This window comes from Hypanus sabinus, chromosome 8 (assembly GCF_030144855.1).
Source record: "Hypanus sabinus isolate sHypSab1 chromosome 8, sHypSab1.hap1, whole genome shotgun sequence".
NCBI classification, from domain to species: domain Eukaryota; kingdom Metazoa; phylum Chordata; class Chondrichthyes; order Myliobatiformes; family Dasyatidae; genus Hypanus; species Hypanus sabinus.
In genome coordinates, this window is record NC_082713.1 from 47,285,290 (window position 1) to 47,357,378 (window position 72,089).

General features: G+C 40.3%; 1 long non-coding RNA gene across 1 annotated transcript; it reads right to left on the reverse strand.

Annotated features, from left to right (window-relative positions):
• Positions 1-2,637: 2,637 nt before the first annotated feature.
• On the reverse strand, positions 2,638-41,836 carry LOC132397730 (uncharacterized). Its single transcript, XR_009513427.1, has 3 exons — positions 41,793-41,836; positions 36,035-36,187; positions 2,638-2,658 (listed from the first exon to the last, which is right to left on the reverse strand). It is a non-coding gene; the product is annotated as an uncharacterized LOC132397730 (long non-coding RNA).
• Between the last annotated feature and the right edge of the window lie 30,253 nt (positions 41,837-72,089).

Here is a 72,089-nt window from a genome sequence, read left to right on the forward strand (position 1 = left end):
TGAAGATAAGTACAGAATAAAGGTCTCTAAATATTACAATCCAACACCTTTGCATTTATTTCCTGTCACAAAATCTTTCTTGCCAGGTACCACCTCTTCCTTTTCTCTCAACACATTCTGAGACTGAACCTGGACAGCTGGGTTATTTTTGGGCTGAGCTTTCTTCCTTATATCATTTTCATTATCAAGACAGCTTTCTGTAACAATGTCTACTTACTTTCTTCTATCTCATCCTATCTGTTGCTGAAACCATAATCTCCGCCTTTGTTACCCCGGACCCAATTATTTCACCGCTTTCCTGGGCATTTATCTCCAATGTGCATCATCAAAGATCCTCACCATTTTCTCACAGCTACAGTCGGACAGAAGGCATGAAAGTTTGAAGGCCCCTCCATGATGTTTAAGAACAGTTACTTCCCTTCCTATTCCCTTCCCTTAGAACCTCCCTATTCTTAAACTCTATGCCTTGGTTGATGAAGGCTAGTATTCTGTTTTCCATCTCCACTACTTTATTTACCTGTGCTGTCAGCTTTAAAGATTACAAATTTGTACACCAATGTCTCGCCGGTCCTTAATGCTCCATAGGGCTTGACCATTCATTGTCCTAACCTCATTAAGGTGCATTTCACCTGCAACTGTTATGCCCACCTTACCAACTAATTCATATCCTTCTATAGTCCAAGAATGCCATCCTCATTATTAACAACATCACAGATTTTCAGTTCATTAATTATATCTCTTACACTCATATCCAAACTGATAACATATAACAAACAATAAGGGTCCCAATACCAATCCCTCTAGCATACAGCTGGTCACAGGCTTCACAACATCCTTTGCCTCCTTTGCCAAGCCAGTTTTGGTTCTAAATTGCCAACTTGATATGGATCCTATGAATTTTAGCAGATTCCCTTATGGAACTCCATATAAATGACATGTTCTCATCTCTATATTTGTACCTTGGAAATGTTCAGTCAAATGTGAGACAGGATGTCGGTGTAACAAAGCTGGTTGGCTATCTTTGATTAACCCCTGCCTCTCTCAGTGTAGATTAATCCTGCCTTCAGACTATTTTTCCAATAAATTCCCAACCATTGATATTAAAATCACAAGTTTGTAATTACCTCGTTTATTCCTGCTAACCTTCTAGATTCTCTCAGCTTCCCTCATTTCCTTTAAATTGTTTATTAAATCCCTGTTGATTGCACCAAAAATGCTGAAGGAACTCGGCAGGTCAGGCAGCACCAATGAGAAGGAATAAACAGTTGACTTTTCAGGCTGAGGCAAATATCAATATCAGCATCAGGTTTATTGTCACAAGCATGTGTCGTGAAATTTGTTAACTTTCTTCTTATTAGATAAAAAAATAATAAATAAATCAGTTACAGTATATGTATTTTGAATAGATTAAAAATCATGCAAAGAATAAATAATATATATTAACAAAGTGAGGTAGTGTCCAAGGGGTTCAATGTCCATTTAGAAATTGGATGACAGAAGGGAAGAAGATGTTCCTGAATCACTGAGTGTGTGCCTTCAGGCTTCTGTATCTCCTACCTAATGGTAACAATGAAGAAAGTGCATGCCCTGGGTACTGGAGGTCCTTAATAATGGACACTGCCTTTCTGACACTCTGCTCCCTAAGGATGTCCAGTGTACTTTGTAGGCTAGTGCCCAAGATGGAGCAGACTGAATTTACAAACACTCTGCAGCTTCTTTCCATCCTGTGCAGTAGTCCATTTCCCCTCCCCCCCATACCAGACAGTAATACAGCTTGTCAAAATGCTCTCCAAGGTACACCTATAGAAGTTTTTGAGTGTATTTGTTAACATGCCAAATCTCTTCAAACTCCAAATGAAGTATAGCCCCTGTCTTGCATTTATATAACTGCACCAGGAACTTGAAACTGCTCACTCTCTCCACTTCTGATACTTCTATGAAGATTGGTATGTGTTCCTTCGTCTTACCCTTCCCGAAGTCCACAATCAACTTTTTTGTCTTACTGACATTGAGTGCGAGGTTGTTGCTGCGACACCACCCCACTATTCAGGGCACTAAATGTTTAGTCACATTTTAATATTCATGTGTGTAGCAGTGTTTGTCTCTTTAACATTCCCATGAAGTAGCTTAGGATGTTCCACTACATTAGGTAGACCAAATGAAAAGAAGTTCTGAATAAGGAGTAAAATCATCAGGAAAATCATTGACAAAAGTTATTTGCAATGTAATATCTTGAGGGATAATTTTATTCCTATCTGCCTGCCAAAAGACTGAAACAGTTGAGTGGTTAAGATTAGATTATTTGGCTGAAGAAAAAGCAGCAGAATCACACTGATGGGAATTTTAACCTTCCTTGCGATGGTGAGGCACTCCCACCAAATCCAGTCAGGCCCTTTTGTGCATCAGTGAGACCAGAATCAAATAGTGGTAGTGGCTGGATAGCCTTTGAAATCTTACTGACAGGTGAACACTGCAGAACGAATATCCAGGGATAGTAAACACACAGGCAGGAAAAATTTGTTTACCTTCCTTGGAGCCAATATGAACAATTAAGCTCTTCTAGAACTTGCATCTGCAATTATCTTCTCTTTATCATCTCTTAGATATTAATATCCCATAACATCACATTTCTTTCTTCCTGTTCAAGTCAGTTAATGTCTGTAACAAAAAAGCAAATAGATAAATGTTAGGAATAGAAATTCCTTTCAGAGCTGATTTTTGACAGCTGACTTTGGGAGCAATTGTCTCTCTGTTTCTTCCCACCTTTAGATTTATATTGTGTGTACACTCCCATCGCTTGTTTCTCCTCATAAAATGTCACTCCTCTACATTAAATTGCACTCACTACCTGCCTGCTACTAATCTCCTAACAAACATTTTGCACTTGCCAGTTAAATGTCAATGATTTAGCAGTGTATAAGTAGCTTGATTTTTAACTAATCATGAAGGATCAATGTTTTGCCTCTCCTGTTATCAAATGTATATTTCATGCAACAAGAGCCTTGTAAAGAATCACGGTTATTTTGATTTGATGCCTTTGGAACAATGATCTCTTACCAAAACAGAACAGCTTAGACTAAGCGAGTGGAAAACTGGCCACACTAAAAAAAAGAGCTTTCTGCAGAACAGAATCAAATCCCATTGCACTGAGCTGTCAAGTAATATTTTTAAGGGCCCTTTAACATTTTGAATCTGCAGTCTATTATCAGTTAGAGACACACATAGCCAATAAGCATGAGGAAATGATGCTTTCAGTGACAAAAAGCTTCTGATATAACTTCAGAGCAGTCAAGGGTGTTTTAGGAAACATAATACAATAAAAGAATTGATGATGGATTAATTGATCATATTTTATAACAAATGTCTGTAGTATTCTAAAATTTTCAGACACCTTTTGTACAACTGATTTTGTCTAACAATTGTGATGATGGTTCAAATGATAATTTCAAATTATATTTACTGTTGCAACTAATGAAACAGACAGAGAGCCAATTTTGGAAAATTAGTGGATATAATTGTCCCATTCTATGAAGAAATTTGCCCTTCATTTCATGCTTTAAATGTACAATTGCAAAGCGTAATGCACACTTCCAAAAATTGATTCCAGTCCAGAAGAGGAATACAATGTGCATTTTGCACTTAAGACATTTGTTCAAGGATGAATTTCAAGACTCAGTCTCCAGTTGAGTAGAATGCAGAGATAATCTAAAAGTGATGAAGCCAACTTTTCCAAATATTTCAGATTTAAATTGAATAATTCGTGTGGAACGCAATTGGAATATAAACCAATGAGTATGATATTTAGTAAAATAGGAAAGCACTTTAAACCGTTCATGTTTAGAATGAAGGATAGCAAAGGTGATCTTTTATTTTGGAAAGGTTACAAGGACAAGTCAACGAACTACAAGCTGGTATCCCTTGTGTCAGGGTGAAAAGGTTGCTGTACAGGAGTCTGAGAGATGGGATTTATTTGCATTTTGAAAGCAAAGTCCACTTTGGTATAGTCATCATGGCTTTGTGTATGAGAGATCAGGCCTTACAAAATTAACTTAGTTTTTTAGAAAAGGTAACTGAGTGAATTGACAAATGGCAGAGCAGCTGATGTTTTCTCATGGACTTTAATGACATCCTGCATGGTGTGCTGGTCTGGGAAGTGAGATAATATCCTGAATGAGCTTGCCGATTGGATAAAAAAATTGGCATGGGAATAACAGGCAAACAGAGTAGATGAGAATTGCTTTTCAGATTGGAGGACTGTAAGCTATGGTGTACTCAGCCACCTGTAGTTTCTTACAATTATTAAATACTTGGCTAAGAAAGTAGGTGGCATGATTAGAAAGTTTGCAGAAGACACTAAAATTGGTGGTATCATAGACACCGAAAAAAAGCTTCTAAGGCTACAACAAGATATTGTTCAACAGTAAAAATGGGCATATGAAAGTTAACTTAAAGTAATGCTCTTTGGGTAAATAAACCAGGGAAGGACATACACAGTGTAAGTCAAGGCCCTGGGGAATGTTGTCGAACAGTGTCTCAGAGATACAAATTCATAGATTCCTGAAAGTGATGACACAGAAAGACTGTATGCCTGCCTTCATCAGCTGTAGCACTGGATGCAAGGGCTGTGACATTTCTTTACAGGTACAAAACATTGATTAGCCCTTACTGAAAGTATTGTGTGCCTTCCTGATCACTATGCTATAGGATGGATGTTATTAAGCTAAGGAAGGTGCAGAACAGATTCATGAGGATGTTGACTTGACTGGAGGGCTTGAACGATGAGGGGAGATTGGATAAGATAGTTCTGTTTTCCCTGGAGCAGAGACTGAGCAGTGGCCTGAAGAGTGTTTGAGTAAAAAATCTAAGATTATTTGAGGTTCAAAGATTTGCTAAATAAACAGAATTTGGGGAGTAGAGCAAACTGCAAAACATCTTGGAGAGATATTACAGGTTAGTTAGTGAATGAACAACAACTTTATGTAGTGCATAATAAGAATTGCACAAGGAACCATTTTGGGCTAGAACACAAGAAATTTAAGTTCCTCAACCTGCTGGTGTTTCAATAAATGTTGAATTTGGGAACTTTCAGATGCATTTTACCATAATTTTAATTATGTAACATGTACCTTAATCCAGTGATTCCAAAGAGTGTTCATGCTCAATTTGCATTCATAAAGCAAAACAGGAAGGTCTTCACCCCATTATTGTCTATCCACTCATTCAGTCCAATCACTCTTCATTGTTCCAATAATTAGTCTCTGCTCCTTCAGGCACGCAACTCAAACTCTCCCTCTGCAGACTGAGTGTTGATCAAATCAGTCACCTTCCTCGTTAATCCCTGCCACTCTGCTGCTTCACCTATTGGGTTCCATCCTCAACCCTGGCCAATGATACCACCCTCCCAGTGATCACAACTTGTTTTAGAAAACACTTCAGCTTTGAATATCTAAACCAGGCAAGTCTCTGTTTTTTGTTATTTATTCAAGACGTATTTCCTTTAAAGGTTGAGTACTATCGATAGCATTCCAGTGATGTGTTCTGGAACATTTCAGTGTACTGAAGATGTTATATAAACAAAAGTTGTCACTGAAAGATGAAGTGCTGGATTTTTTCCATTGGAGCAGAGAAAACTACTTTAACATAGAACCAAGCAAAGATAATTGATCAAAAATGAGCATCCTCTCTGATTCTACACTTCTTTAAATTATTCCTGGCATTAAATTCAAAGCCATATTTTTACAGAACTTTTCCTAATTAACCAAAATGTTGCTGTTGCTGCTATTACATCTGAAGACAATTTTCCTGTTAACCAAGTGTCAGCTACTGCATCCAAAAATCATCATAATTAATCAAAGGTTTGAAAATAAACAACTGCAACAAAATGGCAACAGCTACTGTCAACAATATTATAATGGTACAATTCAGTATCGGCAAGCAGCAACACTCTCATTTTGAGCTGTTTAATGCATGCTTCTGTGTGTGAAATCATTTTTCTCCACACGATGCCATTCAACCAAATTTGGCAGTAATGCAATCACATCTCTTCAAGAATGTCAAAAAACTGCAGATGTTGGATCTCTGAAATAAAACTATAGTTTCTTGTGTCACTGTCACTTTCACTTTGTCATTTGATTCACCAACTTGTGTCAAAATGGCACTACTGTCATTGAGAAGTGGCCTTCAACTTTGTCCATCTGGTTGCAATTGGTGCCTTAATACTGTTCCCAACAGGGTGAATTCCTTCCGTATTCTCTTATGACTAGGATGGATATTGTGACACTCTACGGGGTGGGAGGGGGGGCTTTGTCGACAGTCTGCCCCTGCATTTCTAGTGACCAACACTGTTTATTGTTCTTGTATTAAAATGCTTTCATGGGATCATGGTGAGATGTTCAAGTTCACTTATTGTTCCATTTTGGTTTGGGTTATACAGTTATTCACAGGTGTGTTTGTAGGTCACCCTGACTGTAACCAGGTGTTTAGTAATCACCTCGCCTGTCTGTATGTGACTGAGTGGGTTCTCGCCCCGGGTCATGGCACCCGGTCTTCTTCTGTGATTATCACAACAAAAATGGTTGTTGAGTTTAATGAGCTTATTCGTCTGTCATCATGGACCTAGTGCTTCCCACAAAATGCTTACTGTTCCCCACCTGTTTCTTGAAATCGTTGAGTTATAATGTGAGTTTCTCTTTGTCCTCCTGTTGCATCGATAAAGCTGCCGAGATTTCATATAAGGGAAAAACAGCCAAAAAAAACCTGACAGATAGATCACAATATCCATTGTACTCTGGAAAATACCCAGAGCTCAACATAATCCAAATAAACTCTGTCCTGTTTGAATATTAATCATTGAGTACTCTTGAACCTCCATCTTACTTGAGATATTGATAAAGATTTTTCATCCCACTGTTATGTAGATCAGTCCTCCTCCTATCAAAGCAAACAAATCAATCCGAGATAAGGGACATTTGATATCTTTGCTTCTCTATTAATTGTAATCTTATAATCTCTATCAATCCCAGAGTTACAACCTGTTTTCACTCTAAGATTTTACTTTGTTTATTTATTATTTATTTTTGATTTCTAGATATCACTGCAAGATTAGAGTTTATTGTCCACCCTTAAATGCCCTGAAGAAGTTAATGGTCAATAATCTTCTTGAACCACTGCAGACTTTTTGGTGAAGGTATTTCCACAGTACCACCAGGTAGGGAGTTCCAGATATTCATCAGTAGTAATAAAGATATTGTAGTATGTTTTCAAATCAGGATGTCGTAAAACGTGGAGGGGAATTGGCAGGTGCTGGTATTCCCACTGCATCCGTTGCACTTGACCTTAAAGGTGGGAGAGGTTGTGGGTTTGAGAGGTGGTTTTGCATGGTCTAGACAATTAATGGCAGTGCAACAAACAGTGACAAAGGAGTGAAAGTTTACCTTTGCATATAATTGATTTGCTTCATTTTTGATTTTAAACTTCTTGAGACTTCTTTGACCAGAAATCACTTAGACCAGAGGCAGGATTCCGTCCCCTGATGTGCCCTGTAGATGGTGGGGAAGCTTTGGGTTTTAAGAAGATTCTTCTTCTTCTTCTTGTGATAGCAGTTGACAAACCAGCTTTAAGGTGCATTACTGCCACCTGCTAGACCAGAGTGTGGATCGTTTGATAAACAGGAGGAAGGAAAAAAATTGCATTCCCTAAATTCTATATAATAAACCAGAGTCTTTCAGATACTTCATGTTACCGGTCTGTATTTCTCTTGAACTCCCACTTAAAATGTCTTCTATACCCACAGCAGTTTTTTGTTTATCTTAAGCGTTCCTATTGTCTTCCCTCTTTCTCGTTGGTACTTCCTACATTTTATCAATACATGTTCAACAGTTTCTGGTTGATTACAGTATCCACACAATCCAGTTGGATGTTTCCCTATCTTATGTAATGTGTAATTAAGACTTGTGTGACCAATTCTTAAATGACTGATGATCACTTCTATTTTTCTATGCCCACCTAATAGTCTTTGGTATCTGACTTGCCTTTGTATTTTGTACAGTTGTCTCCCTGTTTCACTCTCAGCCCTGTGCTTCTGCCATGTCTCCACAATATGTGTTTTTATAATGTTTTTGACTTCTGCTTTGCTTAGGGGGATCTGGACCTCTATTATAGACGATTTGAGTGATTGTTCAGGTATAATGTCCACTTTTTCATTACCCTCCACACCACAATGAGCAGGGACCCAAAGAAAGCTTACTTCTACCCCTTTCTGGTCAGTGTATTGTTACGAATGTGCCACAACTCTGAGGGGCCGAAGGGTACAAAGTCACCCCCCTCCCTTTTGAGAATCGCAAGATCGCTATTAATTCGGGTCTGGGACCCAGGAAATGAGAGAGAATCCACAAGGTTTGGAATGTGTCCTGGCCTCAGCAAAACAAAGCCACTGATAACGGGCATTGTCTCTTGGAGACGGAATTGTGTATTGAGTACTGTACTATTCATTGAAGCCCCTCAGGGGATGACCAGAGTGGACTGGTTGAGGGATTGCATCATCCCAACCTGATTGACATCTGAGACCCCGTGAGTAAGGATAAAAGAGGGTCTGGGGAACAAACCCTTTAGATGCACCAGGAGAAACGCTGGAAATCCCTTGACAGCGTTTAATAGCGACAGCCAGTGGGAGGGCTCGTGTGCGTCCTTCCCTTGCCTGGGATTGGCGAGCTCGCCATGGAAGAATGGCTTAGCTAAAGGAGAGGTCACAAGTGAACGGCCACACCAACAAGACTCCGACAGATCGAAAATCATAAAAGGAATCGGCAAGTTTCTCAAAATCTCGCTTTCTCTCCAACCAGTGCAACACAGCGGTCCCCAAAGGCTGCAGCCTGCATGAATTGAGTGACTTTTATATTTCCATCGGACAATACATTATTGCCTAGACAACGATAGAGCTTATTTCTTAATGATTATTATTATACCCGCACTTTTAGATTTAGTATTGGCGATGTATATTATCTGTATATTTGCATGGATATTATTTTTGTGTATTTTTACTAATAAATACTGTTAAAAATAGTACCATCAGACTTCAATGGACCTCTCTATCTTTGCTGGTAAGTGACCCAGTTACAGGATTCATAACAGTATATAACTTGCATAGATTCTCCAATAAAATATCCTGTCTGCTTTCTGATTTTCTTGATTTGATAGAGGTTAATGTAGACAAACTGTCTGAACATATTACACAAATACAAGGAAATCTGCAGATGGTGGAAATTCAAGCAACACATACAAAATGCTGGTGGAATGCAGCAGGCCAGGCAGCATCTGTAGGAAGAAGCACTGTCAGGACGAAGGGTCTCAGCCTGAAATGTCAACTGTACTTCTTCCTATAGATGTTGCCTGGCCTGCTGCGTCCCACCAGCATTTTGAACATATTACAGCCTTTTTGACATTATTCTCTTCTATCCAAGATAATGCACTCAATATTGCCATTAATTCTGTTGTATATACTGATAAGTGGTTTGATTTTCTCTTCCTGATACTGAGGAATGTAGACTGCAATACCTGTGTGGCCAGATCTAGGGTCTTTTGATTCATCTGTAAATATTACAAGCTCGTTTCTAAAATGCAGGTCTATATATTCTTGTACTATCAGTTTGATTCCACAGTTAGACTTCTTTTTTTAAAAGTTGTTGCAGGTTTATATCCACTGCATATATTGTAAAGAGCCATGGAGGAACGTCAGATAATGGAACTGTAGGGCTATATTCCAATTCGTGTAGACCATATTTTTGTGCTGCTGCATCCCCAATCCATCCAAAGCTATTATAATTTGAATTATTATGTTCCAAGCAGTCTTTTAATATAGCTTTAGCAGGATGTGAGTAGTTATGCCCCATGATGTTAACCCAGTAAAGTAGCATTAGCTTTATTCTTCTAAGCCTTAATGGAATGTCCGCCATTTCGACTTGAAGAGCTGATACCGGTGATGTTCTGAATGCACCACTACATATCCAGAGGGCCTGAGCTTGCTCAATCCAGCATTTTTAAATTACTTTCTGCAGCTGACATGTAAGCTACACGTCCATAATCCAATGTAGCCCTCATGCGTTAAAAAGCTAATCACCTGCTTAGGTTATCAAACTAAGCTCTGTCCGGCCACAATCTTTACGTAGTTGGTCCAGCTGAGCTTTTGGTTAATAGTGACCCATAGAGTAACACTTGTGTGATCCTAGCAACGGTAATGCCATTGAGTGGGAAAGTTAGATGGTTAGATTCTCTTTTGTTGAAGATAGTCATTGCCAAAAACTTTTGTATATGAATGTTACTTGCTGCTTACCAACAAATGCATGAATATTGAGTGAGTCTCTTTATATACAGAGTTGAGCTGCTTTATGAGGTGAGGAGTTGAGAATCTAATTGAGCGGTGTCTAATCATTAGTGAAATTCCTCCCTCATGGCCTTACAATGAAACAAAGTTTGTTAATACAGCCAATCAGAAAAGTCAACTCATTTACTGTTACCTGCTTCCTTTCATCTCCTCTGCCTCCTTCTTTGAACAATGTTGTAGTGTTCCCCTTTTGGTGAATCTTGGCTTTCTTGCCTTTATCACTTCCAAATTTATCTCAGCACAGCTTGAGGTGTTCATTTTTTTTAAGAGATTCAGAATGGTAGTAGGCCTTCTGGCCCAACCAGCCAGTGCCTCTTAATTACCACATGTGATCAATTCACCCCCTAACCTGTGAGCCTTGGGAATGTGAGAGGAAATGGTAGCACCTGGCAGAAGCCTACACTATCAAGGGGAGAACATACGAACTCTCCACAGCAGCAGGAATTGAACCTGAGTCGCTGGCACTGTGAAGTGTTACACTAACCACTATAGTACCATCAAAAAACATCAACACTGACTATTTCTTGTGTTCTGGATCCTACAATCTGGTTTCATCTTTGAAAGCTAGTTCTGATTTAACAAAACAGATTTTTGCCCAGGATCTTTGGTTCACTCTAAATCAGGAGATTTTCTTCACTTTAAATACTCCTCACTCTAGGTTCACTCGACCCTGATTCATCCCACAGTGCAGGTCAGCGTCATTTCCTTGATCTTCACTGCATTCTTTGGCCAAAGTCACTGAAGTCATCATTGCTGCAGCAGCAATGTCAATTTCCACTGACACACATTTTCTTTCAATGTGTACTAGCGAATGGAAAGATTCAGCTGAATTGCAACTTATTGTCTACAAGCCATTTTAGTTATCATCTTCCTCATCTACTTTGTGTAAATTATCTTTTCATGATCCGTCCTGATATGTTTCACCCCACTCAATTGCATGACCTTACATAGCTTTGCTTTGCTTTCATGCAGTCCATTGACAAATATTCCTTGATGCAAGTATGCATAAAAATTGTCTGAATTCTTTAGCTTAGTATCACATGCTGCCCCAATGATTACATCCCCACTTTAGATTATTTTTTATGAAGATGCCACAGGGCTAGTCTCTATCTTGTGAATATTTTGAGCCTTTGCTAAGCGGGGTTGCAAATCCTGTGCATACATGACTGCTCTCTCCACTACCTAGGAAACTGCAGACCTGTTTCTAATGAATTCTTTGTCACAGAAGAGTTTGCTATAAGTCCACCGTTATGAAATGCTGTAATTTCTTGTTCAACCTACTCACTATGAATTATACTGTAATGGACCTTCATCATCTTTGACCTTACAGTCTATCCGTAGTATCCAAGACATCATCAAGGAGTGCTGCCTCAGAAAGGCAATGTTCATTATTACCCAGGATATGCCCTCTTCTGCTTGTTACCATTAGGAAGGAGGTACAGAAGCCTGAAGGTACATACTCAGCAATTCAGAAACAACTTCTTTACCTCTGCCATTCAATTCCTAAATGGACATTGAACCCATGAGCACTACCTCACTTTTTTATATTATTTCTGTTCTTGCACTATTTTTAACTTAACTATTTGATATACATATATTACTTACTGTAATTGATTTACTTAGTTGATTTTTTCTATATTATCACGTATTTCATTGTACTGCTGCTGCTAAGTTAACAAATTTCACAACATATGCTGGTGATATTAAACCTGTTTCTGATTCTGATATTTGTCTTCAAAGCCAAAGCTTTTTCACAACTTTACACAAATTGAGTTTGCTGTATTTTTAATGTTATGTAAGCTTTGCTCACAGCAAAACACTGCAAAAAATATATATATTTCTGTGGGTTGAAGATGTCAGATGTTCCTCCTTATGTCTTTCCCAGTAGCATGAGTTAAATCCCTTTAGAGAACAAATAGCTTTCATTCTATCCAACACAGATTCTACTACCAACACAACTCATCAACCACTGTGGTATATATCATCCCACACTACATAGCCACTACCTGATGACAATGTGATTGATTCATCATTTGGGAAGATGAACTGATAATTAAAGGTGCCCATTTGGCCACTACTGTGAACACAGAGAATGTCCTTATTCCATATTGAAAGACTGCAGAGATGCCATTCTGTTAGAATCTCATCAGAAGATTCACGCTGTGTGTGTGACAGAGTCGTTCATAATCCAAGAAATCACAGCACTGTTTTGTTCATTATAAACTACCTCCATTCTCCAAGGTAACTAAAATGCCCCATGTGCATTTGCAATCAATGACATAAGCATACGTGTTGAACTTGAAGATAATTTCTTTTTCAATAATAGACAACTTCAGAGTTTTAGTTCTTAAAAGTTAGAAAATTCTCTGTTTTAATTAGAGTTGAGTTTTGTTGATGCTGCTTGTGCTTAAGAAAAAGTGTATCTTCACATTCTGGGCTGGAATTTTCTACTGCTGAATTATGAAATCTATGTGCTACTTTATAAAGAACTGATGAATCAAATTTCTTTGCTGCTTTGTGATTTTTGTCCTCGATGAAAGGTAATTAAAATTGCAGTATAATCCTCAAGGGAGCATATTTCTCCATTCTAATGAAAGCTATAATGAGGTTTGAATATTTATCTTCAATCAAAATATATTACTGAAGAGATGTCTTTTGAATGCAAATGTTCATTGAGTTTAATTTTGGAAGGAAGAATTATAATTTCTTAATTTTCACAGTACACCAAGAATACTGTTATCAAGAAAATAGTCTTTCACTTGGAAGGTGTCTTTTGCAACTTTGCTTCGTTTGTCTCAATGGTCATATACCATCAATAAGTACTTCAGAGGTTCAATCACTTTGGAAATGGACAAGTACTCCAATGCAGCTTTGTACACTGTAGGTGTCTTATTTAAGATATTTATCTAGAATAACACAATAAGAAATAATTTTCATTTATGCAGCATCTTTATATAGATGCAGTAAAGATTAAGGAGAAGAGAGAAAGATTTTAATGAAATGAACAAATTGATGGAATAGTTAGAGATATGGAAGGTGCAAATAAATTAAATAAGACAGATCTTGATAGGAAGAAAGAGAAGAAACATTATAATTTAAGGGGTTAGATTCCAAAATGGATACAAGAACCGATACTGGATGGTATATCAGCACAGATGTTTGAAGGTGGCCATGTAGATTCAGAAAGCAGTTACAACATTAGGAGTGCAGCTTTATTAATGGAGGCATAAGGTACAAAAGCAAGGAGGTATTTTGAACCTCTGTGAAATACTACTTCTGCTATATTCTGTGAAACACACTTTTGGAAGGATATAAAATACTAAGAGAAGGTGAATCAAAAAGAATGTATTGTGGCTCGAGGATTGAGAGACTCAGTTATGTGGGTTGATCAGATTTCTTCTCCTACAAGATTGAAAGATGATTTGATAAAAAGTGTTCACAACTGTGAACTGTTCAGAAAAAAAACATTTCCATTGGTAGAAGTGTGCAGGACCAGCGAACACAAATTGAAGGTGATTTTGAAATTAACCAAAAAAAACTCTCACAATAAATGCACGGTAAAAAAAGAAATTCAGATAAGTACTTAAGGGGGAAAACATTATAGTGCTGCAGGGGATGAAAAAGGCCAGAGAATGCAATTAATTGGAAAAATGCTCAAGGTAACATGAGAAAAGATAATCATAGGCTTGAAAGGCTGAAGTATATCCTTCCATGAAGTGATGAGAATCTGATTGTATTCACATCAGAACATCCCAAACAAATTTACGATCGGTTATTATTGGCAATGTTGCATCACATTATCAGTTGGATGCAGCAAATGTAAGAAACCCAGCAGACCATCACACATTAGGGAAAGCCAGACCGTTCCATCTATTTAAATATAGGAGGAAATGGAACTCGCAGACACATCCTAATAAAACCTGATCAATTTTTGCAGAAAACTGCAGTGAGTTTAAGGTAGTTTTAAGTAATGAGTTCGAAGATTAATCTCAGTCCGTTACGGTAATGAGGTTATATGATGATTCACAATGAAATGAACCAACCATTCATACTCTGCCTTAGAGAATGTATTACATGCAGCCTGTTTGAACTGGAGTCAATGTTGTGATAGGGGGAGCTCGGAAAACAACAACTGTGATAATGATCATGTACTCAATTTTACCTATGCCATTGAGGGATAAATGCTATTTTACATACCATCATAGGAATTATTTCATTGCAATAGTGCATTGGGGTAGTACAAGAGGAACAAATAACAGAATGCAGAATAGTTTTGCAGTTACAGAGAAAGTGTAGTGCAGGGCAAGTGCAAAGCCCTAATGAGGCAGGTTGGGAGTTCAGCTTACAATACTTTTCTATCCAACTGTTATAAGACAATTCAATAGTCTTATAACAACTGAACAGAAATGATTTTTGAGCTTGGTGGTACATGTTTCCAGGTTTTTATATCTTTTGCCTGATGGTTGGGGCGGGGGGGTGGGGGGAAGGAAGAATATCTGGGGAGGCACCATGTTGGATATTTTAACAGGAAATGTAGATGGAGTTTATGGAAGAAGGCTTGGTTTTCATGATGCACTGAGCCATGTCCACAACACACTGCAGCTTGCTGCATTCACGGGCAGAGCAAACCAAATCCTGATGCATCTGCATAGGACACCTTGTGTGGTGCATCAGTAAGAATCAGTGATGGTCAAAAGGGACATGTCAAACTTCTTCAGCCTCCTGAGGAAGTTGAGGCCCTGATAAGCTTTCTTAGTTGTCGTAACTATGTGGTTGGACCAGGAAAGGCTGTTGGTGATGTTCACTCCTAAGAACTTGAAGCTTTCAACCACTTTGACCTCAGCACCATCAATACAAATGGCATTTAGTGCAGGGTTCCCTTGTGGCCTTTCCCCTTAGCAGCAAGTATAGCCCTTTGGAAACTTGTGGGGGATGACCTACAGCAGGCAGGCCTTGACACTGTGGCTGGTTCTGAGTCTCAACAGGGAAAGGAAGACTCAGGCAGAGTAATAGTGATAGGAGACTCAGTAGTTCAGAGGATGGATAGCAGATTCTGTAGCCATGAACGAAAAGCCAGGATGGTGTGTTGCCCCCCCCCCCCCCCCCCGTTCTAGGGTCCAGATGTCTTAGAACAGCAGCAGAAGATTCTCAAGAGGGAGGGTGAGCAGCCAGAGAGCAGGGTGTACATTGGCACCATTGACATGGGTAGAAAGGGGGAAGAGGTCTTGTGCAGGAAGTTAGGGAAGAGGCTGAAGAGAAGGACCTCCAAGGTATCTCCAGAGATTACCCCCAGTGCCACAAGCTAGACAGGGCAAGAATTCAATGCTAGTACAGATCAATGAGTGGCTGAAGATCTGATGTTGGGGAACAGGGTTTCCAATTTTGAGATCACTGGGATCACTTTTGGGGAATGCATGAGCAATACAGAAGGGACAAGTTACACCTGAACCCAAGGGGTCCAGTATCCCCACGAGTAGCATTGCTAGAGCAGTTGGGGATGGTTTGAACTCATTTGTCAGGGGGATGGGAATCAGAATGATAGGGCTGAGGATGGGCAATTGATATATAAGTCAATACATTGTCTAATAAGTTCGTGAGGAAGTACAGGCAAAGTTGATAGGGCAAAATTGAAGTCAGTGTGATAAGTTCAAGTACAACATGGGGGCAAAATGGAAAAGGCTGATGAATGCAAGACTGAAGGTATTATATTTGAACGGATGCAACATACAGACTACTGTAGATGATCTTGTAGCTCAGTTACAGATTGGCTGGTATGCCGTTGTGGGCATCACTGAGTCATGGTGAAAGAAGATCATATTTAGAAGTTTAGCATCCAAAAATACACATTGTATCAAAAGGAAAGAGAGGGTGGCAGAAAGGACATGACAAATGGCTCTGTTGGTAAAAAAAAATAAATCAGATCCTTAGAAAGATGTAACATAGGATCAGAAGATGTACAATCCTTATTGGTAGAGTTAAGAAATTGCAAGGGTTAAAAGACCCTGATGGGATTTATATGCACGCCCCCAAACAGTAGCCAGGATGTGGGCTACAAATTACAATGGGAGAAAGAAAAGGCATGTAAGAAGGCAATGTTATGATAGTCATCGGGGATTTTGAAATGCATGTAGATTTGGAAAATCAGGTTGGTGCTGGATTCCAATAGACGGAGGGAAGCAGCAGAAAGGAAATTATAGACTAGTTACCCTTTGGGGAGAAAGCAGGAGAATGGGGTAGAGAGGGAAAAAAATCAGCTATGATGACAGAGAGGCAGACTCAATGGGCTGAGTGTCCTAATTTGCTCTGATGTTTTATATTCTTACGGTCTAAGTGTGTGCACTGCTCCCCACCTCACTTTTCTTAAGTCAATGACCAGCTCGTTTGTTTTGAGGGAAAGGTTTTTATCATGACATCATGCGACTAGGCTCCCTTTCTCCATCCTGTACTCTGAACATTATTCACACCGTAGTGCTATCATCTGCAAACTTGTGGATGGTTAGGATAGAATCTGATGACATAGTCTCGAGTCTGCAGATATGTCTGAATGTTAGTCGGGATTTACATGCTCATACCTCTGGAATGGACTTCAACTCACAACCCCTTAATTCAAACGGAGAGTGCCACCAACTGAGTGAACCTTTCATTGTTGTTAGTGGTCCTACTTTGGCTCAACAGGCTTAGGCAAAAACAGGCTTGGGCAAGCAAAAGCAGAATTGTGTTCCTCCCACTGGGGAGAAACCAGAATCATTGAGTTATTTGTCTCCTGCTTAAACTGTACAGCCTCAGTTTTATCATTGGGGATAGTTACAGAGAAGTCAGCATTCTACATGGTGAGTGTGAGATTGATATGAACAGTCCCATGGTCAGCTGGAGCTCTGTCATTAGTGGTGTTCCACAGGGATCTATACTGAGACCTCTGCTGTTTATGGTGCACAGTATATAAAAGACCTGGATGAAAATGTAAATGGGTGGGTTAGTACATTTGAAGATAAAGTGAAGATTGATGATATTGTGGATAGTGGAGAAGTCTGGCAAAGAATTCAGCGGGACAAAGATCAATTCCAGATATGAGTGCCACCTCAGTGTAGTCATTAGCTTGACGTTATTACAGTTCGGGACGCTGGAGCTCAGATTTCGATTCCATTGTCATCTCTAAGGGGGGTCTATATGTGGAATGCATGGGTTTTCTCCTGGTGTTCCAGTTTCCTCGCACAGTCCAAAGATGTACTGATCAGTAAATTAATTGGTCATTGAAAATAGTCCCATGATTAGGCTAGGGTTAAATAGGAGGTGGGTGGGTGGTGCAGCCCGATTCCACGCTGTATCTCGTAACATAAAACAATAAATAAATAATGAAATCATTTTCAAATTTGTTGGTGTTTCTTGAGTTCCTTTCATTAGTGTATCCGAGTATAGTGTCCATAAGCTCTCAAAGAGCAGACCTTTTATGCAAAGATCTATTTTCATAGAATCAAAAATGAAATGAATAGAACAGAATAATTTTTAGACCATAAGATGTACAAGCAGAATTAGGCCATTTGGCACATTGAGTGTGCTCCGCTACTTCATCATGGCTGATGTGATTTTCCTCTCAACCCCAGCCTCCTGCTTTCTCCTTGTATCCCTTCGTTCCCTGACCAGTCAAGACTCTATCAACCTCTGCCTTAAATATACATAAAGATTTGGTCTCCACAGATTTTGCTTGTGGGAAAGAATTCCACAGATTCACCACTATGTGGCTAAAGAAATTCCTCCTCATTTCTATCCTAAAAGGACACCCCTCTATTCTAAGGCGGTGTTCTCTGATCTTAGACTCTCCCTCCATAGGAAATATCTTCTCCACATCCACTCTATCAAGGCCTTTCACCATTCAATAGGTTTCAATGAAGTCACCCTGCATACTTCTGAATTTGATTGAATACAGGCCCAGAGAATCACTCTTCAAATGACAAGCCATTCAAACCTGGAATCATTTTCATGAACCTCCATTGAACCCTTGCTAATTTCAGCACATCCCTTCTGGATAAGGGGACCATAATTGCTCACAATACTCAAGGAGAAGTCTCACTAAAGCTTTATAACGTCTCAAAATTACATCTTTGTTATTATATTCTAGACCTCTTGAAATGAATGTGAACATCACATTTGCCTTCCTCACCACGGACTCAACCTGCACATTAACCTTCAGGGAATCCTGCACAAGGACTCCCAAATCCCTTTGCACAGTTTCTTATATTTTCTCTCCACTTACAACCCTTTCATTTCTTCTACTGAAGTGCGTGACCATACATTCCCTACATTCTACTCATCTGCCACTTCTTTGCCCATTCTCCTAATCTGTCTTAATCCTGCTGGAGCCTCACTGCTTCCTGCGGCTATGTTCATGTTGTCTACAAACTTTGCAACAAAATCATCAATTCTATCATCTGAATCTTTGACATATATCGCAAAAAGAATCAGCCCCAACACAAACCCCTGTGGAACACCACTAGTTACTGGCAGCCAACCAGAAAAGGCCCTTTGTTCGTACTTTTTGCCTCCTGCCAATCAGCCACTGCTTTATCCATGCTGTAATACCATGGACTCATAGCTTGTTAGGCAGCCTTATGTGTGGCACCTTGACAAAGGCATTCTGAAAATCCAAATATGCAACATCAACCAATTCTCCTCTGATATGTCCTGCTTGTTATTTCTTCAAAGAATTCCAACAGATTTGATAGGCAAAATTTTCCATTGAGGAAATCATGCTGACTATGGTTTATTTTATTGTGTGCCTCCAAGTACCCTGAGATAATCCTTAATAATCAACTCCTTAATAGTCTGTCTTTCTGCCTGTCCCTTCGATACAGTGTGCATCCTTGGACATTAAGCTCCTAACTACAATCTTCTTTCAGCCATGATTCAGTGATGCCTGCAACATCATACATGCCAATCTGCAACTGTGCTGCAGGTTCATCTGCCTTATTCCATATACTGCACGCATTCAAATACAGCACCTTCAGTCTTGTATTCATCCTTTTTGATTTTCTCCTCCTTTTCTGTTGCAGCTCATCCTGTTGACTGCAATTTTGCCCAATCAACAGCTTCTCCTCACTACACAACACAAACAAAATGTTGGAAGAATTCAGCAGGCCAGTCAGTATCTGTGGAAAAGAGTAAACAGTTGGTTTCAGGCCGAGACCCTTCATTTGAAGAATTTTGGTCTGAAACATCGAATATTTACTCTTTTCCATAGGTGCTGCCTGGCCTGCTGAGTTCCTCCAGCAGTTTGTGTGTGTTGCTTGGATTTCCATCATCTGCAGGATTTCTCTTGTTTGTGACCTCGCTACACATTGCCTCTGCTTGTAAACCACCTACCTCATCTTCAGTACTATCATCCGCTCTTCCTACGATTCTTCTTGCATTGAAATATACACAACTCAGGAGACTAGTCACACCATGCTCAACCTTTTGATTTCTAACTTCATCTGGGGTCTTAACAACATCTGTCAACACAACCTCTCCACTAACTGTTCTGGCACACTGGTGCCAAGGCCACTGCAACTCTAGTTTAAAACCAACCATGCAGCAATAATAAACCTTCCTGCTAGGATATTAGACCCCTCTAGTTCAAGTGCAAACCATGCCTTCTGCACAGGTGTCACCTGCCCTGGAAGAGAGCCCAATGATCCAAAAATCTTATGCCCTCCTTCCTTCATCAACTCCTTAGCCACATATTAAACTGTATAATCTTCCTAGTTCTGGACTCACTAGCAAACGGCACGGGTAGCAATCCTGAGATCATAACCCTGGAGGTCCTTTCCTTTAACTTAGCATCTAACTCCCTGAACTCCCTATGCAGAACCTTGTCACTTGTCCGACCCTTGTCATTGGTACATATATGGACCATGACTTCTGGCTGTTCACCCTCCCACTTAAGAATGCTGAGGACTCGATCTGAGATATCGTGGATCGTGGCAGCCGGGAGGCAATATACTATTCGGGAATCTCGCTCTCATTCACAGAACCTCCTGACCATTCCCCTAACTAATGAATCCCCTATCACCATAGCATGCCTCTTCTCCTCTCTTCCCTTCTGAGTCACAGAGGCAGACTCAGTGCCAGAGACATGACCACTGCAACTTTGGCCTGTTAGATCAACCCCACTCCCCCAACAGTGTCCAAAGTGATATTCCTGTTGTTGAGGGTGATGACCACAAGGGTATTTTGCACTGGCTCCTTAACCCTTTTCCCCTTCCTGACTATCACCCAGTCTCCTGTGTCCTGCACTTTGGGTATAACTACCCCTGTACATGTCCAATCGATCATACTAACAGCCTCCCAAATCCAGTCCAGCTCCAACCTTTGATCGCAGGTTGTTGGAAGCTGCAGCTGGATACACTACTCGCAGTTGTGGTCGTCAGGGACACTGGAGGTCTCCCTGCCTTCCCACATCCTCCAAGAGGAGTATTCAACCATCCTACCTGGCACCTCTACTGTTCCAGCTGAGCAGATATAAAGAAAGGAAAGAAAAAAGAACTTAACCTTGAGTTTTTCTTTTCTTTGCTTTCTCTGACTGAAGCTTCAGGATCACCACCCTGACACTGAACACCCAGACAATGGCAGCTGTGCTTGCCACTGTCTTCCTTTAATTTGCTGTTGCTAATCGATCTCAAACACCGGCTGGTCGCTGGTCAAAGCTCTTTTCTGCTGTGGCATCCTGGTGATGTCTTTTCTATTCGACCTGATTGAAATTGCTTCCTCTCAAAACTTCTGATGTCTGAAATGGATGCTGGTCAAAGCTTATTTTGATTTTTTTGTTACATTTATGATGTCATGTGATCACATGAAGGTAAAATTGCTAATAATCCTAGTGTGCTGATGTTCTGTAGTTCAGAGAATTAGCAGAGTGCTGTAGCACTATATGTGAGACCATTTCACAGCAGGGCTCCGAGAAAATTGGGTGAAGGAAAAATGATGGATGTACTCTCATTAGATTTCTTTGATAAGGTGCAGCATCAAAGGTTATTGCGGAACATAAAATTCTATTGTGTAGGAGGTAACATATTGGAATAGATGGAGGACCGGCTGTCTAGGAAGAAAAAGACATACTGTAAGTAGGACTTGTGCTTGTTGGTAAGACATAACAATTGTTCTGCCAGATTTTTTTTTTAGAATTTATGTATTGAAAACACTGAGGGTTTGGTTACTATATTGCTGATGACACAAAGTTGGGAGGAAGACATTCAGATTTAGATTTATTTAGATTTGGATTCATTCATTATTGATGACATGTGGATTTAAACATGCAGTGAAATGTATCATTTGCGTAAATAACCAATGCTCTCTGAGATGTGCTGGGGGTTATCCACAAGTGTCATCACACATTCTGGAACCAACATGGCATGCTCACCATGTTCAGTAGAACAACAAACAGGCAACGTACAACAAGTAACATCAACAAAACAAGCCCTGTTCCAAATCCCCCAAAACACACCCCTTTCCTACACCTCAACCCACTCACATGGTCATTCTCTAACCCCAGCATAGGCCGCCAACCTTCAGACCATGACCCCAGACTCACAGGCATCAGGTCTTCAACCTCAAGATTTCTGACAGAGAGACCTCCAGACATGTTCACCTTGGGCTTCAACCTTTGGACTCACCAACCTCAGGGCTTTGATTTCCAGACTTCACCCTTCAGTCTTCCAACCTCAGGCCTCCAACACCTGTTCCCACTGACTGACCTCAGGCCTCCAACACTGGTTCCCACTGACTGACCTCAGGCCTCCAACACCTGTTCCCACTGATTGACCTCAGGCCTCCAACACCTGTTCCCACTGACTGACCTTGGTCCTCCAACACCTGTTCCCACTGACTGACCTCGGACCTCCAACACTGGTTCCCACTGACTGACCTCAGGCCTCCAACACTGGTTCCCACTGACTGACCTCAGGCCTCCAACACTGGTTCCCACTGACTGACCTCAGGCCTCCAACACCTGTTCCCACTGACTGACCTTGGTCCTCCAACACCTGTTCCCACTGACTGACCTCGGACCTCCAACACCTGTTCCCACTGACTGACCTCAGGCCTCCAACACCTGTTCCCACTGACTGACCTCAGGCCTCCAACACTGGTTCCCACTGACTGACCTCAGGCCTCCAACACCTGTTCCCACTGACTGACCTCAGGCCTCCAACACCTGTTCCCACTGACTGACCTCAGGCCTCCAACACTGGTTCCCACTGACTGACCTCAGGCCTCCAACACCTGTTCCCACTGACTGACCTCAGGCCTCCAACACTGGTTCCCACTGACTGACCTCAGGTTTCCAATTCCAGAATTTGATAACCTTGAACCTCCAAGCTCAGAACTTGCTGACCTCAGGCGTCACCAGCCCCCATTCTTGGGAACTCATAGACCTCAAATGTCAGACTTCAGACCTCTATCCTCGGGGATTGCTGACCTCTGACCTCAGAGTGCTTCAGTCTGAACTCAGACCTTTGTCTCCTTCCCATATCTCCTCATTAACTGCTCCTGATCTCTCATTCCCCTCATTCCTGTCCCTATAGCTAAACTGAACCCAAACTTCCCACGCTGACTGCCAAAACCATTCCTATGAACCTAAAATACTAAGTCTGTGCCAAGAACCCGACAGACATTGCAGCTTCATACCATCTTAGATATTGACGGAGTTTACTGAGAGAAAAAGGTAGGTTAAGTGAGTGGAATAAAAATTGAGCAAATAGAGTAAAATGCAAAGAAATACAAAGTTGTCAATTTTGACTAGAAAAAAATTGGAGCATATTATCTGAAAATGACAAATTGGATGAGCCAAGACCACATTAAATGGCAGGATCATCCGGAGGTGCTGTGTGCCCTACTCCTGTTTCTATTTTGTTCATAATTTGTTTACAGTGAGGGTGTGCATAGAGATGTGGAATTACTGAATTGTTCTGTGGAAACTAGAATAAATTTTGTTTATGAGCAATTAGAGATTCATATAGGTCTTATTTCATAAAACCATTTGTTCTCAAATGATACTACAAAATATATAAAACATAGGTTATTGTTGCAGCATTAAACCTTTACCTGAAAAAATCATTTTACATTCTCCTGTGGGGTTCAAAATTATAGAACATCACAATCAGAATATCAATTTTATGGGAAAATACAAGAATACAGGACCAAAGGTAATTCACTGAACAGCCACCTGATTTAGAGAGTTTATTACTTTTAAGTTACTAAATTTTTGAGGGTGACATTTATTTTTTTCTCTTATGAGGTTAGTTTAAAGTTAGGAAATGCAGTATAAAGAAACAGAACGAACATTATTGATTAATGAATTTCCACAATAGGCACCAAGGTCAGGAAGATGCCTTTCTTGTTCTGTAAAATTTAACATTCATCAGCAGGCATGGGAACCAGCAAGTGAGATGTTTCTGTTTTAAAATCCTCATCAGATTAAATATTCTCCTTTTAGACAACACACTAAGACTACAGGTCATGTGGAGTATGATAACTAATGACAGTCCAAAACTAAAAAAAGTTAGAGCCTGTGTTGAAAACAATTATCCCAGTTCTGTGAGGATAAACTTGAATAATTAGTGCTGGTAAGTGTTGTGTATTTAATATTTCAGTAATTTTTGAATGATACTGTAAATACTTTATATTGTTTGATTAAGCATTTTTGTTTGTCTAAATACATCATTATGGGTTATATATAAAAGTACATGAATGGTATATGTTATCACAACACCATATCAGATGTGTGGGCCTTGCTTAAAGTAAGAATGAAACTAAGACACGCATTCAAGCTAAAAAAACACAGCAAGAAACAGTCGAGTCAAAAATAATGCACAGCGCGTGCTTCTTTGGAAAGTGACAGAGACATCTGAGTTAAGAATAAAGCAGAAAATGGACAAATTCACAGGTTTATAAAGTGAATACGGAGTGATAATAATAGTAAATCTAAAAAAAAAACAGAAAGCTGGCTACATTGGCAAGATGGACACATTCAGCTGCACGTGTGTTAACTGAAATATTGCATACTAAGTGAATGAGCAGTACTTTAAAGCAAATGGAATAGCTGATGAGAAGCGAGTGCCATATTTGCTGAGTGTTATAGGTGGACGTGTAATGAGCTCTATGGGCCTGTGTGGGGAGCTGAAAAGCATTGGGCTCTAAGGTTTTTAGAGCATCTGGATTGGTTAAATGTAGTTTTATAAGAGTTGTTAATTGTTTAGAGTTCTTTGTGTTTTTCTTGAGCAATTCAGTCTTTGTAATGTGGTCTCCTGGGCTTTTTGTTTAAACTTGTCAAGTTTACGGAGTTTGGGGTTCAATGTTAGTTGTATTATTTAAACGAATGCCTGATTCATGCTAACTGCAGGGTCCTAGTTTTGAGAATGTTACATCTTGTGATGTCACTCGGCTGAGCCACCGATATTCTGTTGGAATTCTTACAGTATGAAGAAACAACGGTCATCATTTCCACATTGGAGTCTGTCTTTCCTCCTCACTTGGGTTCTGATGTTGCTAGTACACATCATGACAGAAGGACCACGCTAGATAATTGACCCAACAGAGGTTGAGTAGCAGTATTTTGGCATTGGTTGGCTTTAGTTGTGAATGTCATTTGTTCTCAAGTCCATGTTTCGCGTCTGCTTTACGAGTGTCCTTAGTTTACGTTTCGAGTTTCTTAAGTCCACATTCTTCACTTCTTTAGTCAAAGTTTAAGGATTTTTCCAGGTTTCAAAGTTTTTTCCAGGACTAATGGCCTCTAGTTCTCAAGGTTCATCAAGATCTCAAGGTCAAGAGAGAGGAATTTATGATGGACAGTAGTTTAGTTTGGGTTCTTTTTGGTGGGAACTGTGGGCAGGACAGGAGGGAGGATGCCGCTGAATTCTGTGGGAAGAAGAGACCCCATCGCAAAAAGTGCTTTGTGCAGATGAATGGTTCCAAGGAGAAAAGGTTATACTCTTGAAAGAGAGAGAACCTGCTTGCTCGAGTAGTTTCTTGCAGGGAGTTCAGAAAGGTGGATGGAGGTTTCATGCAGACCGTGGGTTCAGCACATGAGTAGGAAATACACCCTCAAGAACCCAGTTTTGGAAAATACAAGCTCCAATGCTATGTGCATATTTAGACTTGTTTAATTGTAATTGAGTCCTTCTTTTTCTTTTCTTCCTTTTCTTTCTCTTAATAACTGTTTGGTAAACCTGATATTAGTAAACAGAAACAAGAATATTTGCAGATGCTAGAAATCCAAGCGGCACACACACAATGGTGGAGGAACTCAGCAGGCCAGGCAGCATCTATGGAAAAGAGTACAGTTGACATCTTGGGCCAAATTGTCGACTGAACTCTTTTCCATAAATGCTGCCTGGCCTGCTGAGTTCCTCCACCACTTTGTGTTAGTAAATATACTTTCTTTGTAATTTTATGTGACGTAGGATCTGTTATTTCTTGCTGACTGAAAACTGTGTATGGACTGCATTTACACAGCATTCACTCAAATTGAGGTTCTGTTAGTCGAAACATGCCAACTTTCCTGTTTGGTTGAATCCCAGATCATACCAACCCTAGATGTAGAATGCTTATGGAAAGAAGCTTCTCACCATTGACTTAAAAGCACAAAATGCTGGCAGAACTCGGCAGGCCAGACAGTATCTATGGGAGGAGGTAATAATGACGTTTCGGGCCGAAACCCTTTACTTCCTCTCATAGATGCTGTCTGGCCTGCTGAGTTCTGCCGGCATTTTGTGTTTTTTATTTATATCCTGCATCTGCAAATTCACTCGTGTCACCATTGACTTACATGGCTGTTAGCCGAGTCGGCTATTGAACCAAGTTTGCACACAAGCCCGGTGGGCTACATTCATTTAATAATTCATTACTTTTTAAATGTATGTGAACTGCATACGTCATCATGCCACCAAGTCAGATGTGTGTGTCTCGATTAAAGTAAAAAACAAAACCAAGACACAAATTCCTGGTTCTGTGTTTCCTTTCGATTAGTTTTATGTTTTGGAGTTATGAAACATAACAATAAATACTACAAGCACCTTATTACTGCAGCAATCAGTTTTGAGCTAAAACCCACAACTGCATGGTGTGAGCTTTAGTGTCATTCATTCTGTAATTGGCCTGGGAATGAAACGTGCTAAACGAGAATATATGAAATGAAGATTACTCACTTTCCCTAAAGTTCACCAGATATTTTTATGATTTGCTTTTCCTAAATTACCCATGAAATTTAAGTTATGGCAGAATGTCTGGAGCCAGTTGCAACATAGTCGATCAACAATGGATATCCAAATAATGACTTCAGCAAAGTAAATCATGTGATTAAGTTTTAAAAAGCTGTTTATTTCCTGGGCTTGTGGAAATATACTGACAAGTTAATGTGGAAAGAAGAATTTGGCAGCAAACCAAACTCATCCTTAAATTTCTGAGGGATTGATGCTTGATTGACTTATCTTGTACTGCAGGAGAATTTCAAAATAATCTCTCAGTAACTGAGTCAAAATTTGCTTTTAGTTCCCTCTATTCATGGACCCAGCTCTTCTCATCTCCTTTTACATGTTGGATTTTCCAGAGGAATGTTGTTAAAATTTAGAAATCATACTGAAATTCAGACATGTTTACTTTATATACAGTATTTGTCCAATTGCTTCACTTCTTCCAATAGATATCCTGTTACTGCGAAGACAAGAATTGGACTGGAGATCAGTGCTTTCATATTCTGGACTTGGGGTTGGGAAGAACCAATTTGGAGAATGTTTCCGCCCCTGGCAATCAGTTGTACTTCCTTTGGGTGTGTTGAGCAGGGGCTCTGCTCTTACCAAAAGGATAATTAATTTATTTATTTATTTACTAAAAAGATTAACTAAAAAGGACAATGATCAATGATCAATTAAACTATTAAAAGGTATGTCTTTGGAATGTGCGAGGAAAGTGAAGCTTCTGGAAGAAACAGGTGTTCACAAGAAGGACATACAAACTCCTTAGAGATGGCATCAGAGCTGAACTCTGAAGCCCCAGGCTGTAATAACTTCATGCTAACTGCTACGCTCTGAATTTCGGGTAGGTCATCGATTCCTACCCCATTAATGATGATGAGAAGGAACTTACTTTCTCTCTTCATCTGTCTGGCTTCCCAAGTATTTTGAAACCTGACAGTTAGAGATAAAGCTGCAAAACTGTTTAAGTTAGCCTCAGTATCAGGGTGAATCTGCCTTCTGATATAGGATTTTCTTACTCTGCTTCACCGAATCCAGAAATGAATTAATTGGAAATAAATGTAAGGTTATGAAGCTTCAAGATTTCATCAGATCTAGTCATATGATTTCCATGGCTTAAATTTTAGCCAATCACAAGTTTTCAACGTCATCAGCTAAGTTTTAAATCTATTAATTTGTCTTTACCGGTCATTTCATAAGGATATTCTCATTCCTTTACTCATTCATAGCTCTTTGTTACTCATATAACCATATAACAATTACAGCACGGAAACAGGCCATCTTGGCCCTTCTAGTCCGTGCCGAACACTTACTCTCACCTAGTCCCGCCTACCTGCACTCAGCTCATAACTCTCCATTCCTTTCCGGTCCATATACCAATCCAATTTTTTTTTAAATGACAAAATCGAACCTGCCTCTACCACTTCTACTGGAAGCTCATTCCACACAGCTACCACTCTCTAAGTAAAGAATTTCCCCCTCGTGTTACCCCTAAACTTTTGCCCCTTAACTCTCAACTCATATCCCCTTGTTTGAATCTCCCCTACTCTCAATGGAAAAAGCCTATCCATGTCAACTTCATCTATCCCCCTCATAATTTTAAATACCTCTATCAAGTCCCCCTCAACTTTCTGTGCTCCAAAGAATAAAGATCTAACTTGTTCAACATTTCCCTGTAACTTAGTAGCTGAAACCCAGATAACATTCTAGTAAATCTCCTCTGTACTCTCTCTAATTTGTCGACATCTTTCCTATAATCCGGTGACCAGAACTATACACAGAGGAAGCATCCCAGTTTATCTTCCTTGGGATTGAAGGTGTAGAACATTGTGTCAATTGTCCAAAGCACTAGAAACCGCTGAGGTGTAATGATGAAATGAGAGAGTGAGAAGGCATTGGCCATCAAATTCAAAATGATGTAGTTTAAAAATAATGGAAGCAAGCAGGTTTGCAAGTATTGGTAATGTAACCTATGGTTTATGTTGAGATTGTACTAGAATAAACAATACCAGCTTTCTAATCCCTGATCATTATCCAGTGATCATGCCAGGTTGTGTATTTCAATGAAGACATCAATCAGGAACAGATGGCGCTTGAGAAACTGAGGTGGTAAGACTTCACTGCAATGCCTCTGGGACTACTTTGCAAGACTTGCATTAATTTTGATCCCTTTAAAAAATCAAAATACACATTTTAATTACTTACTGAAAATATAGTATAAACAGAATTTATGAGGTAGAGCCATCACACATTATCTCTGATATTTTGATCAAAGCTTCTTATGCTTTCTGCAGCTACGTGTTACAAGTTACCAGGTGGTTAATTTGTGAATGTAATCTTTTATTCCTTCTCATGTTTTATTTAAGATTTGCTCCACCATATCACCTCAGGATAAACTAATCATTCCCACTGGGAATTGAAGGAAAATAACCATTAGCAAGTGGAATTTTTCTGTGCTAATGTCTGTGACATAAGCAGTATTGTGGAAGATTCTCAAGCTATTAAATTGTGTTCCGACAATTTTGCACATACAGAAAATCAGTAAGAATACTGAAATTCTTCCACTCTGGGGAATGTCCTGCTGATGTATATTTGGCCAATGCATATTTTATGTGGAGGCACATTGCTGCAATTTTTTTTGTATAGTAGGCCAAAGGTTTGGGCACTACAAGCAGGCCTTGGCTGACTACATGGACACAGAGGGCTTTTCTTTGCTCATGCTATTAATGGGTAATGAGACAGTGTATACAGGGTAGGGTGGGGCGTGCAGGGAAAGATTGGTGGGAGATGGAATTATGATTGTATGTTTTGGGGGTGGGGGTACAGGGGGAAGCTGTAAGTCAGCATTACATTTGGGCATTTCTGTTTTCAAAACTGAGAGTTAGTGGTGGTCAGTACTGACAACGCACCCTGCCCAGGGTACAGTGTTTGGGTTGGCCAAGGGAAAGAGCCTTGGAGACTCCAGCAAGAGTTGAATATATAACTTTAAGGTGATATACTTTGAGGTAATTTGAAGCAAAAGACCACAGGGCTCAGACTTGATGAGGCAGAACTGTGCATCAATTTTTAGGTTTTCATCATTGCCACACATAAATGACCAAGTCAAGCACAAGTCCATGTATCTTTCTGCACAAGTGACACAAACGCCTCAGCAACTTGGGAAAATTTTTTAATGGCATTCACAAAATATATATAGTGACAAACGTTGTGGGTTATCAAGGTTTGATCTTCCAGTAAATAAACCAAACAGATCCCGCAGATGTCGGAAATCCAGAGCAATACACACAAATTGCTGGAGGAACTCAGCAGGTTAGGTTGCATCTATGAAAATGAATAAACAGTCAACATTTTGGGCCAAGACACTTATTCAGTACTAGAAATGAAGGTGGGGGGGGGAGTTGGTGTGGGGAAAGAGGAGAATCGAGAAGGTGATAGGTGAAGCCAGGTGAGTAGGGTAGGGAGGATGATGTAAGAAACCAGAAGATAATGTGCAAAAGGTAAAGAGTTGCTGAAGAATAAGATGGCATTGAAGACAAGATCCCAGGAAGGATATGTGACTTTGGTATCTTCAGCACCACCTTGTTTTTCTCCAGCCTTTGACTTCTACACTTCCTTTTCCGAACCCCTTTCCTCTTCTTCTATTCACCCCTCTGGTGTTACCTCTTCTCCTCATCTGCCTATCACTTTTCCATGGTGCCTCTCTTTCTTCCTTCTCTCCCATGGCCCACCCTCCCCTGTCAGATTCCTTCTTCTCCAGTTCTTTACCTAGCTTCTTCAATCACCTTCTAGTTAGTCCTCCTTCCCCTCCCCACACCATTTTATTCTGGCATCTTCCCCCTTCCTTTCCACTCCTGATGAAGGGTCCTGGCCTGAATTGCCAAAGCTACCATTGTGTCAAGGAATTTAAGAATGTCACGCACGTGCCCTGTCGGTTTTGGTGGACCTTGAGTGCAGGCCCAGGGTACTGGGCTAACAGGTATTCATCTGGTGTAAGGAGATGGTATAAGGTGTAAGTGTAAGGAAAGAAGAAGGGTAACGACAATCCCTTACTGTCACACTCCAGAACTGGCAGGCATTAGGAGGAAAATAATTGTGTGAAGAAGCAATACATGGAACTTGCAATGCATTGCGGACTGGTGACAGGGTATGTTTGTCTGTGCTATAAATCTTTATGCTCTTTCAGGTTGGTAGATTTAAACAAAGGAAATGTGACCATTTTTCTGGAAGCTACAATATGATGGGAGCAAACATGAAGAGGTTTAAAATAAACACAAACTATACATAGATGCTATAAGTCTGGAGGAAAACGCACAAAATGCTGGAGGAACTCAACGAGTCAGGCCAGATCTATGTAGGGGAATAAAGATTTGACATTTAGGGTCTTGGCCCAAAACTTTCAGTTTAAGATGGAACTGCTGAAGACTTGCGGCAGGCTATTGGTGGTTCAAAGGCAAAGGAATTCAATTAAAAACTTTATTAACAACACTTATTTTGAAGCAAATTGTGGTCAACTATTACCACAAACAATGAAGAGGTGAGTGAAGGCAAAGAGAATTTGCGAGATGTGCCCTGCTGGTGTGCTGCAAAATTGACGCCCTTGGAGCTGGAGCCGTGCTGGTTGGAGTGAACAATTTGGCAAGATGAAGAAAGAACTGAAGAGTTCTGGTGTCTGACCAACTAACTTGGGTGGGAGGGTCGATTACTCTAAGCACCCAGGTGATTTGAAGAGGTCGAGAACAGCCTCTTCAGCTGTGAAATCCAGATCCAATGTGAATCACTGGGCAGTGCATTCTAGGCCCAGAGCAACTCTCCCTGGTGAGGTCCAGATTCTATTGCAAGGCACAATATGCTGCTTGGACAATCTAAACGCTGGCCCAGATAGTCTGGAAAGGCAGGGTGTTGAGAGTCAGGCAAGGTTGGATCTCTCTAAGTGCTGAGACAATTTGGAAAGGTTCAGAACAGTTTCTTTGGCAGCGAAATCTAAGCCCAAGATGATTTGGCATGGTGGGATCCTGTTTCTAGTGCAAGACTCGGACAATTCAAATGCCAGCCCAGATAATGTCAAGGCTCCTCTCTCCATAATACTAACGCTGTGAGACAATCCCCGGCTGCTGTGCTTCGTGTCTGCAAACTTCGCAGCAACTTGCCCCGCTAACATGATGAAATGAATACTGAGGCTTTGGGCCTACTTTGGGCTATCTGCGGATTCAATTTGGTTCAGAATGCTATTTTTCTTGCTCACTGCTATTGTTTACATGATTCTGGAAAGGTGTAACAATAACAGGGCTGTCATGCTGGGAGATTTTAATTTCCCAAATATCGATTAGCATCTCCCTAGAGCAAAGGCTTTAGATGGGGTGGAGCTTGTTAGGTGTGTTCAGGAAGGTTTCTTGACACAATGTGTAGATAAGCCTGAAAGAAGAGAGGCTGTACTTGATCTGGTATTGGGAATTGAACCTGATCATGTGGCAGATCTCTCAGTGGGAGAGCATTTTAGAGATAGTGATCACACTCTATCACCTTTATCATAGTATTGGAGAGGGATAGGAACGGACAAGTTAGGAAAGTGTTTAACTGGAGTAAGGGGAAATATGTGGCTATCAGGAAGGAATTTGGAAGCATAAATTGGAAACAGATGTTCTCAGGAAAATGTATGGAAGAAATGCGGCAAATGTTCAGGGGATATTTGCATGGAGTTCTGCACAGGTATGTTACAACGAGATGGAAGGGATGGTAGGGTACAGGAACCGTGGTATACAAAGGCTATTTGAAATCTAGACAAGAAGAAAAGAAGAGCTTATGAAAGATTCAAAAAGTTAGGTATTGATAGAGATCTAGAAGATTATAAAGCTAGTAGGAAGGAGCTCAAAAAAGAAATTAGGAGAGCCAGAAGGAGCCATGAGAAGGCCTTGGCAGACAGGATTAAGGAAAACCCCAAGGCATTGTACAAGTATGTGAAGAGCAAGAGGATAAGACATGAGAGAGTAGGAGCAATCAAGTGTGACAGTGGAAAAGTGTGTATGGAACCGGAGGAAATAGCAGAGGTACTTAATGAGTACTTTGCTTCAATATTCACTACGGAAAAGGATCTTGGCAATTGTAGGGATGATTTACAGTGGACTGAAAAGCTTGAGCATGTAGATATTAAGGAAAAGGATGAGCAGGAGCGTTTGGAAAGCATCAAGTTGGATAAGTCACCAGGACCGGATGAGATGTACCCCAGGCTACTGTGGGAGTTGAGGGAGGAGATTGCTGAGCCTCTGGGAATAATCTTTGCATCATCAATGGGGATGGGAGAGGTTCTGGAGGATTGTAGGGTTACAAATGTTATTCCCTTATTCAAGAAAGGGAGTAGAGATAGCCCAGGAAATTATAGACCAGTGAGTCTTACTTCAGTGGTTGGTAAGTTGATGTAGAAGATCCAGAGAAGCAGGATTTATGAACATTTAGAGAGGAATAATATGATTAGGAATAGTCATCATGGCTTTGCCAAAGGCAGATCGTGCCTTATGAGCCTGATTGAATTTTTTTTGAGGATGTGACTAACACATTAATGAAGGTGGAGCAGTAGCTATGGTGTATATGGATTTCAGCAAGGCATTTGACAAGGTACCTCATGCAAGGCTTATTTGGAAAGTAAGGAGGCATGGGATCCAAGGGGAAATTGCTTTGTGGATCCAGAACTGGCAAAGAGTGGATGTAGATGGGTCATATTCTGCATGGAGTTCAGTCACTGGGGTATGCCTCAGGAATCTGTTCTGAGACTCCTACTATTTGTGATTTTTATAAATGACCTGAATGAAGAAGTGGAGGGATGTATTAGCAAATTTTCTGATGACACAAAGATTGGATGTGTTATGGATAGTGTGGAGGGCTGTCAGAGGTTACAGTGGGACATTGATAGGATGCAAAACTGGGCTGAGAAGTCGCAGATGGAGTTCAACCCAGATCAGTGTGAGGTGGTTCATTTTGGCAGGTCAAATATGATGACAGAATATAGTATTAATGGTAAGACTCTTTGCAGTATGGAGGATCAGAGGATCTTGGGGTCCGAGTCCATAGTACACTCAAAGCTGCTGTGCAGGTTGACTCTGTGGTTAAGAAAGCATACGGTGCATTGGCCTTCATCAATTGTGGGACTGAGTTTAGGAACCCAGAGGTAATGTTGCAGCTGTATAGGACCCTGGTCAGACCCCACTTGGAGTACTGTGCTCAGTTCTGGTCGCTTCACTGTGGGAAGGATGTGAAAACCATAGAAAGGGTGTAGAGAAGACTTACAAGGATGTTGCCTGGATTGGGAAGCATGCCTTTTGAGAATAGGTTGAGAGAACTCGGCCTTTTTTCCTTGGAGCAGTGGAGGATGAGAGGTGACCTGATAGTGGTGTATAAGATAATGAGAGGCATTGATTGTGTGGATTGAGATTGGGAGGCTAAACTCCATTTGTTACTTGAAATATGTGTTTTTACATGTTAACTGTTATTAATGCAATCCCGATCTCTATGTGCCATTATCAATATTGCTATGTTTATTAATTTGAAATTTAATTAAAAGATTGAAAAAAGAGAGGCACCGATTGTGTAGGTAGTCAGAGGCTTTTTCCCAGGGCTGCAATGGCTAGCACGAGAGGGCATAGTTTTAAGGTGCTTGGAAGTAGATATAGAGGAGTTGTCAGCGGTAAGTTTTTGTTGCAGATAGTGCTGAGTGTGTGGTATGGGCTGCCAGCGATGGTGGTGGAGGTGGATAGGTTCTTTTAGGAGACTCCTGGATAGGTACATGGAGCTCAGAAAAATAGAGGGCTATGGGTAACCCTAGCTAATTTCTCAGGTAAGGACTTTTTCGGCACAGCTTTGTGGGCTGAAAGGCCTGTATTGTGCTATAGATTTTCTATGTTTCTATGCTTCTATTTGTTTTTCCTTCTCTTTTTTTGTGGGAACTGGGGTTGGTCTTATTTTTTTATTATTGGTTTCTATCAGGTTCCTTGTTTTGCGACTGCCTGTTAAGCAAACAAATCTGAAGCCTGTATAAGTTATACATTGTTTGTTAATAAATGCACTTTGAATTTGATTGCTTCCCCTCCATAGATGCTGCCTGTCACCATTTTATGTGAGATTTCAAATAAGTTTGGTACTGTAGCAATTAAATATTGCATTGCTTATCATTGTTAACAGCTGTTCTAGCAATGGTACCCAAGTTGCTGTGCTGTTGTTTCAATGTAACTTGCATTATCTTGGACTTTGTCCAAGTTCTAGAAGTTAATAATTCAATTTAGTGCAATGGTGGCTGAAGACTAAAACCTGTTCTAGGCCATTTCAGAGCAATGACAGGCTTAGCAAAGTACCCATCTCCTAACATAAATAGAGAACAGAAAGCTTTTCATGATGTTAATTGTATTCCTGCAGTTCTTTCTTCTCTGCTAAATTTGGTAATTTATGGCCTTCGTGGTAACAGGAAGGGATTAGATGGCTGACAGATTCATTTCTGTATAAAATATGCTATTCTGTAATAAACCACAATAAGATCGTGTCTGCCGGTGCTGTAATTAGTCTTTCTCTGATTCGAATGAGGAAAGTTGTTTCTTGGAGGCTTGTGAAAAAAATACAGCAATCCACCAACATAATTTACTGCTGTTGCTGTCTTGCTGATTACCATCATTAAAGTTTGAAGAAAAATAAAACTTCTGAAATATAATATTTTATCTGCATCTATCAGCATTCATTATCTTAAAAAAAAACAGCTTTTAGTTCCTAAACACAAGAGATTCTTTAGATGCCAGAAATCCAGAGTAACACATACAAAATGGTGGAGCAACTCAGCTGGTCAGGTAGCATCTATGGAGAGGAATAAAAAGCTGATGTTTTGGACTGAGAAATTCATTAGGATTGAAAAGGAAGGGAGAAGAAGCCAGAACAAGAATCTGGGGGGAGGGGAGGGAGTACAAGCTAGACAGTGGAATCAGGTGTGGTATAAGCTAGGTGGGTGGGGGAGGGGAATGGAGTAAGAAGCTGGGAGGTGATAGGTGGAAAAGGTAAAGGGCTGAAGAAGAATGAATCTGATAGGAGTGGAGAGTAGACCATGGGAGAAAGGGAAGGAAGAGGGGCATTAGGGGGAAGTGTTAGGCAGGTATAAAGAAGAGAAAAGGTTAGAAGGGAGTCAGAACAGGAAATAGAAAAAGAAAAGAGACGGAGAGGGGTGAAATTACACTGGACAGCAAATATTTTCAGAAGTGTTGCCTCCTCAGAATTTTTTTTTGTATATGATAGATTAATTGAAGCTGAACACAAATATAATTTCAGACTACTTGTATCATAGGAATTTAGAGAAACAAAAATTAACTTTTATTGAATATAATGCATTTAATTGCATAGTGATGCTGACACTTTGCAATAGTTGAACTAAACTAAAAATGTTTTGATGATGATTTTCATTTGTACTTACCATCTGAGGCTTCTCACTTAAACGTCCAACAATGATCCGCCAGCACTGATGGATTCCAGTTTCCTTGATATCTTTTCTTCATGACCACGATTTTCTGGTGAAATCTTTCACCATGCTCACCACTGACAGTGCCAAGATTTGCAGGGAAGAAGTCTAAATGGGAATGCAGAAAATGAATCTTCGGAGACATATTGCACCTCATGGTTTTGAATGTTGGAAGCATGTTATCAACTAGCTGCACGTAGTTTGGTGCTTTAATAGATGACATGAAAACTTTCAAAAACATCCTTAAATGCCTTTCATATGATTTTCTCGGGTCCCACTAGAATTTTTTCAAATTGCCTGTCATTGATGACCTATTTGATAAGTGGGCCAGCAAAAATGCCTTCCTTAATCTTGTCAGCAGGCAATTTCAAAAAATGTTGCAGGATAGGAAATTTCATGGTGATTTTCATCATCAGCAGCCCAAAATCAATGATACACCCAAAAGTATTCAGGAGCAAAATCTTTGCTGTAGAATGTTACCAGACGTTAGAGAAATCAATGTTCTCGCCATCGTGTTAGAAGCTATTCAGATGCAATATGAGTCGTTGCTCCTCCAAACTGAGAGTGGTCTCACAGTAGCAGTAGAGAAAGACCAATATGTCCGAATGCAAATAGGCAGTAGACTTAAATTTGTTGGCTACTGGGAAATCCTGCTTGTTGTAGATGGAGCAAAGGTGCCTGACAAGGCGGTCCCCTAATCTACACGTCTTGCTGATGTAAAGGAGGCCACACTAGGAGCACCGGATACAGTAGATGATCCCAACAGACCCACAGGTGAAGTTTTGCCTCACCTAGAAGGACTGTTTTGAATTGTGGTGACAGAGGAGGTGAATAGGCAGGTGTAGAACTTGTTCCGCTTGCAGGGGTAAGTGCCAGAAGGGAAATCGGGGGGAGCGATGAATCGTGGGGAGAGTGATCACTCTGGAAAGCCAAGATTGTGGGCAGGGGGTTGGAGTTAAACATGTACTTAGTGGTAGGGTCCTGTTGATGATGGCAGAAACTGAGGAGAATGATGAGCTGGATGCAGAGGCTTTCAATTCCTGTTCATGTCGATGTACGTGATCATGGGAATGTATTAGGGTGCCTGCTCAGTCTCATTGCTACCCCAATCAGTATGTAGGTGGTTAAAAAATAATTGTAAATTAAAATTTGGTTGATTTTTCTGGTATCAAAAAGATAGTTTTAAAGCAGGTGAGCTGTGCATGGATAGAATACTAATAGCCTCTTTTGCCTCCGGTGCTGTTATCCTGGAGACCGAAGGTAGCTCCAGATGAGATTTAGGTACTGTCTTGCAAATGATCCAACAATTTTCTTTTCATTTGAGCTTTCCCTATCAGAAGTGACGAGCTACATGTTCACCCTTAACTTCTTCTAAATATAGCAATCTTCCGATAATTCAATATAAAACTGACATTGACACTATATTGTCCTGACAAAGGGTCTCAGCCCAAAACATCGACAGTGCTTCTCTTTATAGATGCTGTCTGGCCTGCAGTGTTCCACCAGTATTTTTGTGTGTTGCTTGAATTTCCAGCATCTGCAGATTTCCTCATGTTTGCTTGACACTGTTCTATTATTAGGGAAAATACATAACTATAATTGCAAAATCTAACCTGTCGTATTCAGTCCCTGTAATCTATGCATGTTGAAATTGGTGGAATACTTCTTGAGTTATGAAGCAGCTGGGCTTTTCACTCTGAATATTTTCTATGAGTGTTTTATGGAGACTTTATGACTCATAAATAATTGAATGAATTTAGATTTATGTAGTGTGTTTTTACAGCATCCCGAAGTGTCTTCCATGCAGTACAGAACTTTTGAAAAACAGTTGCATTAATAATATATAAACTGGGCAACTAATTTGCATAAAACAAATTCTGACAAGCAAGCACGACGTAATAACTAAATGATCTGTTTTAATGACGATTTAGGAAATATACTGTCCCAAGAAAATAATATTCAGTGAATTCATTTTAGATACTTATCACAAAGTTGGAGTTTATCTTTTTGGTTAATAGGAAAGGGAATCTTTCTAATAAAGATTGTTGTAACAACAAAATCAAACATAACTATTTCCTGTTGAATTTTCTATCTTTAACTGTACAATAATTGTTGAAACAGTAAAAGAAAATGGTTCTTGAAAGAATATTTAAATCTGACAATATGATAAAATTTAATTAACATCAGCAAAAAATGCAATTTTGTATCTGGGCTCTTCAATGACCATTTCATCTGAGCAATGGCTTGTGGTGTCGGACTTGACGGGTTCTCGTTCATCTTTACTTATTTTAGTATGCCCTTTTGGAATTGACCATTTACTTCTAGATCTGGGACGGTGGTTCAATTAAAGCCACATAATTTTAGCTTGCTTTAACTTGAGTTCAGAATAAGAAAATGAGATAGCAAAATCACAACAGCTTTACATCTTGATGTGTAAAATCACATGCTGAGTATGACCTGGTTTTTCGACTTTCCAAAGGTTTAGCATTCGGCAGCTTCAACAATATTAGGGATTGGGAGAGGCAGGACATCCTTCGGTAATTACATGGATTGCAGGCATTGATGCAAACACAATCAGGTGTCAAAAACATATTCAAATGTAAACTACATGTAGCAATCAGCTTTGGAAGTTTTGTAAGCAACCAGTACAGTCCACAGAAGGAGGCTGCTCCAGGGATATGGGTTATATAACTTGCATGATCCTGAGGCACCAGTCACTGCAGATGCTGGGATCTGGAGCTAAAAGAAACTGCTGGAGAAACTCAGCAGGTCAAGCAGCATCTGTGGACAACTTATGTGAGGATGTTATTTGTGGACTTCAGTTCTGCATTTAACACAGTCATCCCCCATAAACTGGCCAGCAAACTGAATACTCTTGGCCTTGGTTCCTCCCTGTGCTCGTGGGTCATGGACTTTCTCTCAGACCGACCACAGCAAGTCAGAGTTGGTGAGCACACCTCCACCACCCCCATCTTAAAAACAGGCACCCCGCAGGGCTGTTGCTGAGCCCTATGCTCTACACACTCTTCACACATAACTACACCCCCAATTCTATCATTAAATTTGGGGATGATACCACAGTGGTTGGCCTAATTCCAGATGAGGATGAAACAGCTTACAGGCTCGATGATCAGGTAGATCATCTGACGGAGTGATGTAAGGACAATGACCTGGTTCTTAACACTTCTAAAACAAAAGAGATGATCATGACTTCAGGAGATCGAAGGACAGAGTACGCACCCCCCTCCATATACATGGAGAGGTAGTGGAATGTTTGGAACACCTGAAGTTCCTTGGAGTTATGTTGTCAAAACAGCTGACATGGACCACCAACACCTCGCTGCTTGTAAAAAGAGACACAACAAAGACTCTTCTTTCTCAGAAAGCTGAAACAGGCCAAACTCCCACAAAACCTGTTGCTTAACTTCTACAGAAGCACAATTGAAACCATCCTGACCAACAGCACCACAGTGTGGTGTGTCAGCTGCACAGCCGCTGAGCGACAAGACCTGCATCGCGTGGTGAAGGCGGCCCAATGAATTGTCAGGATGGAGCTCCCAGGACTGGACACCATCTATTCCTGCAGACTCAGGAGGAAAGCAATCAGCATAACCAGAGGCACCACACACCCCGGCCACTCCCTGTTTGACCCGCTTCCGTCCAGCAAAAGGTTCAGGACACTAAAAACCAGAACAAATAGACTGAGGAACAGCTTCTACCCCAGAGCTGTGGCCTCCATCACACCACTCCCACAGAACAATGACTGAAACTGTGAGCACACACAAGGACTCAAATACTTGTACTAACAACAATTTGTGCATTACTGTGACATTCTGGTGCTGCTGCAACTTATTTTATGCTACTTATCTATTTAATACCGTTTTTCTATTACTGTCTTGTTTTTATCTACCACTTTGTTTGATTGCTTGAGAGGAGGCCAAACAGAATTTCATTGTACCTATGTATAATGACAATAAAGATCATTCAATTCAATTCAATTCAAACTGAGACCCTGCATCAGACCAAGTTTAAAACATTGACTATCTCTTGCCTCTCCAGATGCTGTCTGACCTGTTGACATTTCCTTATGCATCCGGCAAACATTGAACAATAGAGCTATGTTGATTGGCCTAAATTAAATCTGTATCTTCAGCTAAGTTATGTCACATCATTTTCACAGAAATGAAAGAAGGTTCCAGACCAAACTTATATTGTTATTTAATACATTAAACATATCCTAGGTATTTTATCTCTGTCTGTCAATAATCAGGATATTTGTGTACGCAAAGAATTTGGCACCACAGTACTAATTTTGGGTAACACACACAAAATGCTGATGGAACGCAGCAGGCCAGGCAGCATCTATAGAAAGAAGTACAGTCGACGTTTCGGGCCGAGACCCTTCATTTGGGACTAATTCTGGGTGCCTGGGCATCTGTTCTCAGAAGCTTTTAGAGAATCTATGTGAAAAATCTTGACACAGCAAAGGTGTTGAATATTCAGACGTACCTTATCAGTTACAATGTGATCCCAATGTGAAAGTGTGGTTCACAGGAACTATTTTTCAGACTTGATATTTTGAATTAAATGATGACATCACAGCTAATAGAATTGTAGTGCATCACCTGCAGTAACCTTTGTTCTTAAGAGTATAAATGAGCAACGTACTGAGTTTGGTGAGATTGTGAAGAGCTTCACAGAGAACCTCTAACAAGGAGAGATTCTCCAGAATGCCTGCTTGTGCTGAGAAAATACTTCTTACACCTACAGCTTCAGTCTCCTTGGGGCTCATTCATGGCCACAACATGCAGAGTTTTCAATCAGCCTCAAGCTTTTGCAAGTGTTAACTAGGTGTCAGGTTGTGGATCCCAGTGGCTCATTCTGAAAAAATACCCCTGATGGCCATTTTACAGCTATTGCCAGCAAAGACCTCTTAAATATCTTCAAATATTTCTGATCATCAGAATCAATTAAAGTAGTTCACTTATATTTACATAATTATTAAAAGAAGATAAAATGGTAAATTATTTATAACTCCAATGAACTATGAAACTGAATTAAAACAAAATAAAATAAAAGCGAACTGCTTACATATGTACATTTCAGTCCAGGTCAGTGACTGCATTGAAATGGATGCGAGCCATGTCTTGTATAAAATAGCTCAGCACCAGTGTCCTTCACCTGCATTAGACCTACAAAATGTTGCAGAATAGCATTTCTGAAGTCAGAGACAAGCTGGCCTGTGCAACAAGTGTGACTAGAAGTTATCTATGGAGTTTGAATGCACTTCAGCCATAAATTCAGTTGAAATAACTATTGAGTGAAGTGAATGAGGCTGGTGACTCATTCACACCCCAGTGTTAAGATCTACCCAACCAGTCCATTGTTCTATAGGAAATGAAATCAGGAAATGCTTCACACTGTGAACATTTGGAAGTTTGAACTTTCTCCCTTTGGGACTGTATTTTCTGGGACTACATTTCAAACCCAGATTGATAATCACTTACTTGGTGATTTCAAGGCCTCTTGACTAATTAGTCCAGGCCAAGCCATTGAATTCTCAGTATAACAGCCCCTCATTACAGCCAAAGCAGAAAATGCTGGAGGAACTCAGAAGGTCAGGAGTACCCATGGAGTGAAAAAGAGGTCATGACTTCAGGCCAATAACCCTTCATCAGAGCTAGTAAAATAAGAAACCAACCTACAGACTCACTTTCAAGGACTGGACAACTCATGTTCTCAGTATTATTTATTTTTTATTTGCACAATTTTTCTTCATTTGCACATTGGTCATTTGTCAGGGAAAGGTCTCGGCCCAAAATGTCGACAGCGCTTCTCCCTGTAGATGCTGCCTGACTTGCTGTGTTCTACCAGCATTTTGTGTGTGTCAGTCTTTGTTTATGTATAGCTTTTCATAAATTCTGTGGTATTTCTTTATTTTCCTGTAACTGCCTGCAAGAGAATGAACCTCAAGGTAATATATATGGTAGCAAATATGTACTTTGATAATAAATTTTACTTTGACTTTGACTTAAGAGTTGTGTGCGGGAAAGGGAGTCAGGGGAGGATTAGGGATAAGTGAAGAGGACAGAGGGAATGCCTATGAAAGGCCAAATCTGTGAAGCCAACCATTGCTTTAGTTTTGGCTGTTTGAAACAGAAGGACAAAGAAACAGAGTAATAAACTGAGCCTAAAATATTCAGCAACAACTATGGAGAGAATAGAAAGAGGCTGCTTACCTGATATTTTTGAATTCAGAATTGAATCCTGCGTGCTGAACCATGCTGAGGCTGAAAGTGAAATGCCTTTCTTGAGCCTAAGTTAGGTTTTTTGAAACAGGCTTGATGGTTAAGTTAAGTCTCTTGGTGTCTCGAGGTCCTTGCGATATGTCCAAAACCAAAAGGGTGCTTTGCCCTCTCCAGCCAGTGTCGCCATGCTCCAAGACCTCCTTGACAGCCAGATGAACTTGGTTCCCGATATCATAGTCAGACTTGGCTGGAGTGAAGTGACTGGAATGAAAAGCACAGAGGTGCAGTGGGCTATCTGCTAAAGAGTGCTGGGAGGGTACAACTCCAATGCTGATACCTGATGCATCCAAATCAATGATGTATAGCCAGGATGGTCTAGGCGTTGCAACTTGCAGCATACTGCTGACAGGTATCCATTTTTATTGGACACTTGGGACATGAAGCCTGGAAGAGTCCTGGATTACTACAATAGAGGCAGGAACCTGTTCTCCTGTGCCAATCTCATTCTTCTGCAGATAAGCACATCGGCTCATCCATAGACTGATGATGATGATAGGTGATGATGATGGAAGGGTTGGATTTAGGTAGTAATCCAAAGAGTAGAACGCTTGGAACACTCTTTCTCTGCGCTTCTCAGTTGCCTGGATGTCAACTCAAAGATCCAGGTCATGCTTATCATGCACTGCGTCTCGTGCTGGACCCTTGCTTTCAATCCCTGCTGGAGGCAGTGATGAAGGATCTTTCATTCCACTCCTTCTCCACCAACAGCACGCGTGGTCCCTCACTGTCCTCGACCTTGGCGCAGGTCCAGGAATCGGTGGGCAGCCTCCTGAGTGGTGGAGGAATGGCTGGTCCGGACGCCGTTATGGGGATTCAAGGCCTGGTGGCTAAGGTTGATGAGGCTGTTGACAAGGAGGATCTGGAAGATGCTGGGAGTGGGACTGACATGGGTAAATGCAGCTGAATTGCATTGATAAATGCATTCAAACTCCATAGATGACTTCTAGTCACTCTTGTTGCAAATGCCAGCTTGTCTCTGACACTAACGTTGTAAGAACATTAGAGGCTGTCAGCTGTTTTCTGACCGTCGGTTGTAAGCTGCTGAATCATGCCCGAGAGAGCAATAATCGCTGCCACTAGTTTCTGGCTGTCTGCAGCAAGTTGCTGATCCAGTGGTGCAAGAGCTGACACCTGTTCTTCCAGCTGCGACTGGGCTTGCTGCTCTGAAAGTAGCTGTCAGGCTGCGTGAGAGATGTCAGCAAACCAGTGTCTTCTGATTCTAGTTTCTCCCTAAAGAAGAACTTCAAGTTCGACTTAGCTTGTCATTCTGAGAGTATCTGTCCCACTGCTATAGTTACTTCTCCCAGCACAACTTGACTGTAACTTATCTCCTATCTGGCTAATGAATGTCAAGGCCAGGGTCAGCTGTTCTCTCACTGCTAGGTCCACTTTTTTGGTCAAGACTTGCTGACAAGATATGCAGTTATGGCCCAAGTGCAGAGAGAAAGAGAGAGAGAGAGAATGAATCAGGTCAACAGTTTATTGACTTTAATGGGAACCGTGCAGAAAATAAGGGGAAAAAATACAGTAAACACCAGGCCAACAGGGCCATTAACTAGAACTGTCAAACTAAAGCTAATGCTTCTGGCCGTAGTAGCTTAATACTAAATAAATACTACTGTTTAACAGCATCAGGCTAAACAGAAGTCTTCTTTCCTAGAACCAGGATAACGTAGAGTATTGTTGGGTCTCTGTTATTTTCTGATCTTGGGGTTCTTCCAGGTGTCAAACATGGCAAGGAATGTTAATTCTTAATGATCATTTATTTTAAAGTTTAAAGAAAGATGCAGACATTTGAATCTCATTGAAAAGCTGAGAAGAAAAGCAGTGATTCCATGAAAATCAAAGAAGAAGAAGGCAAAGATAGTGCCTCTGAAAAATCCATCACCTTTACAGTTGAGCTAAGAGAAATTCTTTAATAAGAATAAACCAATCAACGGTTGCACAATTACATGAGGTGGGTAATGTGCTAACAGTTAGCCAATGAAAAATGAGAAAGGTGATAAACCGTTATGTAAATGCTATGCTGCTTTCTGCCAATAAGTGGGGATGAAACACCAAGTACTGTGAAAGATACACGAGTTTGTTAAAAAAGTACAAATTATGATTAAACTATGACTTTACTCTTATAAATTAATGGAAAATCTTATAAAAAACAGTGGATTCAAACAGTAGGGAATGAAAATGTTGCTTTGCTTTTGGTCAAGTCTTGACAAGATGGAACAATAGGAAATGAGTTAAATACCACCACAATAAAACACAAATTGCCTGTAGTGTGCATACTCACAAACGTGATGGCTGAGCCTTTTATTCAGCCTACCTGTATGGACATGCAGACCCTGCAGCGGTGCCTATGTGACTCTTCTGTACCTGGAATCACTTTACATATATACAGTCAGTCTATATATATAAGATAATCTTATCTATTTATATTTATTGTGTTCTTTACAGTCTTTGTGTTTTTATGTTGCATTAAATCCAGAAAAAGAATTATTTTGTTCTCCTTTACATTTGCGAACTGACAATTGACAGTAAGCAAACTTGAATCTTGAATCTCTTCCTTTTAATATTAATAGTAGAACTGTGTTATTCTCTGATTATTTTTTCAAGTCAGTTCCTGTATGAAAAGAGGAGCTTTCTGCACCAAATACACAGGAGTTAAAATAATGACAAATCCACTTGCACCTTATTAGCATGTTAACATAGCAAAGGCAAGGCAATGTTTACCAAGGCATTTGAGATATTAATTAGGCAATAAAAAGTACGCTCAAGGTTTTTAGGCTCAGTAGCAATTGCGTAAGTTTCACTGAGATTTCTTCCTTTTCATCTAAACTCTGGAATTTACAATTTCAGTCCTCTCTATCTCTCCACATTTGGTAAAGCTTCCATCCCTGGAATTAGTCCTGTGAACCTTCACTGTGCCTCCATCTTGTTCAGTATATTCTTGCTCAGTAAGCAGACCCCTACATACATTATTTCAGCTCTAGTCTTCTAGTTTCACACCATCAGGGAATTTGGGAATATGACATTTGGTTCCCTCATCCAAATCACTGACATAAATCATGAATAGCTGGGGTGCCAAGAATCGATTCCTGCAGAAACCTAGCGGGCGCAATCTATCAACCAGACAAAGTCTTGTTTAATCGCATTTTGTTTCTATGTAATAGCTGATTCTCAATCCATGTCAGTAAACTGCCCCAGCACTACATATTCTGTACTTGATGACCAACTGCCTATGTATGAGCATGATAAAGTGTTCCAAAAATCAAATTACACCATATCTACTGCCCCACCCTTTCTTCTTGTTAAGTCACATCTTCAAAGATAGTCTTTGATATAATTCTTAGAGATTAATTAAACATACTTTTCCTTCATCAATCCATCCTGACCCTGCTCAATTCTATTATTCTTTTCAAAAAGGTAAATTACATTCTGTCCTTCAAGAAAGAATTGGAGGAGAAAAAATTGCAAAGCTACAGAGAAAGGGCAGCCATATGTAAGTAGTATGTTGCCCTCCTAGAGAGTTGACACAGATATCATGAAGTCCTGCTTTGAATTTACCATTCAGTGACTCTAAGGTGTAGAATTCTTTAGAAAATTGACTCCAGCACCTTCTAACCCTTAGGCGAAGAAGTTAGTGGTTTCCTGTTTTCTCTCTCCCTCCTTCTTTAACTATTGCATCATCTGTATTTTGTAGCCTATAATCCACAGGAACAATTTCAGAATTGATTGAATGATGAGAGATAATACCAGGGTGATCACCATTTTTTAAATTCACCTCATTTAAAAATCTGGGATGTAGATCTTTGGGTCCTTGGGATTTGCCAGCTTCATTGACACACTTTTATTAATGCTTATTTTCTGTATTAAAATGAGGTAGGTCCACCAGGAATACATTAGAGTAGTAATGGATGTTGTATCAGTCGATATGAATCCACTGCTCTATAGGTGGAACCAGGAAGACATGGTGATAGTAGGAGTATATGAAATTACCAAATTATCAAAGTTGACTCTAAAGTTGAAAAAGCCTGATTTATTTTTAGGCCTTTAATAAGAAGAGGCTGACATCAGCTGATACAGAATAGAGCTTATAAGTACAAAGGCTTTGGTACAACAAATAATTTGTTGAAGGAAAGTGTTTGCTTTTTAAGGATTGGATGGTGAAGAGACATTGTAACTACAGACGATGGAGGAGTCAAGGGAAACAGTACTGAGATGGGGCCCACAGTCTTGGAAGTATGAAAACACATGCTATCATTTTCAAAGTTTTTGAAGGGCAACTTACATATGGGAACACAATGGACCCAAAGCTGGATTTTGGGATCTTTTCAGCAAATATTGAACATGAGAACATACCAGTATAGAAACTGAGCTTCCATAGTTTTCATGAATGGAGATTAACTTAGGCAGATTTCTTCATAGATACCTGATTCAGTACAGGAAAATGCCCCTCAAAGTACTTCAATAGGAAAGGAAAATTAGAATGAGTGAATGTGTTCTAGAAAACTAGTAGTAATTATCTGAAAGGTAATTTGCATTCATTGATGTCACCAGTGTTTTATTCCATCTTCTGAAAGCTGCACTGCGATCCCAAGCAGGCACTCTCACAGGTTCAATATCTAGTTTATGCCATCTCAATGGATGGACTGTCAGCACAAAACCTAGTCTCATCTCCAAAGGTGCCATTAAGTCAGAAACTGATCAATAATAAACCAGTGAAGGTTTTGCCTCCACAGCAGAATGCTTGTATTTACAAAGATGATAGTAAACAAACTGAGTGCTTCATGCATTAGCAGCAAGCCTTATTTCAAAGGAACACTGCAGCAAAACATTCATCAAAAAATGGAAAGGCGTAACGGAGCAATGTTTATTCTTTGTAGGTTCAATCTGTTAGTCACTATCTTTGTGATTCTGCTCTGGAGGCTTGTTTTGCTGGAGGGAAGAAGCCCTATTGCTTCACCATATTGTAGAGTGCATAGATGCATTTCATCCATGGCAGTTGAATGATTGATGATTTAACATCTTAATTTTAAGTACTTTTATGCATCTGGTAAATTTTGGCCATTTGGTGAAGAAACAGAAATGATTGATTTTAATTTGCAATGAGAATTGGGGAGCATGAAAAATGGAGTAGTCTATAAATCATGCAGCCCCACTCAGTCTTGAAGGTGTAAAGATTTCAACTCTCAGACCTGAATTATTCATGTGGAATCAGCCTCCTTCTGGAGGATCACAGTGAAATATCACAAAGGTTGTCAGCACTCCAAATTTGAATGAAAGGAAGATGGTAGAAAATGGAAAGCAACTATTAAGATATAGACATAATGCATGGTACCGGTGTGGTCCTTAGTGATTCTTTTTGGGTACTTTTACTTGCTTATGCAAGCGAACATCCTTGCAGGTACACACAAAGATGGGACAGATAAAGGTTGCTCGAGCTGCTCCCCTAGCTTACATGTCTGCCGTTCATGGATGAATATTGTCATTCTTTTATTGTCACTGGATATGCAAAAGGTGGAAATCTCTATGTTGGCATTTTTTTTAACATTTCCCCAATACAAATGCTGTGATTCAAGCACACATTCTGCTCAAAATTATCAGGTGGGGGGATTAATTGCCACTCTTGCTACTGATGTCCAAAACAACTTTTTAAAAATGAAATTAAGCACTTTAAATTTCACATATCTATGATTATTTCAGACGTGTATACTGGCATAAATAAACGTGAATTATATGTACTGTGCAGGGAACTAAGTGTATAGAGAGAAATTACAAATAGGACGAGGGAAAATGTATCTCATCCATTTTCTAGCCAATGTGGAAAGAGAATTAAAAAAGTAAATAGGGCATTCAATTTCAAATGTCTGGAAGGATGCTAAATTTTTACTACATATTGATTAAATTGCACTTGCAAAATAAAGTTCAATTCTACTCAGCACCTCAAAAAAAAAACGCACATGATACAATGCAGTGACAAGCTGCTTTGTGAAACCCCTGTCATCAGCAAAGTGTACCTCTAAATGGTCAGGTCCAATTCCACAATCAAAGTAATTTCACTTGGAAATAGGTGCTATGCATTTTGTGACAGGTTGATGCTGGCTTGCAAAGCACTGAAAAGCTTAACTCCATGCAATCGAATTTCTAGTCATTAATTGTGCATGTTCTCTGTGGCCTCTACTGTTACGTTGTATATCAATCTCAAACTTCTACCACTTACACAAAAGGGCTGCTATCTTTGTAAGTTCCCTTGAAATAACCGAAAGATTTTAGAATTGTGAAAATAAATGTTGCTGGACTAAAATGAACTGGTCTAATTCTTGATAATTTTCTCCATTCCATAAGAATAAAAGATCACATCTGAACTATAATTTGATTACATTTAAACCCTGGCTATTCAGTTTTTTTGCGTTCCATGAGAGAATGAATAGTATTTTCATAACTTTTAGAGAATTTGATCAACAACCAATATGTGTGAGCTCTCCTTGAGGCCACTAGGATCACTGACTTCTCTGTGGGCATTGATGAATGCTATGCACTAGAATATGTGAAAAAACTCTACTACAGCACATGAAATGTCAACACTCTTGTCCTCTGTGTAGCATTTAATCTAATTGAGCTGTACTGCTGGATAAGAGGAAAATAGCCATTTAAACAAAGCTCCTTGCTGTCTTGGGAACTTAAATACATCTGCAATGAGAGGTAAGTTTTTGAATCATCAAAGAACATCTTAAGGCGTTCCATCAAAGCTTCTGCCACCACAGACACTGAGAATAGATCTGTAGTAATGCCCAGACCATGTGTCCAGACTTACGACGTAATTTCAGAATGAGTGGCCAGACTTTGCCTTGACCTGGGCAGCAAGAAGTGCTGGAGAACATTAATTAAGTTAATTCTGACATGCCTTGCCATTAGATTATGTAGCTGTGTAAAAAAATGTTAAAGCTTCTTCTGTTTTTTTTGACTATGTATTTCCTTAAATAATATTGCATCTATAACATCTAAAATACGAATTCCTCCTCTCTTTCCAAAGGTGCTGCCTGGCTTGTTCATACCCGTGGTATTTTGCTCTTTTCAGATGGAGACAGTTGTTTTCCCCTAAGATTCACTGACATTTATTTAAGAAATTGTGATATTTGTATTTTTATTTTCAGACCACATTCTAGGAACTAATAAAAGGATTTTTAACTTCAATATCCTTAGAGAGGTGTCCTACAAATCTAGGCTCTACAGTATTCTAACCTTTTATAATTATGAGCACTAAGTACTGCCAATTTCTTTGAGTGAATGAAATGTTTCACTTTCCAGATACAGGTTTCAATCTAAAGAGTGCATATTTTATAATGTAATAAAACTCCAATACTTTACTAACCGATTATCTGGAAATCTCAATAGCTCAGAGGGATGCAGTTCCAGGTGGATAACTCAATAGTCTCATTTGTACAAAAAAGTCAATGAATGCATGTTCAAATGCTATATCTTTTTTTTTAAAACTTTTTTTATTGCATTTTTAAATGGTTACAAAGTAAAGTATGAAAAAACAATGTATATAACCCTTACCCCCTCCCCTTAACCCCTCCCCCCTAACTGCCCTATAGAAAAAAAAGAGAAAGAAAGAAAGAATGCCTGGTTGTTGGAAAATCTCCACATGCTCCATGGAATTCGTAATAACTTTAATATGTATACTTATTTCTTTCCCCTAATAACCAATTATTTCATCTTCAGAGCATCTATATATTTAATCCTGTCTTTTGTAAATAAGGGCTCCAAATTTTCAGAAATGTTTCATATTTATCTCTTAAATTATAAGTATTTTTTTCTAATGGAATACAACCATAGATTTCTTTCTTCCAAGAGTCTATACTTAAATGTGTATCTGATTTCCAAGTAACTGCAATAGCTTTTTTGGCTACTGCCAGTGCAATTTTTATAAATTCTTTCTGATACTTATTTAGTTTGAGTTTCAGTTTTATCCCTTATCAAATTATCCCTTATCCCATTATCAAATGCTATATCTGTAGCATAAGATGTGCACATTGATTAAGGCACGGTGACCCACCACTTATCTATCAATAACCTCTGTCAGTTGGAGTTGAAGCCTTGTCAGAAAATGCCTACAAAATTATCACGGTGTTCCAAATCTTATCATCGCATCTCACAGCTTGCACACCCTGACTGTTATTCAACATCGACTATATGTTACCTAATCTTATTGCATGACCCAGTTATACTTATTTGCCATTCTTACCTAGCCTGGTGTAGTTATGACTCCATAACTGTATGGTTGACCAAACCGTTGCTTGAGGGGGCGTGCCCAGTTTCTCAAATTAAAACAGAAAGTGCTGGAAATAATCAGTAGGTCATGCAGCATTCATGGAAAGAGAAATAGAGGTCATATTTCAGGTCGGAGAACATTGATCAGAATTTGGGAATGTTAATAATCATACACTGAATCTTGTATAATTTCTATCATTTTCTTATTCTAATTAAGTTATTGTTATAAAACATGAATTCCACTTCATTCACTGCTACCTGATCAATTGAGTATTTCCCGTATTTTCTGCCTTCACTTCAAATTTCCAGCATCTGCTGTTTGTACAAGCTTCCCAATCTGAGGTCAGGTAGAGACATCTCATCTCATTTTCTGCTTGATTAGCTTACAATCCAATAGTATAAAACCTGAATTTTCCAATTTCAGATAATCCAGACCAACATACACTCACTTGCCCACTCACAAGGTCTTCTCTCTTTGTTCACCCTTCCCATCTTCTCAAAGTTAGTCCCATCTCCCTATCGTCTCCTCTGTATCTAGTTCCACCTATCAGCATCCAACCTGCTGTACAATGCAAGCTTCAGCCTCTCACTGCTGCATTTGAAGGTTCTCACCGGCTTCAAAGGGGTAGCGACCATGCCAGTGTCCAAGAAGGGCAGGGTGAGGGTCTTACACAGCTATCACCCAGTACCACTCATACCTACAGAGGTGAAATGCTTTCAGAGATTGGCCATGGTTAGAATTAACGCCTGCCTGAGCAAGGACCTGGACATGCTTCTGTTTGCCTACCACCACAACAGTTCCTCAATGGACACATTCTTAATGATTCTCATTTCAGCTTTGGAACACCTCAGCAACCATCTGTATGTGGACTTTGCAACGAGGGGGGAGAACGTGTTGGACCTAGTTTATACAAACATCCCCAACAGGGCAGAGCCCCGCCCCCACCTTGGTTACTCAGACCACATCTCTGTTATGCTAATCCCAGCATACAGACCGCTCGTCAGGCGCTCCAGACCAGTTCAGAAGCAGGCGAATCCTGGCCAGCAGGAGCCACCTCTGCTCTTCAAGACTGCTTTGAGCACACTGACTGGCACATGTTCAGGGAGGCTGCAACCGATGGCGGCTCTACCAACTTAGAGGAGTACACAGCATCAGTGACCAGCTACATCAGCAAGTGCATTGATGACATCACTGTGTCCAAGACCATCACTCTACGCGCTAACCAGAAACAATGGATGACCACGGAGGTGTGTGCGCTGCTGAGGTCCCGCCACTCCGCCTTCAGAGCAGGTGACAAGACAGCCCTAACAACAGCAAGGGCCAAACTGTTCCGGGCCATCAGAGGGGCAAAGCGTGCACACGCCCAGCTAATCCACAGCCACTTCCAGGACAGTGGCGACACGAGGCGCATGTGGAAGGGCATCCAGGACATCACCAATTACAAGACAACATCACCTGACTGTGCAGGTGATGCCTCCCTCCCAGATGCACTGAATAGCTTCTACGTCCAGTTTGAGGCGGAAAATGATGTGGCAGCGAGGAAGTCCACCCCTCTTACAAATGACCAGGTGCTGTGTCTCACTGTGGCTGATGTGAGAAGAACCCTGTGCAGGGTCAACCCATGGAAGGCTGCTGGACCAGACAACATCCCTGGTAGGGTGCTCAGAGGATGTGCAGACCAGCTAGCAGATGTTCTCATTGACATCTTCAACATTTCCCTGAGCAGTGCCACCATTCCAACGTGCTTCAAGGCCACCACCATCATCTCCATGCCGAAAAAGTCTTCAGTGTCCTGCCTAAATGACTACCGTCCCATTGCACTCACATCCATCATCATGAAGTGCTTCGAGAGGCTTGTCATGAGGCATATCAAGACCCTGCTGCCCCCCTCACTGCACCCCCTGCAGGTGGCGTATCGTCCCAGCTGCTCAACAGATGACACCATTGCCATCACCCTCTACCTGGCCCTAATATGCCTGGACAAAAAAGACACATACGTTCGGATGCTGTTCATAGACTTCAGTTCAGCATTCAACACAATCATCCCTCAGAAACTGATTGGAAAGCTGAGCCTACTGGGCCTGAACATCTCCCTCTGCAACTGGATCCCTGACTGGGAGACCTCAGTCAGTCCGGATCGGGAGCAGCATCTCCAACACCATCACACTGAGCTTGGGCCCCCACCAGGGCTGTGTGCTCAGTCTACTGTTGTTCACTCTGCTGACCCATGACTATGCTACAACACACAGCTCAAACCACATTATCAAGTTCACTGATGACACGACTGTGGTGGGTCTCATCAGCAAGAACGACGAGTCAGCTTGCAGAGAGGAGGTGCAGCGACTAACAGACTGGTGCAGAGCCAACAACCTGTCTCTGAATGTGAACAAAACAAAAGAGATGCTTGTTGACTTCAGGAGGGCACAGAGAAACCACTCCCCACTGAATATTGATTGCTTCTCGGTAGAGATCATTCAGAGCACCAAATTTCTTGGTGTTCACCTGGCAGAGAATCTCACCTGGTCCCTCAACACCAGCTCCATAGCAAAGAAAGCTCAGTAGTGTCTCTACTTTCTGCAAAGGCTGAGGAAAGTCCATCTCCCACCCTCCATCCTCATCACTTTCTACAGGGGTTGTATTGAGAGTATCCTGAGCAGCTGCATCACTGCCTGGTTCGGAAATTGCACCATCTCGGATCGCAAGACCCTGCAGCGGATAGTGAGGTCAGCTGAGAAGATCATCGGGGTCTCTCTTCCCGCCATCATGGACATTTACACTATATGCTGCATCTGCAAAGCAAACAGCATTATGAGGGACCCCACGCACCCCTCATACAATCTCTTCACCCTCCTGCCGTCTGGGGAAAGGCTCCAGAGCATTTGGGCTCTCACAACCAGACTATGTAACAGTTTCTTCCCCCAAGCTATCAGACTCCTCAATACCCAGAGCCTGGACTGATGCCTTGCCCTACTGTCCTGTTTATTATTTATTGTAATGCCTGCACTGTTTTTGTGCACTTTATGCAGTCCTAGGTAGGTCTGTAGTCTAGTGTAGTTGTTTTTATTTCTCTCTGTGTTGTTTTTTACGTAGTTCAGTCTGGTTTTTGTACTGTGTCACGTAACACCATGGTCCTGAAAAACATTGTCTCATTTTTACCATGTACTGTACATAGCAGTTATAGTTGAAATGACAATAAAAGTGACTTGACTTGACTTGACAACAGCTACTATCTACCGATTACAGCTCGGACTCAACACCATCACCACTGCAGTAAAAATCAACAAGCTTCTTTCCCTCTGCCATCAGATTTCTAAATGGTCCATGAGCCCATGAACAATACCTTGTCTTCTGCACTATTTACTTCCGTGTCTTGGGTTGTACTGCTGCCACAAAACCACAAATTTTGTGACATTTGTTAGTGATAATAAATCTGATACTGATTCTCATTTCCCATCTGTCCTGATGGAGGGTATTAACCCATAACGTTGACTTAAACTTTTGGCCTTCACATGGTGATAGACCTGTCATGTTCTTCTTGCATTTGGCTTGTTGTTCCAGAGTCCAGCACCTGAAGTCTTCTTTATCTTCCAGCTTTAAGTACTAGCCTTGCTAGCATGTTGGATAAATAAATAAGAAAAACCTAAAGTGCTTCCTTCTGTTGTGAAGGCCAAAGTGGCATAAAACAGTCACCAGCTGTAACAAACTGGCTGAGGATAAGAGGGCCTGTAAGGAGCTTACCTCACAGAAGGGGAAAAGATTGCCAGCATTGAAGTAATTATCACAAATGGTGCAGCCAGCAGCAAAACTGAGGACATTCAAGCAAACCGCATGTTCAAATTTAATCCTCCTGTTCACACCCAACTCCTTGGACATCCCATAACCTCCTCTGATTTGCACACTGCAGTTAGACTATTAATGTGCAGGAGCTGTTTGCTCATCTCTGCTGAGGGAGAGAAAGATGTAGTCCTGTCTCCCTGAGCAGACGGTGATGGCAGCTTCCATAATGTGTTGGAATGAGTGATATTCGTACATGCTTTCTTAATAGTATAGAAAATGTCAGGAGTGTTAGAATAATAATGGTCAATGAGGTTCTTTATAGCCAGTGGTCATGGAGATACGTCCTTGTTCTGAAGCCTCATTTTGGCTGTATCAGGGCATATTTTTTGCTAAGAGCTCCTTTTTGCTGAATCCTCTCAAGGTACTCTTCCTTAATGTGGTGTATGCTGGAGAATTACACCACGTACAACCTTTTTTACACAATGGAGCCTTACCATTAACCAAGGTATCTGTGAACCCCAGACTGAGATCCCCTGCTGTCCAATGTTGCTGATACTCTTTCTTCTGTCTTCCTTTGTACTGCCCAAAAGTCTCTCTCTTCATTCTCCCTATGTAAACTACTGCCATGCTCCAAGCACTTCTTAGGAGCTTTAATAGAAGGCACAAAAATTTCCGAACTGTAGCAACATTCCTTCAAAACTGGCAAGAGGCTTTGAAAGACATTAAATAGAAACTTTATTCTAAAATACTATAAAGAAATCACTAAGGAGAATGCACATATAAAACAATGGGTGCTAAACCCTCATATTTTGTGGTTGTTATGTCTCTATGTTGTTTTAGTTCTTCAGATCAATAACCTAAATATTAACTTAGTTTCTTTCTCCACAGATGCCGACTGACATTCAATATGTCTTGCATTTTCTACTTTTATTTGAAATTTGCAATATTTGTAATATTTTCTATGTTTGTTTTCATTATGTTGGCCCACTGAATTACATTTTGTATCCTTTAAGGAAGACTTGGTATTTTTGTAGAGGAATTCAGTATGTCCCAAGTTTCTGCTTGAGCTATGCAGAATAACAAAACATGAGGGAATTGGAAAACATAATGCCCATCAGTGTTGTAATCATGAGCTGTCAGCAAGGATCCTCTGTCACAGCTCTCTTTCCATTTGGACACCAATACATGGAATCCTTGACACAATTCTGTATTTTGGGCAAATTTTAACCTACATTTGGCTGGAAGGCAGTGTTCAAGTCAGCAGTTTATTTGAGGTTGATCCAACCTACAATAGTTTGCATTCTGCACTCCATTGAGATAAATTGTTAAAGGATAAATAGAATGAAATATAAAAGCTAGAATGAGTTATGTCAGTCAAAGATTGCACATGAAAGACGGATTTTAAGACAGACATTTATTTAATAGATTGTGGTTAATACCACAAAAACGAGCCTGCTGTAGTTATTTATATATCTGTATAATATGGCACAGGAAGATCACCCTGGGTACATTATTGGCTAGAAGTTAATATTTACCTCTTGAGTGGCAATTTACCAAATCCCTTTTGTAAAATCTTTTGCTGTTTTCCATCTATCCAGCATATTAAGGCCCCTACATACTTAAGGTCTGTGAAACTGATTTTTCCTTTCACAAGTCCATTTTGATTCTTCTGAATCATATTTTGATTTTTCAAGTTCCCTATTACCAGGTCTGCAGAAATAGATTCTAGCATTTTCTCTTAAACTAAGTCAGGGAAACCTGTGTACAACTCTCTTTCCCTTTTTCCGTACTTTCCTGAACCAGTTAAATTTGATACAATATCATTCTAGAAACAGCTTGTAATTAAACAGGCAAAACATTACTATTACTATTACTATATTACTGTGTACAGCAAGCTGTGAATTGGACATGAACAAGAAACCATAAAAAGAATTCTTGGCTCAGCTGGCCAATCTATTTTTTGCCTGTAGGTTCAATAGCCAACTGAAGTCTGCTATTTTGTATAAACAAATCTGCCTGTTTAAAACAGAGACCCACGCTTATGAATGATTTTTTCCTAAACTCTAGACAATACTTGAGTCATTTGTGGCTACAGCAGGGCACTTAATGCCATCTGTCATTAACTGGATTTTCCTATGCCCTATTCAAGTTTGGCCCATTAAATTGTAGTACATGTGGGCTGTTAAGAAGTTCAGTGAGTATAGCTGAGCATCTGGGACCTGAGAGTGAACAGCACCCAACTGTGAATTGCCTTAAGCAACAAGAAACATTGAAAAATAAGTAATGGAAAGAAGGAGAAGAATATATTATTAGTGAGGCTGAATTCAATATTAATATTCATGTTATGATAAATTGTGAAGGAAAGTAATCTTGAAAAATAATATTGGAATATGGGAAAGTAATAGTTGTAATATTTTTACAACTCATGTTCTCAGTATTATTTTTATTCGGAGTTTGCCTTTTTTGCACAGTGGAATTTGTCTGTTCATGTGAAGTTTTTCTTAAGATTGTATTGCTTTTTTTCTCTGCAAATGCCTGCAAGTAACCTAATCTCAAGGTAGTATGTGGTAACAGATACAAACTTTGATAATAAATTTACTTTGAAGGCAGAAGGTAAGTTGGAGACAAAAATAAAAAAAACAAATATAAAACATCTCGTTTAAAAAGTCCAACAATTAATATCAGAGGGAATGAAACTCCACACTGTTCAGAATTGATCTTTTGTTTTGGTGTTAAGGTTAAGATTTAACCAATTACTGAATATCCTTGAATCTGCTGCATTCCAGGAAGCCCCTTAATTATTGCAGTAATTTACCACCCCAGGGGCTACATGAGTGGCAAAAGTCCCATTGGTTTCAAGGAATGTAATAGAACAGTAGTAATACATTGACTATGAATATAAGAATGAACAAGACTGCAACATTTATTCTTGTAAATATATTTTTAATATGAATAATATTTATTTTGATATATAAAATAATTCAGTGGTGCACCGGGCAGGTCATTGAGCCAACATTTGTTCCTTGGATGAAGCTGCTTTATTATTTGTGCATTATTAGCCTCAGCACTCCTTTGACAGAAAATATAGTCAAGCATTTTCTCTACTTCCAACAGAACAAAACATTGAAGCCTTTGATAAAAGTCTATACTGAGACTTACATATCCTTAGTACAACAGCAGACTGGGCTTCCAACAATAGGAGTTAACTTCATGTGTGGGGGATAATCACTAACTAGTTTTCCTTTCAAAATCCAATACATAACTGTTTCACCAGTAAAGAATGAGCTTCACTTTGCTCTTATTTCCCCTATTGTCAAGTTATTGGTTGCCAGGAAGACAGAAACTTGAAGAGGAGCCATCTAGCTGAAATACTAGGTTACTGACAACTGTGCAAACCCACACCAAAAGCAGTTACCCCTCTGAAGAAAAGGAAATTGCTAAAAAATAACTGATTTACCTCGTGAGATGCTACATGGCCTCCACAGAATTTGAGGGAACAGTATTTATCTCCCGAAGACTGAATTCAACTGTAACTGTTGGTCACTCTTAGACTTACTCCCTTTCACAAATTGCAAACTTACAGTATCTATGGGTTAAAGTTAGATCTGCAACAAACTATCAAAATACATTGTGCAGAAATGGTTTTGAGTTATGGTAAAGCAACGGGAAACCAACCTCGCGCTGGGGCTATACGGTGTTGAGGCGCGTCCCCTGGGTGGTGGATGGGGGATCCCTCGTGTGAGGGATGCACCGGATAATATGGAAGGAGGTGCCGCGAAACAACATAGCCTAGGAGAAGGAACTCCGATTCCAAACCCGGGTAGATAGGACTCGTTAGCCTTGGATGGCAGCCTATCTAGGAGAGGGTAAACTCTGATTTCAAACCCGGGCAGGTGGAGCTCGATAGCATGGAAATGCCATCGCCTGGGGGAAGGTGACCCCGACAGAAAACCCCTGGCCCTCCAGGTTGGGGGTTGTGCAATGGGTTAACAACCTGTTCACGTAAAACAAGCAATTGTTACAGAAACCGTCAACAGATTGTCAACCACTAACCCAGGTCTCGGGAAAAGCAGGGCCCCATTCAGGAGGCTGATGACACACTGCAACCAAACCCGTCAGGAAGCTGCAGGGCTGACAGCCCTCCTTCACCTGAGGAAAACCATAATGGAGGTTCCAAAGCTGCTCTCACAGAAGAAATCTACTCTAATTGGAACATGGAATGTGAGATCGCTTTGGGAGACAGGTAGGTGCGCACAAGCAGTGAAGGAAATGAACCGATACCACCTCACACTCCTGGGCATGTGCGAAGCAAGGTGGAATACTTTTGGTGAGACCAAACTGCAGACGGGAGAAACTCTGCTCTATTCTGGCAAAGAAAAAGAGGAAGACCCGCATGAGGCTGGTGTGGCCCTGATGTTGTCCAAAGAAGCAGCCAGAAGTTTGATAGAATGGGAACCATTGTCCGACCGTATCATCACAGCCAGGTTCGAGTCCAGATTCTAGAAGGTATCCATTATCCTGTGCTACGCCCCAACTAACAACGCAGAGGAAGAAGAAAAAGATCTCTTCTACACCCAGCTTCAAGCAGTAGTTGGAAAGGTACCTAAGCAAGATAAGTTGATCGTCATGGGAGATCTGAATTCCAAAGTAGGCAAAGATAACACTGGCAGGGAGAGAGAGATGGGCCAGAATGGTTTGGGGAACATGAATGAAAATGGAGAACTCCTTACCGACTTCTGTGCCTTCAACGAACTGACCATTGGAGGTACCCTCTTTCCCCACCAACGCTGTCACAAGATAACCTGGGTCTCACCTGACCATCAGAGAACCAAATTGAACACGTCATAGTCCGCCAGTGCTGGAAAAGTTCATTGCAAGATGTGAGAGCCAAAAGAGGAGCAGATATTGGAACTGACCACCATTTGGTTGTTGCAAAGATGAAGATGAAGCTGTCAGCCAAGAAGAAGCAACAGAACATGCGAATAAAGCTTGATGTTAGAAAACTACAGATGGAAGAGAACAAGAAAGATTTCCACATCGCCTTGCAAAACCGCTTTGGGGCTCTTCAAATAGAAGAACAAGATGAGAGAACAGCAGAACACGCCTGTATTACCTTCAAGCAGGCCACTGTAGGAGCCTGCAAAGAAGTACTGGGAAGACCATCAGTCAACAGTAAACCTTGGATCAGGGACAAGACATGGCAGAAGGTGGAGGAGAAGAAAAAGCTCAAACAGGAGTTGAATCAGGCCAGAACCCGGCAACAGAAACAAATCACCGCCAACAGGTACAGCGTGATGGCCAAGGAGTTGAAGAAATAGCTCAGAAAGGACAAGAGGTCATACTTCAATGAAATAGCAGAGCAAGCAGAAACAGCGGCCAGTAAAGGGGACCTCAAGGCACTCTACACGACAACTAAACTTTTGAGAGGGAAGAAAACCAATTTCAACAGACCTGTTAGAGACAAGACAGGCCATCTGCTCACTTTGGTTGAAGATCAGCTGGCGAGATGGAAGGAACACTTCCAGGAAGTATTGAATAGACCACCACCACAGAACCCACCTGACCTGGAGCCTGGAGACCCACTCAACATCAATATAGGTGAAATCACCAAGCAAGAAATTTGAAAAGCCCTGAAAAACCTGAAGAACGGCAAGGCTGCTGGAAAAGACAACATTCCTGCAGAAACATTGAAAGGGGGCAGAAAGGTTATGGTGGATCATTTGCATACACTGCTGAATTTGATATGGAGAACAGGAGAGATCCCATCAGATTGGAAGAAGGGCCTCCTTGTGAAGCTGCCAAAATCTGGAGATCTTTCACTGTGTGGCAAGTGGAGGGGGATCACCTTGTTGTCCAGTCCTAGCAAAGTTCTCACCAGGGTCATCTTGGAGCGGATGAAAGTCGCCATTGACCAGAGACTTAGAGATGAGCAGGCATGGCTCAGGAAAGAGAGATCATGCATTGACCAGACAGCTACACTTAGAGTTATTGTGGAGCAGACAATAGAATGGCAAGCTCCACTATATGTGTGTTTTATTGATTTTGAGAAGGCATTTGACAGCCTGGACAGAAAGTCAATGTGGAGCATCTTACGACACTATGGTGTACTGGAAGAGATGGTGAATATCATCAAGCAGCTTTGTGATGGCTTCCCGTGCAGGGTCATCCACGATGGGAGACTGTCCGAAGAGTTCCTGGTCACTACTGGAGTCAGACAGGGATGCCTGCTGTCACCTCTACTTATTCTTGTGGTACTCGACTGGGCTACAAGAACAGCCTATGCTGGCTCAGAGAGAGGCATCCAGTGGACGTTAACAGGGAAATTGGAAGAGCTGGCATTTGCAGATGATCTCACTCTTCTCTCACACCGGCTTCAAGATATGCAGAAGAAAGTAGATTCCTTGCAAGAGACCTCACAATGAGTAGGCCTTAAGGTCAGTCAGGAGAAGTCCAAAGTTCTATGCATTAATAACAAACAAGAGGAGCCATTACGGACTGAAGGACAAATAGTTGATGATGTAAACAAATTCACCTACCTCGGAAGCAAAATCAGTAAATCAGGAGGTACAGATGAGGACATCAGAGCAAGGATCGGAAAAGCCCAACATGCCTTCACAACCCTGCGACCTGTTTGGAGATCTACGGCCATCTCTGTCAAAACTAAGCTCAGTATATTCAGCTCCAATGTGAAAGCCATCCTGCTATATGGATCCGAAACATGGAGAATCACTAACACCAGCTGCAACAAGATCCAGACCTTTCTCAACAAATGCCTCCAGCAGATCGTCCGCCTCAAGTGATACGACAGAGTGTCAAACCTAGACCTACGGAAGAGAGCAAACCAAGACCCCATTGTATTCCAGATAAGGAGGAGGAAGTGGAGATGGGTCGGCCACGCCTTGAGGAAGAGCCAGTCGAATGTCACTCGACAATCACTCGAATGGAATCCACAAGTGAAGAGAAGAAGAGGTCGCCCAAAGCAAACCTGGAGGCGTAGGGTTTTGGATGAACTGAAAGCCGCCGGCCAAACTTGGGAGACTGTAAAAACATCTGCTAGAGATCGCAGGAAGTGGAGGACTTTTGTTGAGGACCTATGCTCCATAAGGAGCGAAAAGGATTAAAGAACAGGAAACCAACCATCTTTTAATTATTTTAGAAAGCATTCAGAATACATGTAGCAGATTACCTCTGAAATCTTCAGTCATTAAGTGGCTGTTTCTGTAGCAATGCTCAGGAACTTCATTTGCTTCTCAGCATTTAGGACATGTTGGTCATTTTTAGACATTCCTTAAGCTACAGCACACTATGAGAAAAGTGGTGTTGACATGTTTCTCTTGCTACAAAAAAAAGCATTCATCAGAATCAGAATTGGGTCTAATTGGAGACCATTTATTCAATATTTTCATATGATGTAATATGACCCTGTTCCAAGCCTATTTGTTTTTCCAGTTTTGATTTTACATATGTTGAGAGGATCGGAGTTGATGACACTGATGATTTTGTATCTTGTTTGATATTATAAACAGCCCTTTTTTTCATTTTTTTCTTTTTCCCTTTTTTCTTTTTTCATTCTTTTTTTCTTATTAGTTATTAGATTGTTAGATTAGTTTTTTTTGCCTAATTTTTTTTCTTTTTCTGTTTTCTGTTTTTTTTTAATACATATTACGATATACCTAGGTTTGCCTTGTTTATTGGTTACTTATATCATCCATGATTTGGGAAGACTCATTTATACTGTAACTATTGCTTATATATACTCTCATGTTCAGTTGAAATGTGTATGTTTGTAATCCCATTATCTATGTATCTATCTTATTATGTTGATATTAATAATAATAATAAAAAGATTGAAAAAGATTGGGTCTATTATCATTGGCATGTGACGTGAAATTTGTTAACTTAGCAGCAGCAATTCAATGCAATACATAATATAGAAGTGGAAAAAATAATAAATAAACAAACAAATAAATAAATAAATCGATTGTGGCTTATCTATATTGAATAGATTAAAACATACAAAAAAACAGAAATACTGTATATTTTAAAAAGTGAGTTAGTGTCCAAGTGTTCAATGTCCATTTAGGAATTGGATGGCAGAGGGGTTGAAGCTGTTCCTGAATCACTGAGTGTGTGCCTTCAGGCATCTGTATCTCTTACCTGAAGGTAACAGTGAGAAAGGGACGTGCCCTGGGTGCTGGAGGCCCTTAATAGCGATCACTGCCTTTCTGAGACACCGCTTCCTGAAGATGCCCTGGGTACTTTTTTAGGCTAGTACCCATGATGGAACTAACAAGATTTACAACCCATTCAACCAAGCATGAGCAGTTAGGTTTGTTGTTCTGCGCTGTCCTGATTCACACATATAGCTGCCAAGTGTGATTTGGATAAGCTTTCATGTTTGTTTCAGCTTGGTCCTTAGATACTTGAAATCAATTTTAAAATCATGGCTAATCCTTGCAAAAGCTCACTGATTTTCTGATCATAGATAATATAGTTAAAGAAAAAGGATGCATCCCTTGGATACACTAAACCAATCAAACCATCTTTTCAAAAACTTGATGAAATTTGTTTCCTTCAGAAATAAGGATTATTAGTACTAATAAAAAAGTAATATTATTTTAGTTGTCACCTGCATGTGCTCCCGAAATGAGTGAAGGAATGAGAATGGAATCCTGGGTAGTTGCTCGTAACTTGCTCGTAAAAGTTGAGATGAACAGCTTGTATAACTCTCCACCCTTTCTTTTCATCCTAATTTATACAGAGCTCCATGGATGATCAACTAGCTGCTGAATGTTTACTTCACTTCCAAACTCTGTTCTTTTGAAGTAGTTGAAGTTGGAATTCAGACATGCCAACATTAATTTGAGCATTTAGCATATTCATGGATGGAGTATTTCAACCATGTTCAGTTTGGACTGGAAATGAAGCAGATCTTACCAGTCAGTGCCAGGAATTGGCAAAATATTCTGAGACCATGCAGATTAACAAGATACAATTCTCATTCCATTGTTAAGGTATATTGTTATTGGACTAATCTAGTTTCTAAGTGGCATATGGCAGCAAAATAAATTAGTAAGTTCATTCAAGTGAAAACAGGAATTATTAAAGTGGGAAATAAGTATGATAAGAAGTACTCTGTTGAGATTGAGGCCGAATACATTGTTGAAGGCGTGTCAGAGTGTTACAAGCAAAAAATGAAATAACAAGGGTTCGATTACCCAGGCAAACTGTTGTTTGCACTCCAGGTTGTTCTTAATAAAATCCCTGCATTCTTTGATTGACAACAGCCTCTGCCTTTGGACAGTTGGAGCTCACAGTAGTGTGACTGAGTAAACAGCACCAATTTCTCAGAAGTCATTGTAATCGCAAAGAAAATTAAATTTCAACTTAGTTTTTCAAAAACACTGCCATTAAATTAGGTTTATTCATAACCCGTTACAGCTGTTTCACTGCATTTTTTCAATATATTTTCTTAAAGCATATCTAAACTTAACCAGTAGAACACACTGTCAGATGGACAGTGTGTTGCTTAGCAACTCCTAACGCAATAGTTGAGTAAAAATGAGTAATTAAACATGACAGGGTGTATAACCATTCTTCTGACGTTTCTAAATCATGGAAGTTAAATATATAGAATACAGAAAGGTGAGGAAGAACGGAAGAGGAGGCAATGACTAATGTACAAATTTGTTTCAAATTCTGTGGATTGTAGCAAAAAAGGAAAGATTGCCTGTAAATATTTTCAAATGAATGATTGATTAGAGCAATTGCCCATAAGTGATCAGACACCCCCTTAAATGGCTGCATTCCTTCTATGTTCTATGTCATCAAGTGGTAAGTACTCTCCAATAACTAAGAGCTTGTTTGGTTTTCACCAGGACAACCCAGCTGCTTAGTGGTATTGGAAAGCAAGGTCTATGATTTAAACCTTATGAAGTGAAGGGTGAGATTTGGGGAATGAATATATGTGCTTATAAACAGGTGCCAATCAAGTAGGCTCCTTTGTCCTGAATAGTTTCAAATTTCTGAAATACACTAATCCCAGCAAGTGCGTAGTATTTCAGCAGGCTATTCTCTTCTGGTTTCTGGATGGCAGAAAGAGTTTGAGATCGAGACATGAGCCACTCACCACAGGCTACCAAGCTTCTCATCTGCTTCTAAACTGATGGTATCCATGTGGCCAGTCTTTTCTATCTTCTGTTCATTTGTGATTCCCTGGATGTTGATTTTACAGATCTGGTGGTGATCGTCGGGGCATCCATTAACCAAAAACTCAACTGGTCCAATCACATAAACACTGCAGCAATAAGAGCAAATCAGGTTTGCTATTGTGACTGACTCACCTGCTGATATTCCAAAGCATTTCTACCATCATAATGGTTCCAATCAGGGGCTTGGGTAAATGTATTTCAAAAGTTTTTGAGATTTCAGTTCCTCACCTAAGCTATTCTGACAGCCCCTCTCAAACCCACAGCCATAAGGTGCAATATCTAGGAAATGTACCACTAATTAGGACATTATCTATTTGACATCCATCCACAACCCCATATAGTTATTTCCTCTAACTGCTATTATTTCAGATTCAGTTTATTGTCATTTAGAAACCACAAATGCATTGCTGTTAAAAAATGAGACAACGTTCCCCCAGAATGTTATCACAAAAGCATATGACAAAACAGACTACACCAGAAAATCCACATAACGTTTGGCAATCCCCAATCCAGAGTCTGGAGAGGCTGCTGCGTATTAATATCATGCTACCATCTTAGTGCATTCCCTGGAAAGAAGCTCCAAATCTACCAGATAAAACAAGACCAAAAACTAAAGCTACAAGACCTGCACAAAACCACATAGTTACAACATATAGTTAGAACAGTGCAAACAATAGCATAATTGATAAAAAAAACAGACCATGGGCTCAGTAAAAATAGTCCAAAGATGTTAAAAGACTGTAAGTTCAAAAGAAACCACCACACAGATTCCACAAGTCCTCAGGGTTCCGATTTGACTCATCATCCCACACCGTTAGCAGAAGGGAATACCCCCCCTATGCTCTGTCAAACCCAGCCTCGCAGACGCAGCATACAGTGAAAGCGACCTGACCGCAGCGGACTCTGAGTCCTTCGAACCTTCGAGCCTCCGACCATCCCCTCCGGCACAGCTTCTCCGAGCACCATCCTCTGCCGAGCGTATTAAGACAACGGCCATCGGTAACGCGACCCCGAGGACTGGAGGCCTGTTCTTCCCAGCAGAGTCCCGGACCTCACAGCAGCAGCAGCAACGAAGAAGGTCTTCCTAGTGATTTCCAGATGTTCCTCCATGCTCCCACGTCCGTTTATATTTATAATACACACCATAATTATTTACCTAGAGTTGCTCAATGATATTTCCCAAGTCAGCCAACTCAATAACTAATAAGAATAATGAATTGGAACACCAACTCTAAGTTGCCCTCCAAAGCAAACAACATCCTAACTTGGAAATAGATCGTCCTTCCTCCATGGCCTAAGATCTGGAATTACAGTCACAGCAACACTATTCAACCATCACATGATGGTGTGTAGAAGATTAAGAAGAATTCATTGCCAAATTTCTGAGGGACAATGGAGTGTTGGCCTTACTTGGTGTTGCCACATTCCAAAAACAAATTAAGAAAAGGCAGCTACAGGAATATGCACCCAGCTGTACTGTGATTGACCTGGAAGTTGCAATAATAATACCAGCAAGCTTTCAGTGCTCTCTGTGGTCATGAGATAAATGTGACAACAATTTATGATATCTAAAATTCGGTGTCAATGATATTCTGCTGCACTACGCGTTGTCGTGATCCTGCCCTTGTTGAAGGACTGTAGATGGAGATCACGATAAACGTCTAATTCTCCAGTAGGCCAGATTTGTGCCAATTAATCTCCTTGCTGTGCAGTAAAAGCTGAAAACTTTTGGGCAAATGCATTTAGGAGCGTATTTTTGAACAGGATAATAAGTAATAATTATTGCTAATCAACCTCAACAAACCTGGAAAAAAATAATTTTACAGGTGTTAAATCTTATTCCTTAAAAGGACATGGTAGGTTAAAATAAATTGTCTGTAATTATAACTTATATTTTTCATTTATAGTCAAGAATTAATTAAAAGCTTCAGAACGCTTAGAAAGAATTCAAAATATTATGTTTAAGAATAAAAAATGTACTTTATCTTTTGTCTCTAAAATCGTTAAAGTACATTGACCATTCAATAGGAATAGATGGTGATTTATCAGCATAATAATGGGGAATTCCATTAAGATACTATAAGTCTTGTCTTAAATTCCAAAGAGTTCAGCAGGGGTCAAATTGGTAGATACATCTCTAAACCTATTGTAAATGCTGGAATATTCACTTTCTACAGTGCTTACTTGAAGATCCAGGAGTCCAAGCAGTTTTAATGACTGATTGGTAGCTTTTCCAGTCAGAAACCTAAACAAAATTTTGGCAAAATCCTGCCCAGTCTTTTCAGATAATGTTATCAATTTAGCGACTGACAAATGACCAACGTATACCATATGATCTTATACCAATGATCAGTAAATAAGAAACTGGTATTTTGCTTTAATTCCCCAGTACACAGCTTGTTATAATAGCTACAGGGAATCATCTCATCCACAGCTACGAGTTCTGCCCCATTAATCCAGATTGCTACAATCATAAGAACCAGATTGGCTCAGTGAGTCAGCAAATCAGCACAGTTAGATGCATATATCTCTATCTGTACATAAATCTATGTCTATGATTCCACAGTTGAAGTGGTTGATAACTCCTGAATGCAGTTTAAAACAGTAAGTGTTCTTAATTAAATGAAAATGTATAATCATGAGAGGTGGGGCTCTTCTATATCACAATGATCCTACAATGTAAGATCCAGTAACATAAGTTTAAACAAATGAATGTTGCCGTGCCTTAAACTTAGCATTGATTGTTAATGCTCAACTCAGCAACAAGGCTGGAAGACCAAAATTTGTCCTGTGGAAGTAGGAAGTTGGGGATATATAGCTACATCCACCATCAATTTGCTAAAGGAGCCGGGGATCCATGCTCAGACTCTACGGCAAACCATCAGAGCCATATCAGAGGCGATGGAAAGAAGCAGTGACTGGCTTTGGATCAAACGAAATACCTCTCCTGGGTTCCAAGACAGCATCAAGAGAGTGGGAAGGCACAATGGGGGAGACTCTGGGACACCAGAAGACATCATCGAGCCCTCTGGAGATGTAATGGCCTAATCAGTGAAACACTGTGGAAGGAGGGTGCCCGTTTGAAAACCCCTGCGTGTGAACCCGGTGCCACTCCCAACATCAAGGTAGTCTTGAGAAAGTGTTCACAACCCATTGGCTCAAGGAATATTAACATCTTATACCGTGATTTTTATTTTTTTTCTTTCTATTCTGTAGAAAGTTCAATCTCTTTGTGATCTAAAAACTATGTTGCATGTGCCACTTTCTGTGTGTGTGTGTGTGAACTTAATCCTACAGAAGTTTTAGATTCATCAAAATGAGGTTGTGAGAGTGAACAGGGGACAAGTCCACATTTGGGTAATCAGGTATTAATTTCAAAAGAAGCACAAAGTGGACAATGGTGGGATCTTCCTCTCCACTACCACATGACACATTTCTTGCTCATATTTTGTTGTGGCACACTCAACTTACCCAAACCTCAGGAAGCATCATTATTGTGCCAATTGCATATACTGTTACCTGTGGGTTTTCTTGAACCCTTTTAAAATGAGAAAGAAAGCTTATGGACAAGATGTATCAGAATCTTGTCTGGTACAATCTCAGTTCCTAAAATTGGAAAAAAGTCTATTATAAAAGAAGCAATTCTAAGTTATCGAATGAGGTCAACCTCAGAAATTCAAACAAAAATCCATTTATAGATAATGGTGCCTCTTTCAGAGATATGAAAGAATTGTTTTGGCAGACCTGATGAATGCTGGGAACTAGGTAACTTGCTCTTATTTCAAAGGTTTCAAAGGTACATTTAATGTCAGAGAAACGTATACAATATACATCCTGAAATGCTTTTTCTTTGCATTATTTCCACCGTAAATATAAAGGCATTTTGAAATTTGGACTCTTGCATCTACATTCAGAGGTACTATTGGACACAACGCCAGCTGCTACTCAGTGACCAACACTCCAGGCATTTGAGCCAAGAGGTTATACACCCCAGTACAGAGACTTGAGAACAAAGCCCAAAGTGACATTCAAAACTAGAACCTCAGGAGCACTGCATGCTGTATTTCAGATTAGGTACTCAGTTCAGCTCCATCTTCCCTCTCAAGTAAGCAAAACATATATCCTGATGCAGTCTCAAAGCAGGTTCATGCAATTATTCTTGTCCTGTCTGATCCTCCCTCAAATAACATCAGTAAAACTGATCATCTGGATAGAACCACAATGCTGTTGATGGAGCAAGTTACCAACTGCCTTATCTAGATTACAACATTAATAACACTTCAAATGCAATTCTTGTCTATAAAATGCTTTGACGTGTATGAAGGGTACTCATATTCCATTGCATGCTTGGCATGGATGCAAAGGTTTAATAATGTCCACCTTTTTAATTAGGTTCTGTCCACAATTCCCTGGAATTTTCAGGCTTTGCAAAGAATTGATGCTGTAGAAAGCACGTCGCATTGTTTCAATTTCTCAGAGAGTGACCTTACAATTAAACCAGCTCTGGTGTAGCCAGCCATGTGATTTGTAATTGTATTTTTTTCTCCATTTTATAGATTGCAAGTATATATGGTATGTATCATTGCTTTTTAACAGAGGATATTCATGCTCGTCCAGTGGTGAAGTTTTGACATGGGTAACTGTATCGCAGTTGCTGCTTGCTCTCATATTGAATTCAAAATTTAATTAAATTTACTGGCATTTTTCGCTTGCACCCCCTTTCACATGGTTCATTCTGACTCCCCCTTCCATTTCTCTATCCATGTTAGCAAACCATATCTATTACAAACTTGAAAACACTGCTACAACTATATTGACTATATGCCCTTCCAAACTTTAAAGTCACCACTTAATTCTCTCAGTTACCCCATCTCTTCTGATGAAGTTATTTCCCACACCAGTGCTTCAGAGATCTCTTTCTTTCTTCCTACATGTGACTTAACCTCTATCATGGTTGATGGGGCCCCCAATTTACCGTTCTTCTGCCCATGCCACTTCTCCTCCCTCCCAGAGCAAAGATCAGGTTTACCTTAACCTTATCTTCTAACCAGTATCATCCTCCTTTCTAATATCATCCTCCTTTTCAATGTGAGAACAATTACCGGACATTTTTCTCTTCATCTCCTCTCAGCATAGTAAAGACACTATTCTCTTTGCAACACCACTATTTGTTCTCCTGTTCTCAAACCATCTCATGGCACATTCCTTTGCAACTGTAGAAGATGCAACATTTATCCTCCCGCACTTCCTAACCTCTGGGGATCCAAATACTTCTTCCAGATGAAGAAGCAATGCTTCTAGAAATTCCATTTGATTGGCAAAATCAAATACTGAATGGGTGACTGCATAATACCGAATAAATAATCTGGTGCTTTTTTGGACTCCTTGGGGATTTGATGAACTAGACTCTTGAGAGTGCAGGTATGGCTGGGATGGCCATCGCTGGGGCTGGACTGCATTGAAGCCTGAAGGTGGAAGATGAATCTGTGTTTGGCTCCATTACTCCACACAAATTAAAATATCAAGCAAGATTAAAATTGTCAACAATGAGAGTGGAAAACAAGCAGGTGCTCAATGCTTAATAGCTGTGTTTGACTGGTCTCCCTCTCTTCTCATCTCTGTTGAGCAGGAGGTGCAGGGGTCTTGGGTCCCAATTCACCAGGCCTAGGAGCAGTTGTTGGTCTCGCAGCCATTGGGCTCCTGGGTGGCTTCACTCATCTCAATCTAAACAGGCTGGGGTATACAAGTGAGGAAATCCAAGATCCAGTTGCACAACGCATATTGAGGCCAAGGTCTTGGAGCTTATTGAGTAGCTTTGAGGGGTTGATACTATTGAATGCTGAACAGCAGTCAATAAAGAGCATCCTAATATATGCATTTTTGCAGTCCAGATGTTCCAGGTTTGAGTGAAGAGCCAATAAGATGGCATCTGCTTGCTTTGGAAGGCAAATTGGAGGGAGACAAGTTTCCTCTCAGGCAGGAGCTGATATGTTTTATCATCAGCTTCTCAAAACACTTCAGCACCATGGATGTAAGTGCAACAGGATGGTAGTCATTGAGGCAGGTTACCACGTTCTTCTTGGGCACTGGTATAACTGAAGCCTGCTTGAAACTGGTGGGTACCATACACTGCCAAAGCAAGAGTTTAGAGATCTCAGTGAACACACTGGGCAGCTGAGCAGCACAGGTCTTTAGTATGTGGCCAGGTATCAATTAACTTAGATATTAATAATTTCACACAGTAGAACAATTAGATATAAAACCATATGAGCTTATATTTAATGCTAAAATTTTAACATTTTATAAATGTTAAAATATTAATATTTTTATATAAGGTGTGAAAATTCTCAAGCCACAACCCAAACAACTTGGAACCCTCCCCATTTCTGGCTTTAATTGTCTGGCATTGTGAAAGGATATGGGAAGTGTTGTCCGTAACTGTAAACACAATGCAGTCGCCATTTAAAAAGTTATTTTATATTTTTCCTTCAATTTAGGTTTAAAGCTGGTCAAAGGATTTGCTGAGCTTCAGCAAAAGGACTGTTAAGATTGAGTCTTTCTAGACCTGTCTTAGGGCAAGGAGTAGAATGGAGCCCTTACACTTCACTGCTTCTCCCAACCTGTTTTACCTCCCACTTTTTCCAAAGACATAGAAACATAGAAAATAGGTGCAGGAGTAGGCCATTCAGCCTTTCGAGCCTGCACTGCCATTCAGTATGATCATGGCTGATCATCCAACTCAGAACCCTGTACCTGCTTTCTCTCCATACCCCCTGATCCCTTTAGCCACAAGGGCCGTATCTAACTTCCTCTTAAATATAGCCAATGAACCGGCCTCAACTGTTTCCTGTGGCAGAGAATTCCACAGATTCACCACTCTCTGTGTGAAGAAGTTTTTCCTCATCTCAGTCCTAAAAGGCTTCCCCTTTATCCTTAAACTGTGACCCCTTGTTCTGGACTTACCCAACATTGGAAACAATCTTCCTGCATCTAGCCTGTCCAATCCCTTTAGAATTATATACGTTTCAATGAGATCCCCCCTCAATCTTCTAAATTCCAGTGAATATAAGCCTAGTCGATCCAGTCTTTCTTCATATGAAAGTCCTGCCATCCCAGGAATCAATCTGGTCAACCTTCTCTGTACTCCCTCTATGGCAAGAATGTCTTTCCTCAGATTAGGGGACCAAAACTGCACACAATATTCTAGGTGCGGTCTCACCAAGGCCTTGTACAACTGCAGTAGAACCTCCTTGCTCCTGTACTCAAATCCTTTTGCTATGAATGCCAACATACCATTTGCCTTTTTCACTGCCTGCTGTACCTGCATGCCCACCTTCAATGACTGGTGTACAATGACACCCAGGTCTCGTTGCATCTCCCTTTTTCCTAATCTGCCACCGTTCAGATAATAATCTGTTCCCCTGTTCTTGCAACCAGAGTGG